At 42.6% G+C, this 72,089-nt stretch overlaps 1 pseudogene across 1 annotated transcript; it reads left to right on the top strand.

Annotated features, from left to right (window-relative positions):
* The first annotated feature begins 21,222 nt into the window (after positions 1-21,222).
* LOC309547960 (small ribosomal subunit protein eS8-like) lies at positions 21,223-67,891 on the top strand (annotated as a pseudogene). The gene is made up of 2 exons: positions 21,223-21,434; positions 67,222-67,891. The product of its transcript is annotated as a small ribosomal subunit protein eS8-like (transcript).
* Positions 67,892-72,089: the final 4,198 nt, after the last annotated feature.

Here is a 72,089-nt window from a genome sequence, read left to right as displayed (position 1 = left end):
GGCTGCAGTGAACACAATCTTTTTGGGCTGCAGTGAACACAATCTTTTTGGGCTGCAGTGAACACAATCTTTTTGGGGTGCAGTGAACAAAATCTTTTTGGGGTGCAGTGAACACAATCCTTTTTGGTGTGCAGTGAACACAATCTTTGTGGGGTGCAGTGAACAAAATCCTTTGTGGGGTGCAGTGAACACAATCTTTTTGGGGTGCAGTGAACAAAATCCTTTTTGGGGTGCAGTGAACAACATCCTTTTTGGGGTGCAGTGAACACAATCTTTTTGGGGTGCAGTGAACAAAATCCTTTGTGGGGTGCAGTGAACACAATCTTTTTGGGGTGCAGTGAACACAATCTTTTTGGGGTGGAGTGAACAACATCCTTTTTGGGGTGCAGTGAACAAAATCCTTTTTGGGGTGCAGTGAACAAAATCATTTTTGGGGTGCAGTGAACACAATCTTTTTGGGGTGCAGTGAACACAATCTTTGTGGGGTGCAGTGAACACAATCTTTTTGGGGTGGAGTGAACAACATCCTTTTTGGGGTGCAGTGAACAACATCCTTTTTGGGGTGCAGTGAACACAATCTTTTTGGGGTGCAGTGAACACAATCTTTGTGGGGTACAGTGAACAGAATCTTTGTGGGGTGCAGTGAACACAATCTTTGGGGGGTACAGTGAACACAATCTTTGTGAGGTGCAGTGAACACAATCTTTGTGGGGTGCAGTGAACACAATCATTGTGGGGTGCAGTGAACTCAATCTTTGTGGGGTACAGTGAACACAATCTCATACTTCTGAAGGTTTGAGGGTGCTGCCTGTTCCATACTCCCCCTACTCCTCATCTAGCCTTTTAGGGGTACAAACAATAGTAATTGGGGCCTAGTGTGGTTGTGTACGTGTGATATACATACACTTTTTTGGGATCATATTTTCTATTCCGCTATTTAATCAAAAACCTTTGGGGATCAGTTAAATTGGGGGATAGTCTGTGTTGGTACGTGTGAGAGAGATCCACCTTTCCAAGTTGTTGGGGTTCATCTCATACTTCTGAAGGTTTGAGGGTGCTGCCTGTTCCATACTCCCCCTACTCCTAGCCTTTTAGGGGTACAAACAATAGTAATTGGGGCCTAGTGTGGTTGTGTACGTGTGATATACATACACTTTTTTGGGATCATATTTTCTATTCCGCTATTTAATCAAAAACCTTTGGGGATCAGTTAAATTGGGGGATAGTCTGTGTTGGTACGTGTGAGAGAGATCCACCTTTCCAAGTTGTTGGGGTTCATCTCATACTTCTGAAGGTTTGAGGGTGCTGCCTGTTCCATACTCCCCCTACTCCTAGCCTTTTAGGGGTACAAACAATAGTAATTGGGGCCTAGTGTGGTTGTGTACGTGTGATATACATACACTTTTTTGGGATCATATTTTCTATTCCGCTATTTAATCAAAAACCTTTGGGGATCAGTTAAATTGGGGGATAGTCTGTGTTGGTACGTGTGAGAGAGATCCACCTTTCCAAGTTGTTGGGGTTCATCTCATACTTCTGAAGGTTTGAGGGTGCTGCCTGTTCCATACTCCCCCTACTCCTAGCCTTTTAGGGGTACGAACAATAGTAATTGGGGCCTAGTGTGGTTGTGTACGTGTGATATACATACACTTTTTTGGGATCATATTTTCTATTCCGCTATTTAATCAAAAACCTTTGGGGATCAGTTAAATTGGGGGATAGTCTGTGTTGGTACGTGTGAGAGAGATCCACCTTTCCAAGTTGTTGGGGTTCATCTCATACTTCTGAAGGTTTGAGGGTGCTGCCTGTTCCATACTCCCCCTACTCCTAGCCTTTTAGGGGTACAAACAATAGTAATTGGGGCCTAGTGTGGTTGTGTACGTGTGATATACATACACTTTTTTGGGATCATATTTTCTATTCCGCTATTTAATCAAAAACCTTTGGGGATCAGTTAAATTGGGGGATAGTCTGTGTTGGTACGTGTGAGAGAGATCCACCTTTCCAAGTTGTTGGGGTTCATCTCATACTTCTGAAGGTTTGAGGGTGCTGCCTGTTCCATACTCCCCCTACTCCTAGCCTTTTAGGGGTACAAACAATAGTAATTGGGGCCTAGTGTGGTTGTGTACGTGTGATATACATACACTTTTTTGGGATCATATTTTCTATTCCGCTATTTAATCAAAAACCTTTGGGGATCAGTTAAATTGGGGGATAGTCTGTGTTGGTACGTGTGAGAGAGATCCACCTTTCCAAGTTGTTGGGGTTCATCTCATACTTCTGAAGGTTTGAGGGTGCTGCCTGTTCCATACTCCCCCTACTCCTAGCCTTTTAGGGGTACAAACAATAGTAATTGGGGCCTAGTGTGGTTGTGTACGTGTGATATACATACACTTTTTTGGGATCATATTTTCTATTCCGCTATTTAATCAAAAACCTTTGGGGATCAGTTAAATTGGGGGATAGTCTGTGTTGGTACGTGTGAGAGAGATCCACCTTTCCAAGTTGTTGGGGTTCATCTCATACTTCTGAAGGTTTGAGGGTGCTGCCTGTTCCATACTCCCCCTACTCCTAGCCTTTTAGGGGTACAAACAATAGTAATTGGGGCCTAGTGTGGTTGTGTACGTGTGATATACATACACTTTTTTGGGATCATATTTTCTATTCCGCTATTTAATCAAAAACCTTTGGGGATCAGTTAAATTGGGGGATAGTCTGTGTTGGTACGTGTGAGAGAGATCCACCTTTCCAAGTTGTTGGGGTTCATCTCATACTTCTGAAGGTTTGAGGGTGCTGCCTGTTCCATACTCCCCCTACTCCTAGCCTTTTAGGGGTACAAACAATAGTAATTGGGGCCTAGTGTGGTTGTGTACGTGTGATATACATACACTTTTTTGGGATCATATTTTCTATTCCGCTATTTAATCAAAAACCTTTGGGGATCAGTTAAATTGGGGGATAGTCTGTGTTGGTACGTGTGAGAGAGATCCACCTTTCCAAGTTGTTGGGGTTCATCTCATACTTCTGAAGGTTTGAGGGTGCTGCCTGTTCCATACTCCCCCTACTCCTAGCCTTTTAGGGGTACAAACAATAGTAATTGGGGCCTAGTGTGGTTGTGTACGTGTGATATACATACACTTTTTTGGGATCATATTTTCTATTCCGCTATTTAATCAAAAACCTTTGGGGATCAGTTAAATTGGGGGATAGTCTGTGTTGGTACGTGTGAGAGAGATCCACCTTTCCAAGTTGTTGGGGTTCATCTCATACTTCTGAAGGTTTGAGGGTGCTGCCTGTTCCATACTCCCCCTACTCCTAGCCTTTTAGGGGTACAAACAATAGTAATTGGGGCCTAGTGTGGTTGTGTACGTGTGATATACATACACTTTTTTGGGATCATATTTTCTATTCCGCTATTTAATCAAAAACCTTTGGGGATCAGTTAAATTGGGGGATAGTCTGTGTTGGTACGTGTGAGAGAGATCCACCTTTCCAAGTTGTTGGGGTTCATCTCATACTTCTGAAGGTTTGAGGGTGCTGCCTGTTCCATACTCCCCCTACTCCTCATCTAGCCTTTTAGGGGTACAAACAATAGTAATTGGGGCCTAGTGTGGTTGTGTACGTGCGAGATACATACACTTTTTTTGATCATATTTCCTATTCCGCTATTCAATAAAAACCTTTGAGGATCAATTGAATTGCGGGATAGTCTGTGTCGGTACGTGTGAGAGAGATCCACCTTTCCAAGTTGTTGGGGTTCATCTCATACTTCTGAAGGTTTGAGGGTGCTGCCTGTTCCATACTCCCCCTACTCCTCATCTAGCCTTTTAGGGGTACAAACAATAGTAATTGGGGCCTAGTGTGGTTGTGTACGTGTGATATACATACACTTTTTTTGGATCATATTTTCTATTCCGCTATTTAATCAAAAACCTTTGGGGATCAGTTAAATTGGGGGATAGTCTGTGTTGGTACGTGTGAGAGAGATCCACCTTTCCAAGTTGTTGGGGTTCATCTCATACTTCTGAAGGTTTGAGGGTGCTGCCTGTTCCATACCCCCCCTACTCCTCATCTAGCCTTTTAGGGGTACAAACAATAGTAATTGGGGCCTAGTGTGGTTGTGTACGTGCGAGATACATACACTTTTTTTGATCATATTTCCTATTCCGCTATTCAATAAAAACCTTTGAGGATCAATTGAATTGCGGGATAGTCTGTGTCGGTACGTGTGAGAGAGATCCACCTTTCCAAGTTGTTGGGGTTCATCTCATACTTCTGAAGGTTTGAGGGTGCTGCCTGTTCCATACTCCCCCTACTCCTCATCTAGCCTTTTAGGGGTACAAACAATAGTAATTGGGGCCTAGTGTGGTTGTGTACGTGCGAGATACATACACTTTTTTTGATCATATTTCCTATTCCGCTATTCAATAAAAACCTTTGAGGATCAATTGAATTGCGGGATAGTCTGTGTCGGTACGTGTGAGAGAGATCCACCTTTCCAAGTTGTTGGGGTTCATCTCATACTTCTGAAGGTTTGAGGGTGCTGCCTGTTCCATACTCCCCCTACTCCTCATCTAGCCTTTTAGGGGTACAAACAATAGTAATTGGGGCCTAGTGTGGTTGTGTACGTGCGAGATACATACACTTTTTTTGATCATATTTCCTATTCCGCTATTCAATAAAAACCTTTGAGGATCAATTGAATTGCGGGATAGTCTGTGTCGGTACGTGTGAGAGAGATCCACCTTTCCAAGTTGTTGGGGTTCATCTCATACTTCTGAAGGTTTGAGGGTGCTGCCTGTTCCATACTCCCCCTACTCCTCATCTAGCCTTTTAGGGGTACAAACAATAGTAATTGGGGCCTAGTGTGGTTGTGTACGTGTGATATACATACACTTTTTTTGGATCATATTTTCTATTCCGCTATTCAATAAAAACCTTTCTAGGGCAAGATCTTAAATTACAGAAATATGAGGAGACCGTCAAATAAGGGCCGTGGCCTGGGTCGTGGTGCTGCTGGTAGAGCTCCTGTTGCAAGGAGAGGACATGGTCGATCTGTGCCAGCTACACGCACAAGTGAAACACCTTCCTCAAGTGTGAGTAGGCGACAGAACCTGCATCAGTATTTGGTAGGGCATCAAACGCCCCTAGAAGTGATGAGGCCAGAACAAGTTGAGGCGATAGTAGATTGGTTTGCTGCTGACAGTGCCTCCAGTTCCTTCACATTGTCTCCCACCCAGTCTACTGCAGAAAGGTCAGAGTTGGCACCTGCAGCCAATGTCCAACCGTCTTTCACCTCACCCCCTTGCAAATCAGGCCAGCAGTCTGAGCCCCAAGCCATACAGCAGTCTCTTATTCTTTTTGAGGACTCTGTCAGCAGGGTTTCCCAGGGCCATCCACCTAGCCCTGCCCCAGAAGTGGAAGAGATTGAGTGCAGCGATGCCCAACCACTTATTTCTCAAGATGAGTACATACAAGGATCATCGCAGCACGTCTCCGATGATGACGAAACGCAGGTGCCAACTGCTGCGGCGTTCAGCATTGTGGAGACCGACAAGGAGGGCAGGGGTGAAGACTGGGTGGAAGATGATGTGGAGGACGATGAGGTCCTCGACCCCACATGGAATGAACGTCATGCAGGTGACCTGAGTAGTTTGGAGGAAGAGGCGGTGGTCGCACAGAGCCACCAGCACAGCAGAAGAGGGAGCAGGGTGCAGAAGCGGAGCGGCCGTGCCCTAGACACTACGCCCGCTACTGCCCAACGCAGCAAGGGAACGAGCGCACCAAAGTCAGCTCAAAGGAGTTCTCTAGCGTGGAAGTTCTTTAGAAAATGTGCTGATGACAGGACACGAGTGGTTTGCACCCTGTGCAATCAGAGCTTGAAGCGAGGCATGAACCTTCTCAACCTGAGCACAACCTGCATGATCAGGCATCTAAGTGCAAAGCACGAGCTGCAGTGGAGTACACACCTTCAAAACCAAGAAACGTCTCTGGCTCATCCTGCTTCCTCTTCTGCTGCAGTCTCGGCCGCTCCAGCCACATCTGTAGTGATACCGGCACCTGCCACCCCGCAAACAGACGATCTGTCAGCAACACCACCACCTGGGTCACCAACAACCATCTCCACAATGTCCCGTGGAAGCGTTCAGCTTTCCATCTCCCAAACACTTGAGAGGAAGAGGAAGTACCCCCCTACCCACCCGCGATCCCTGGCCCTGAATGCCAGCATTTCAAAATTATTGGCCTTTGAAATGCTGTCATTCCGTCTGGTGGAGACGCACAGTTTTAAAAACCTTATGTCGGTGGCTGTCCCACAGTACGTCGTGCCCAGCCGCCACTACTTTTCCAGGCAAGCCATCCCTTCCCTGCACAACCAAGTGGGGGAAAATATCAGGTGTGCACTGCGCAACGCCATCTGTGCCAAGGTCCACCTAACTACGGATACGTGGACCAGTAAGCACGGTCAGGGGCGTTATATCTCCCTAACGGCACACTGGGTAAATGCAGTGGCGGATGGGCCTGAGGCGGATAGCAATTTGGCGCATGTCCTTCCACCACCGAGGATTGCAGGGCGCTTCAGTTTGCCTCCTGTTCGTAACTCCTCCTACTCCGCTTCCTCATCCTCTACCGCCTCCTCATCCGGACAGCGTAACACCTTCACCACCAACTTCAGCACGGCCAGGGGTAAACGACAGCAGGCAGTTTTACAACTTGCCTGTTTGGGGGACAAACCACACACCGCGCAGGAGTTGTGGAGGAGCATGGAACAGCAGACAAATGAGTGGTTGCTGCCAGCGAGCCTCAAGCCCGGCCTGGTGGTGTGTGATAACGGGCGAAATCTCATAGCAGCTCTGGGCCTAGCCGGTTTGACGCACATCCCTTGCCTGGCGCATGTGCTGAATTTGGTGGTGCAGAGGTTCCTTAAAAACTACCCCGATATGTCAGAGCTGCTGCAGAAAGTGCGGGCCGTTTGTGCGCACTTTCGGCGTTCTCACCCTGCTGCTGCTCGCCTGGCAGCGCTGCAGCGTAACTTCGGCCTTCCCGCTCACCGCCTCATATGTGACGTGCCCACAAGGTGGAACTCCACCTTGCACATGCTGGAAAGACTGTGCGAGCAGCAGCAGGCCATAGTGGAGTTTCAGCTGCAGCACGCACGCGTGAGTCGCTCTGCGGAACAGCACCACTTCACCACCAATAACTGGGCCTCCATGCGAGACCTGTGTGCCTTGTTGCGCTGTTTTGAGTACTCCACCAACATGGCCAGTGGCAATGACGCCGTTCTCAGCTTAACTATCCCACTTCTATGCCTCCTTGAAAAAACAATTCGGGCGATGATGGAAGAGGATGTGGCACAGGATGAGGAGGAGGAGGAGGATGAAGAGGTAACATTTCCAAGGCTTTCAGGGCAGTCATTCGCAAGGGGCTCCGAGGGTGGGTTCCTGCACACGCAAACGCCAGGGACGCAATTGTCCAGCAGGGGCACAGTTCTGGAGGATGAGGAGGATGAGGAGGAGGAGGAGCTGGAGGAGGAGATGGAACCATGTTCACAGCAGGGTGGCACCCAGGCCAGCTCATGGCCATCACTGGTGCGTGGCTGGGGGGATACAGAGGACACGGACGATACACCTCCCACAGAGGACAGCCTTTCGTCGCCTCTGGGCAGCCTGGCACACATGAGCGATTACATGCTGCAGTGTCTCCACAACGACCGCCGAGTTGCCCACATTCTAACTTGTGCTGATTACTGGGTGGCCACGCTGCTGGATCCCCGTTACAAGGACAACGTACCGTCCTTAATTCACTCACTGGAGCGCGATCGCAAGATGCGCGAGTACAAGCGCACGCTGGTAGACGCCATGCTGCTGGCATTCCCATCTGACAGCGGGGCCACAGTGGAAGCACAAGGCAGAGGAGGAGGAGGAGGAGGTCGCCAACGCAACCAGGGCACCGCCAGCACCTCAGAAGGCAGGGTTAGCATGGCCGAAATGTGGAAAAGCTTTGTCAGCACGCCACAACAAACAGCAGCACCAGCAGCTCAGATGGAACGTCTTAGCAGGAGGCAGCATTTTACCAACATGGTGGAGCAGTATGTGTGCACACGCCTACATGTAGTGAATGACGGGTCTGCCCCCTTCAACTTCTGGGTCTCCAAATTGGGCACATGGCCTGAGCTTGCCCTTTACGCCTTGGAGGTGCTGGCGTGCCCTGCAGCCAGTGTATTATCTGAACGGGTATTTAGCACGGCTGGGGGCGTTATAACAGACAAGCGCAGCCGCCTGTCCAGAGACAATGTGGACAAGCTCACGTTCATTAAAATGAACCAGGCATGGATCCCACGGGACTTTTCCGTACCTTATGCAGAATAGCAATGGATACCGACCTTACCCACCCATTGTTCCATTTTTGCTCTTTCTCACTCTTTTGGGGTGTACCCTCATTTAAAATTTTTGAAAAGAAGCAGTGTTGGCTACCTCGTCCTCCTCCTCAGGGCCAGATTAATGTAGGGGCTATTGGAGCTGCAGCTCCAGGCCCCTACCTTTTATATAGGCCCCGGGTTGGCCATATTCACTGTTACCGCTCTTCTGTCACTTGTAAACACAGAAGTCTGGCTTCTATGCTCGCTTCCCCAGGCAGCACCCTCAGAACCTCCCCACACAGCGTGAAGGCCGGACAAGGAGGGACAGTTGGCGATGCATGGATGTGTTTATGGGCTTCAGAGACAGCATCCCATGTTGAATTAGGCATGCATGGCTGCACCCTTCCTCCTCTGGGTGCATGGCAAGGCACGGCCCTTAAGGCCCTTCAAAATCCTCAGCACCAAGCCCATGATGCTGTTAATCCGGCCCTGGTCCTCCTCCACCGCCGCTTCCACCTACACCGCCCATAGGTGTGCGCAGCCTATTGCATTAAGGTGTGCACCCCAAAGTTGAAATACACATGCATGTGTTTGCCAGCAGGGAGAGTAATGTATCGGGGCCATGTACCTGTAGGCAAGGAGAAATAGAGCAGAGCAGGTCCCAGGGAGATCTTTCCCATCTCCTCACTGGCAATGCTATGTGCCCTAGGTGATTAGGGTGTGCCCAGGCACACCCAGCACACCCTGTGCGCACGCCTATGTCACCGCCACATCCACCACCACCTCAACCTCCCTCCTACTCCATATGGGCCTCGTCCTTCAGAGATGAAGAAGAACATTGTTTTATTTTTCTGTTTTTTTTTTTTGTTGTTTTAAGTTATTTCCCTATCCACATTTGTTTGCAGAGCACTTGCCATGCTCTTAATTACGTTTTGCTGCCATTTGCAGCACTCTAGCCCTTTCCTTTGGTGTTTTAGAGCCATTTTAGTGCCTTAAAGTTCGGGTCCCCATTGACTTCAATGGGGTTCGGTGTCCGGGAAAAGTTCGGTAAAAGTCCGAGACACGGACCCGGACTTTTTTTTAAAGTTCGGCCGAACCCGTCGAACACGGACATCTAGGTGTTCGCTCAACCCTAATTGTGTTCACTGCAGCTCACACACAGAAAAATGGATGTGGATCACTGACACCTGCCTATCTCCTATCCCACACCACACAGCAATATTGATTGTAGTTTGTAGAACACAGTTTCCCTAAAATTCAGCAGCAGCCTCTCCCTAACAGGATTGAGAAGAGATTGTAGATCAGGATTGAGTGCAGAGTCACCCCACCCCCCACACAGCAATATCGATTGTACTTTGTAGAAGACACTGACCCTATAATTCAGCAGACTCTATCCCTAAAATGCCTACAACTCGCCCTGCCTAAACACTCCGACCTGTCCCTCAATTCTATCCGGACACAAATGGTTTTTTCCTTACTGTCTTTCCCTAATCAGCAGCCAGCACGTTGATGTGTGCTCTGTCCCTGATCTAAGCAGCAGAATGAAGACGCTGCGGCTGCCTGGAACTTATAAAGACTTGGTCACATGCTTCAGACGGCCAATCACAGCTACTGAGACATTTGCAGGCATGGCTGGGATGGCTTAAGGCACACCAGTTAAACGATTGTTGATTGGCTGTTGAAAGCCCGCCATGAAAAGAGCGCCAAAGTATGCAAAACCCGGAAATAAAACGACCGAACACGGATTTTTACCCGAGCATACAGTAAAGTGTCTGTGTCCGTGTTCGGGTACAAAAAATCCAATTATTCGGTACGAACACGAATAATACAGTCCGTGTTCGCTCAACACTAGAACCACTTAGTATGCTTAAAAGAGTATTATTTTACAGCATGAAGCTGGGTATACACTAGTAGACTTTTGTTCAAAATGTTTTGTTTTAAGAACATTCATTCAATTTTATAATCATTAGTGGGGTCAAATCAATATTCTTATTCGCCCACAGTGGTAATGAAGTTCAAAGGAACAAGATACAACAGTTCTCTGGAATAAACAAGTGTCCAACAGTGTATGTGGTTTTCCTTCGGGGAAAGTCTATCCAATCCAAAAACGTTAAAAGGAAATAAAATGTTGAACTACTTTCAAATTATATCAAGCTGTTAAATGTACTGAGAATTTTCAAACAAATTGTCATACAAATCTTTGTTTAAAAATCTCCAGTAAAAGTATATAGACAGCTTCATACATAAAGCCCCGTACACACGTACCGATTGTCGGCCGCAAATATTCGGCCGCCAAACGATCGGCCGATTGTCGGCTTGTTAGTATGATGCTTCCGACAGACGACAGCGCATTTTCGGCCGAACAGAATCTGTCCTGCAGGCATTAAAATTTTTGTACGCCGACAACAGAACGGCCGATTGTGCGTCAGTCAGTACAGATTTCGGCCAACAATCAGCAGATTTGCAAGACTGGGCATGCTCATAGAAGAAAAAAGACACGGAAAGTTAACCATCACATGACATCACTTCTGCAGTCGGCTGTTGTTGGCCGACAAAATTTGTTTGCAGTCTTTTGCACTTTTCAGCGGACAGGACAGCCCTGGACAAAAGACGGCCGATCGTTCGGGCCGACGCTCGGTACGTCTGTACGGGGCTTTAGAATATATCTTCACAGTTCAAGCAGCTTTTTTCCCAGACATTTGTATCACTCTCAAACCCCCACTACTCCACATGTGCTCTGGGGAGTTACCTGCATATAAACCCCTCTTGCTGATAAGGTAACGCTTTACTTATCCCCATTACCCAAAAGAGGAAGAGATATAAAGTATTTCCCAACTAGGATGCATGTCTTTCCTTATATCAGTGACACTGCATGCCAAAGTTTGACAAGAGGTCACCTTAAGAGGTGGCTTTCTTTTAAAGTCCTATTACCTATATGTTTTTTTTCTCTATAGGAGGTCACCTTGACAAGAAGATAAGGAAATATCCCATTTGAGAAACGAAGAAGAAAAAACTAACAGAGGTTCTCCCTTTTTTCCAAATTTCTGAAAAATGAAATAAAGATAGGTTTTTTGCTTAAGTAGGGCTTAAAGAGGAGTTCCAGCCATTTCTGTGTTTATTAACCACTTGACGACCGCCCACCGCAGATTTACTGCGGCAGGCGGGCGCTCCTGGGCAAACCGACGTAGTACTACGTCGCTCGCTCAGGAGACTCAAGGGGGTGAGCGCAAGCCACCGGCGGTGCGCTCCCGTCCCTGCTCATAAGCTGAGGAGCCTCTGCATGTGACAGGCGGCTCTGATGGCCGCCGGCCACTCGCGATCTCCCCCGCTGACAGAGAAGGACAGATGGCTGATGTGAACACAGCCGCCTGTCCATCTCCCTGAAGTGATCACAGAGGCTATGTGATCCTGCTATAGCCTCACAAGCCACGCCCCTCCACAGCTAGAATCACTCCCCCAGGCTTACATTTAACCCCTTGATCACTAATAGTATTAACCCCTTCCCTGCCAATGGCATTATTTCAGTAACAGTGCATATTTTTAGCACTGATTACTGTAGTAATGTCACTGGTCCCCCCAAAAGTGTCAAAAATGTCAGCTAGGGGTCCGATATGTCCGCCGCAATGTCGCAGTCCCGCAAAAAAAATTGCAGATTGCCGCCATTGCTAGTAAAAAAAAACAATAAAAATTACATTAATCTTTCCCATAGTTAGTAGACGCAATAACTTTTGCGCAAACCAATCAAAATATGCTTATTGCGATTTTTTTTTACCAAAAATATGTAGCAGAAAAAAAAAACAAATTGGCCTAAAATGTTAAAAATTTTTGATTATTAATTTTCTTTTTTTGGGGAATGTTATATAGCAGAAAGTGAAAAATATTGTGATTTTTTCAAAATTGTCGCTCTTTTTTTGTTTATAGCGCAAAAAAATAAAAATCGCACTGTTGATCAAATACCACCAAAAGAAAGCTCTATTTGTGATAAAAAAAGGACATACATTTTATTTTGGTACAGCGTCACACGACCGAGCAATTGTCACGTTAAAGTAATGCAGTGCCGAATCGCAAAATAGAGCCTGGTCATTAAGCAGCAAAATCCTCTGGGGCTAAAGTGGTTAAAAGTCAGCAGCTACAAAAAGTGTAGCTGCTGACTTTTAACAAACAAATACTCTCCCGTCCCACGATCCAGCGATGTGGCCACCTGAACCCTGCTCCTCTCTCTCACCTCTCCCCGACGTTGGCATAACTACTGTGGGCAACCGGCTGTGACAGCTTGCGGCTTCACAGCCGGGTGCGCACTACACATGCACGAGTCATGCTGCTGAATGGTTGGGCAATCTTCTGGGACCTGTGACATATCCAAGAAGATTGCAGGGAGGTAGGAGGATAGGAGAACTTCCGCTTGTGCCGCCTAGTCAAAACTAGGTACCCGCCCCCCCCCCAAAAAAAAAAAAAATACAATGTGGCATGTCAGGGGGTCAGAAGTCCTTAAAGTGGAAGTTCCACTTTTGGGTGGAACTCCGCTTTAACAGTGTTTCTAAATACCATAATCAGCTTCCTTGTAAACAACCATAGGGTCAAATGCAGATCAGCTAGCTTGCTGCATGCTGTAAACATCACCTTGTCCATTGTTTGAGTAACGTGAAAGGGCTTTTGAGGTTTATAGATTTAGCTTCTGTTTATCCTAACAATGTTCTGGAATACAATATTAATATGATAAACCACAGTGCACAATATTTTGTGTGTCATACTTCCTTATTGTTCTACTATCTGAATGGGTAAAAGGAAAAAATTATGTTCTGCATTGTATAAACTGGCTGCTGAGATAGCAGTTGATTTCTGATGTATTCATTGTTATTTATTTCACCTGCAAAATCTATCAGTTCAGACCATAATGCAATAAAAGTCTTTTACACATATGAAAAATGGAATGTTAGATAAGGACAATCAAAGTATTCTTTCTTTTCAGCAGAATGTGGTGCTCTACAGAGTATTGCAGGAGAAATAGATGCTAGACAATGATGCATGTAACAAATATTATATTACATATTGTATTATAATAGGAATTATAACAAATTATTATTAATGTGAGAGGTTTACTCACTTTTGTGAGATACTGTATATATACAGTACTCTATATTGTCAAAAGTATTGGGACACCTACCTTTACACACAAATGAACATTCATGGCATCCCATTCTTAGTCCGCAGGGTTCAATATTGAGTTAGCCCACCCTTTGCAGCTATAACAGCTTCAAATCTTCTGGGAAGGCTGTGTCAACAAGGTTTAGGAGTGTGTCTATGGGAATGTTTGACCGTTTTTCCAAAAGCACATTTGTGAGGTCAGGCACTCATGTTGGATGAGAAGGCTTGGCTCGCAGTCTCCGCTCAAATTCATCCCAAAAAAGTAATATCGGGTTGAGGTCAGGACCAGGCCAGTCAAGTTCCTTTACCCAAAACTCGCTCATCCATGTCTTTATGGACCTTGCTTTGTGCACTGGTTCGTAGACATGTTGGAATAGGAAGGGGCCATCCCCAAACTGTTGTCACAAAGTTGGGAGCATGAAATTGTCAAAATGTATTGGGATGCTGACGCCTTAAGCGTTCCTTCACTGGAACTAAGGGGACAGGATTAACCCCTGAAAAACAATCCCACACCATAATCCACACCATAATCCCCAGTCCACCAAATAATTTGGACCAGTGCACAAAGCAAGATCCATAAAGACATGAATGAGCAAGTTTAGGGTGGAGGAACATGACTTGCCTGCACAGAGTCCTGACTTCAACCCAACAGAACACTTTTGGGATGAATTAGAGTGGAGACTGCAAGCCAGGCATTCTCATCCAACATCAGCGCCTGATCTCACAAATGCACTTCTGGAAGAATAGGTTAACATTCCCATAGACACACTCCTAAACCTTGTGGATAGCCTTACCATAAGAGTTAAAGCTGTTACAGCTGCAAAGGGTGGGCCAACTTAATACCAAACCCTACATGCTAAGACTGGGATGCCAATAAAGTTTATGTGCGCGTAAAGGCAAGTGGCCCAAAACCTTTGACTACAAAGTGTATATAGTGATAAAAGTGTGTGTGTGTGTGTGTGTGTGTGTGTGTATATATATATTTTGGACACACCTTCTCATTCAAAGAGTTTTCTTTATTTTCATGACTATGAAAATTGTAGAGTCACACTTCAAGAGGTAGTCACCTGAAATGGTCTTCCAACAGTCTTGAACGAGTTCCCAGAGATGCTTAGCACTTGTTGGCCCTTTTGCCTTCACTCTGCGGTCCAGCTCACCCCAAACCATCTCAATTGGGTTCAGGTCCGGTGACTGTGGAGGCCAGGTCATGTGGCGCAGCACCCCATAACTCTCCTTCTTGGTCAAATAGCCCTTACACAGCCTGGAGGTGTGTTTGGGGTCATTGTCCTGTTGAAAAATAAAGGATGGTCCAACTAAACACAAACCGGATGGAATAGCATGCCGCTGCAAGATTCTGTGGTAGCCATGCTGGTTCAGTACGCCTTCAATTTTGAATAAATCCCCAACAGTGTCACCAAAAAAGCACCCCCACACCATCACACCTCCTCCTCCATGCTTCACGGTGGGAACCAGGCATGTAGAGTCCATCCGTTCACCTTTTCTGCGTCGCACAAAGACACGGTGGTTGGAACCAAAGATCTCAAGTTTGGACTCATCAGACCAAAGCACAGATTTCCACTGGTCTGATGTCCATACCTTGTGTTCTTTAGCCCAAACAAGTCTCTTCTGCTTGTTGCCTTTCTTTAGCAGTGGTTTCCTAGCAGATATTCTACCATGAAGGCCTGATTCACACAGTCTCCTCTTAACAGTTGTTCTAGAGTTGTGTCTGCTGCTAGAACTCCGTGTGCCATCGACCTGGTCTCTAATCTGAGCTGCTGTTAACCTGCGATTTCTGAGGCTGGTGACTCGGATGAACTTATCCTCCGCAGCAGAGGTGACTCTTGGTCTTCCTTTCCTGGGGCGGTCCGCATGTGAGCCAGTTTCTTTGTAGCATATATAACTAAGTTGCGCTAAATTGTGTTATAAATGGCAATGAATGTCAAATTAAGGCACAATATGATGTTGACTCCAAATGAATGTCCTCTAAAAGTCCCAAATAATCTCCAGAAATAAACACAGTCCAAAATGTAAATTCCCAAGTCAGAAACGTGTATCACCGGTGATGTAGTCTCCTTACCGGATAAAGGAAAGGGAAAAGCCAAACTCAAATTAGGTCTGCCAATCTCAGATCTGCAAGCCCATATTCATCTCAGGTGATGGATGGAAATCATGTAAAGAAAACAGAAGCTTCCATAGCATAATACTGTTGTTAAATGACACCCTGAGAAGTGCACACCACCACCAGAGCAGATAAGGATGAAAGTTATGCACCAGCACCGCTATGTTCCAAATGCTTACCAGAAGATAGGTAAAGGGACACACAAAAGCCACCAAATTCAAAGATTCAAAGATCACCCCAACACCACTGCCTCTTACCAAATCGCATATGGGTTAACGCCAAATGTCCCATGGATGACCCTCGGAACCAGCAGTAGGTGGAACGATCACTCCAAATCACAACCAAGTATGTAATAAAAGAAAGCTTGATAGTGTAAAACCAACAAACCCTTTATTCACAAATGGTAAATTTTACTCACAAACATAAGAAGCATCAAGCGTAGATACAGGGATTGAGATGAGCCGCCGGCCGGCTCCTCCGCCCGTCCTCAACAAGCTGGTGACGTCAGCACGCCGCGACCGACGCACGTTTCGTCAAATATGACGTTTTCAAGGTACGGGCGGCGTGCTGACGACACCGCTTAAATACATTAGGAATCATGCCCCGTGTGACCATCGAGGGCGGGACCATCCGCCATCTTGCCGAAGACCAAAGGCAGTGATGTCCGTACTGATGACAGACCGCCACTAATTGCACTAGGGTACTTCGCAAGAGGGTATATGCCAGAATTTCAAACTAAAAGTTTATATGGCAACATTAATGTCACCTTAGCATCAAATTGAATGCCAGTGCCCATTAAAGGCTAAAAGTTAGCCACCTACTGACAGGCACAAATATTAAAATCACGAATCAATATTGTGTATCGGTCACAGGAAGCATGATACCTCACATTCCCTCAATACTGATAATAAAATTAAACATTAAACGAATATACTCAATATAATTGAGAATAAAAATAAAAAATATGTAAAATATAAAAAATAGAAATTAAATTTACATATAATATAGAAATAAATAAGCTTTCAGTCAATGGGGTAAATGATAGCGCCACCCAGTGACAAAAACACATGTCCACTTCATACTAACATATAAATGCCAGTTTCGTGAACTCTGGTGCTCCACAGTACATGATGTAGTCAAATAAGCATCAATTACGCTAATTAAATACTAGACACATAGAGAGCTATTAAGCAATGTCCAAATCAGTAATGAATTGTGAAGAATGAAAGCAACAAATGTAATAAATCCTATAGAACCAAAGCAATCATCTCAAAGAAATATATAATAAACTTTAAAATGCCATATCCTCAGGCTGTGTCAATGAATGCATTGACATCTGTGTCAACATTAAGTCCGTACGGCGTGTATGTTCGGACTCTATGGATCCATGACATCTCCATTTTGGAGATGCTTCGTACTAAAGGTTCGCCCCTCCAATGAGGGGAGAACTTATCAATCCCTAAAAACAACATATTCCTCGGATCTTTGTTATGTGCCACCAAAAAATGTTTAGAGACCGAGTGTCTATCAAAGCCCTTGCGTATGTTGGCAATATGTTCGTTCAAACGAACATTCAGAGGACGTTTGGTCCGCCCAATATATTGCAACCCGCACGGGCACTGGAGCAGATAAACGACCCCAGTGCTCGTGCAGGAAATGAAGGGACTGATCTTAAAGGTCCTCCCATTGCTGGTAGAAACAAACTCCTTGGTGTTTTTCCGCCTAATATCAGGCGGCACACTTGGCACCTGTTACACTTATAGTATCCCTTTAGTTGCTCCAAAAAGGTTGGTTGTTTTGTGGGTGCCTCAATGACATTTGGGGCAACCAAATCGCGAAGGCTCGGTGTCCCTTTAAAGATGACTCGGGGTTTTTCAACCATAATTTTCTTCAATACAGGGTCATTCTGTAAGATATGCCAATGACGCTGTATAATTTTCTTAATGCCCATGTGTTGGTTGGAAAAGGTGGTAATGAAAGAAGGACAAACATTGACATCAGTGCCCACCCCACGAGCACCAGGTGTCAACAAACTTAGTCTGTCCATCCTACTAACCTCCTCCAGGGTTTCATCGAGAGACCCCCTGTCATAACCCTTTTCCAGAAATCTCTCGGTGAGAGTCTGGGCCTGGGCAAGAAAATCGCTATGATCTGAGCAATTATGCCGTAGGCGCATATATTGCCCCTTAGGAACAGCCTTCAACCAGGACTCATGATGACAACTGTCAACTGGTATGTAGGAGTTCCTGTCAGTGGCCTTGAAATGCGTCTTGGTGACAAACATATCATTTCGTATAGAGATGGACAAATCCAAAAAGGTGATGTTACTTTGGCTGATTTCATAGTTTAAATGAATTCCCCTAGTGTTGACATTAAGCGACTCCAGAAAACCGACAAGATCAGACTCTTGACCGTCCCACAGGAGGAGGATGTCATCTATATATCTGGCCCACAACACCAATTGCGGTCTGTTGCGGCCATAGATGACATCCTCCTCCCATTGGGCCATGAATAAGTTAGCCAGGGACGGGGCGTATTTGGCGCCCATGGCAACTCCAGTATCCTGCTGGTAGAACCGGCCCCCAAACCAAAAATAATTGTGCTTGGTTGCAAATTCCAATAATTCCATGATGAATGAAATTTGTATATTGGACAAGCCTGAGTCTCTATTTAGATACATATTGACTGCACCCAAACCCAACTCATGAGGAATAATTGTGTACAGTGACGACACGTCTGCCGTCACCATCCACATACCATGAGTAGGAGTGAAGTTGGAAAGTGTGTTGATAACCTGCCTAGTGTCCCGCACATAAGATGGCATCCTCTGTACTAAGGGCTGTAGATAAAAGTCAATATATTTCCCCACCCGGGACGTCACAGAGTCGATGCCACTGACTATGGGACGACCCGGGGGGGAAGTCAGACTTTTATGAATCTTAGGCAAGTAGTATATGACAGGGGTACGAGGACATTTAGGTACTAAGAAAGACGTCTCCTTCTTATTAAGAATGTTTAATTGATATCCCCTATCAATAATACTCCCCAATTCCCGTTTGTATGGGCCTTTGGGGTCCCTCGACAGGACAGAGTAGGTGGAGCCATCATCCAGAATACGATGCATTTCTCGTAGGTAATCGCATCTATCCAGGACAACGATGGCCCCTCCCTTGTCCGCAGGCCTAATAATTAACTCTTTATTTTTACATAAAGAATCAAGTCCTTCTTGTAAGTCCCTATTTAGTTTGCACTTATGGACCTTCATGGACTCAAGGTCCCTCAGGACAATATCTCTGAAGACTTTGACAGATGGAGCTAGGGAGCCTGGGGGGTTGAACAAAGAGGCATTCGCAAGCCCAGAGTGCTGATACTGGGATACCATGCGATTCTCTTTAACAGGGTTGCTAGCGATGTAGCGTTTGATGTTCACTTTCCTAATAAATTTGTGGACGTCCATGTACGTCTCAAATTTATTAAGGGTTCTCGGGGGGGCAAACTTAAGACCCTTGTCTAGAATCCGTTTTTCAGGTTCAGATAGGACAACTTTACTTAAATTGAAGATCCCAACTCCTGCTACATCTTTACTTTTTTTGAGTTGGATCCTTCTCCCCCCTCTGGTGCCTCGTCTTGTTCTGCCGACCTCTTGATGCCTTGATTTACCCTGGAAAAACCCCAACCCGGATATCCCTGGCCCAATTGCTGAGTGCCCGAGAAGGGGGGGGCCCCAGTATCTACAACCCTACGTTGTTGCAATGGCTGAGAACTGACAGGCTCCTCATCTTCGGGACATTCATTGTCCCTTAGGGGAAAGAATTGGTTTCTGGTCGGTACATTATAATACTGCCCACCCTGGCATTGCTCATTACCATAAGGACCTTCCTCATAGTCACCATATTCGTTCTGACCATAGTTAGGGTTCATCCATGACTGGTTCTGCCTGAAATTGGGTGGTCCCTGTCTCCATTGAGGAGTCTGGTCATACCTATAGGGAGTATGTTGATCAGAAGGGTGGGGCCTCCATTGAGGGCCAAAATTGCGATAAGGACCCTGCTTTCCACCATCAGAACCTCGCCACTGAGGTCCATTCCATGGAGCACCCCGTGGTCCCACGGCATTACCATTCCAGTGGCTAGGCTGGTGGGAAACATAGGGTCCGGTAGGCCTATTGTGGGGTCTCCCCTTATTAAAGTTTAGCCCCCTAACGGGTGATCTCTGAGAAGCCCTCCGTTTATTTTTGGGAGTTTTAGATGTATTGGCTCCCCTCTGCGGGGCACCAGATACTGGGACCATAGAGGAGGCCGATACCCCAGGCAGTGGTGTTGGGGTGATCTTTGAATCTTTGAATTTGGTGGCTTTTGTGTGTCCCTTTACCTATCTTCTGGTAAGCATTTGGAACATAGGGGTGCTGGTGCATAACTTTCATCCTTATCTGCTCTGGTGGTGGTGTGCACTTCTCAGGGTGTCATTTAACAACAGTATTATGCTATGGAAGCTTCTGTTTTCTTTACATGATTTCCATCCATCACCTGAGATGAATATGGGCTTGCAGATCTGAGATTGGCAGACCTAATTTGAGTTTGGCTTTTCCCTTTCCTTTATCCGGTAAGGAGACTACATCACCGGTGATACACGTTTCTGACTTGGGAATTTACATTTTGGACTGTGTTTATTTCTGGAGATTATTTGGGACTTTTAGAGGACATTCATTTGGAGTCAACATCATATTGTGCCTTAATTTGACATTCATTGCCATTTATAACACAATTTAGCGCAACTTAGTTATATATACTTTTTTGATTGTTTGTCGCAATTTAAGTTGCTGCTGGATCTCATTAGTTAGCGCAGTTATCTTCTTGTAGTTTCTTTGTAGCGCTTGATGGTTTTTGTGACTGCACTTGGGGACACTTTTAAAGTTTTCCCAATTTTTCAGACTGACTGACCTTCATTTCTTAAAGTAATGATGGCCACTCGTTTTCCTGTACTTAGCTGCTTTTTTCTTGCCATAATACAAATTCTAACAGTCTATTCAGTAGGACTATCAGCTGTGTATCCACCTGACTTCTGCACAACACAACTGATGGTCCCAACCCCATTTATAAGGCAAGAAATCACACTTATTAAACCTGACAGCGCACACCTGTGAAGTGAAAACCATTTCAGGTGACTACCTCTTGAAGTGTGACTCTACAATTTTCATAATCATCAAAATAAAGAAAACTCTTTGAATGAGAAAGTGTGTCCAAACTTTTTGGTCTGTACTGTATATATATATATATATATATATATATATACACACACTCACAGGCCACATTATTAGATATTTGTTCAATTGCTTGGTAACACAAATTGTTAATCAGCCAATCACATGGCAACAACTCAATGCATTTAGGCATCCAGACGTAAAGACGTAACATAAAGAAATTTCAGCACTACAAATATGCATAAAAGGGATCCCTTAATTTTCTGGACCTCACCATATACAAAAAAACATATTAGTCTGTACACCAAGACTTATTTTAAGTCTACGGACCGCAATGGATATATTCTGGTCCATAATTGCCACCATCCTAGCTGGATCAAGGGTATACTAAAAGGACAAAACATGCGTCTACAGAGAAATTGTAAGGAGGAGATAGATTTTGAAAAACAAACCGAGGTGCTAATCAATAGATTAAAAGAGAAAGGATACAGACAGGGGGCCTTGCAACAAGTAAGGAAGGAGACAACGAATATGGATAGAAAACTGATATTAAGTGATAGAGTTAGAGAGGTGGAGGACTTTTCTCTAACCTTCATTACAGATTTTAATATCCGGTACAAGGAAGTTGAACATATTATACAACAGCATTGGCCCATTCTCCTTAGGGATGAACAACTAAAAGGGATACTACCTAAGTTGCCCAAAGGTCCCCCAAAAAAGACTTACCACATTTTTGGATTTCAAGGGATTTTTTATGTGTAGGAGGTGCAAACCTTTTAAAACCATTAGAAATAGGAAACACAAAACCTTAAATTTCCATTCCCAATTAACGAAAAAATAATATAAAATCAAACAGTTGATCACCTGCCAGAGCACCCATGTCACCTATCTACTGTCCTGTCCGTGTGGCCTGCAATATGTAGGCCTCACTACAAGGCAGTTGAGGGTCAGACTGGGAGAGCATATTGATAATATCAAGAAGGGGTTTAGGAATCATAGTGTTTCGAACCATTTTTCGGTTAGTACACAATAGGCACCCCAGCCTTATGTCATTTTGTGGGATAGACAAAATAGAGCCCAATTGGGGAGGGAAAAACATGAGGATAGCGGTATCCCAAAATTAGTCTAGGTGGATTTATGAGCTGCGTACTTTACAACCCAAAGGAATGAATTTAGGTATGGATATAATTTGTTTCATATCCAACCCTTAGCGGAGTATTATTGGTTTGTAGTATAATTTGCTGCATCCATGCATTTTATCTTTTATTTTTTATTTTATTTTTTATTTTTATGCATTTTATCTCACACCATTTCGGACTATATACTTTAACAGTATTTTCCCTATGGTTGTAGAGATCTCCAAATAAGCACCACTAATTCATATATATTTCCCTTTACAGGAATATGGACCTATATATATAATAAAAAAAACTTTTTAGGTGTATTATGTAATTATGGATTTGTGAACTGGTGGTAATCTGCCATTGTTCACGTAAATTAGTTGGGTATATGAAATGTATATGTATTTTTTAAACACTGACACAATATGTAATAATTAGACCCTGGAAATGTATGGACTATGGACTATTGCACTATAACACAGGGTATATATATATTGTTGCACCAATAGTAGAAATACTTCTCTATTTGGCAAAAATAATTTTATCTATTACTATTGGGTAAATTATGTTTAATCACTATTTAATGTATCAGTATAAATAAGTATTTTTATGAATTTTTTTATTGAATTTTTATTAGCATTTGTGTATGTGGGGTTCAGTATCCTATAGTTACTGGGAGGGAGAGGTGGATGGTGATAAGGGGCAACCAGCTTCAGTGATGGATGGTGGGATGTGTAGCCGTGTGCCAGATCCGCTCACATATAGATAGGGGTGGAGTGGAGGGCGAGGCAAATCAGATATAAGAGCGATGAACGATGTGCCTTCCCATCTCTGAAGAAGTCAGTGTGCTGACGAAACGCGTAAGTTGGAACGCGCGTAGAGGCGTCACATGGAGAGAGTGGAATGCAAGCTGGGAGCACACCGCTGTCCACTCTATCTCTGGTCCGTAACCAGTCATGCACACAGGGTTTTTAAACTTTTTAACCTTCTTTTTATGTCACTAATGTGGAATATTTTATCCATGGATGGGAATAAAAGTCTGTAATCTACTACACTATATGGAGTTTTTTTTTCTCTCGCCCTTCACTCGAGCCGTGATCAAGGAGAGCTGGAGAGATAACATACAGATGGCTGTCCCTGGCTTGGAGTGATCACTCAGGATAACAGCTACTACTCCTGGTCGGGGGACCATTTAAGCGATGCATGGTCTTGTTGCTATACAGCAGTCAAGACCAACAACATTTGGTGAGTGTCCCATCTATAATCACTTTTGGATTCCTTTTGTCTGTGAAGTCTAGTCATCTCATGGCTGACAGGGAAGATCACATCTAGCACCTGCACTTTATTTTGCACAGAACTGTCTATTATATGCACAAGATATTTCATCAAGTTTATATTGGACTAATTACTGGCTGTCATCACAATTTTTATATATCACCAACCTTAATATTAATTTATTCTTATTTCCATTCATTATATTTTCGAGGCACGGAGCACTTTATTTACATCACGGTATATTTTATGCAATTATATGTATTAATGTAATTTAAATATGTTATATTTATGATTATTTACGCAAGCGCTGAAGGTAGCTTCTCCATGAGAGGCTGAATACTTTTCCTAAACACTTTTTTTGTCCTCAGCTGCTACAATTTTCTCATTTTTAGGATATATATATACTTTTATTCACTATTTTTCTAGGCACGGAGCACCTTTATTTAAAAATCATGGTATATTCTATGCAATTTATATGCATTTATGTAATTTAAACATTTTGTATTTATTATTTTACAATTATTTAGGCAAGCGCTGTAGCTTCTCCATTAGAGGCTATCATTTATTCTAAATATGCATAAACACCTGAAATGTTCTTTAAAAAAGTTCAAAATACAAATAATGAAGAAGTCCAGAATGAATCTTGTGCCACCAGATGTAATTGCTAAGATCTAAAGTCTAAGATATAGCATATTTTGCATATTACAGGATCTATATCATAGGAGGTAAGCTGCTATCCTCTCCCCAAGTCTTCCAATGATTTCCAATCCAAAGGGCTGTCTCTTTAAATATGTCTGAATATGTGAATTACGATCCAAAAGCCTCTCCTTCTCATAATCTTGAATGCCCAGCACATCCCATCCAAAAAAGTGAGTAACCAATGAAAAAAAGAGAAGACGATTGCATAGTGCAGTATTTATTGGTGAACCTGGCATATAAAAACATAAAAATATATATAAAAACCAATGATGCGGTATGTACTTACATAAATAGCTAAAAAAAACAACAAAGGAGAATGGCGGCAGGACCTCAGACATCAAACTCTGTGCATAAATGGTTTGTAAACACTTACATAATAGGCTGCCAATCTGGAACAGAATGGCGACCGGACCTCAGGTGGTGAATAAAAGAAAAACTCTACAGCTGTTTTGCACACACAGGCATCATCTGAGGTATAAGACGTGATGAAGACGACTTTATGAAGTTCAAACCGAGCATCAGAATGGGGAAGAAAGAACTGCTGATCAACTGGGATTTTCAGCACAACCATCTCTGAGGTTTACCGAGAATGGTCCAAAAAAGAGAAATTATCCAGTGAGCAGCAGTTGTGTGGCTAAAATGCCTGGTTGATATCAGAGGAGAATGAGCCGACTGGTTCAAGATGATAGAAAGGCAACAGTAACTCAATTAACCACTCGTTACAACCAAGGTATGCAGAAAACTATCTCTGAATGCACAACACATCCAACCTTGAAGCAGATGGGCTACAGCAGCAGAAGACCTCAACCAGTGCCACTCCCGTCAGCTAAGAACAAGAAACCTAGGCTACTATTTGCACAGGATCACCAAAATTGGACAATAGAAGATTGGAAAAATGTTGCCTAGTCTGATGAGTCTCGATTTCACCTGCGACATTCAAATGGTAGGGTCAGAGTTTGGCATAAACAACATGAAAGCATGGCAATGGTTCAGGCTGGTGGTGTAATGTAATGGTGTGGGGGATATTTTCTTGGCACACTTTGACCCTCTTAGTACCAATTGAGCATCGTTTAACCACTTCTGGACTGGAAGGTTTTCTCCTTTAATGACCAGGTCATTTTTTGCGATTCGGCACTGCGTTACTTTAACTGACAATTGTGCGGTCGTGCAACGCTATACCCAAATAAAATCGATGTTCTTTTTTTCCCACAAATAGAGCTTTCCTTTGGTGGTCTTTGATTACATCTGCGATTTTTATTTTTAACACTATAAACATATACTATATTTTTCACTTTCTGCTTTATAACATTCCCAATTTAAAAAAAATGAAAAATCAATTTTTTTCATCATTTTGGCCAATTTGTATTCTGCTACATATTTTTTGTAAAAAAAATCCCAATAAGAGAATATTGATTGGTTTGTGCAAATGTTATTGCCTCTACACACTAGGGGAAAGATTTATGTCTTATTTATTTATTTTCTATTTATTAATGGCGGCGATCAGTGATTTTTAGCAGGACTGCGACATTGCGGCGGACAGATCAGACACCAAACTGACATTTTTGAAACTTTTGGGGGGGACCAGTGACATTACTACAATAATTAGTGCTCTAAATATGCACTGTTACTATACTAATGACAATGGCAGGGAAGGGGTTAACACCAGGGGAGATCAAAGCGTTAAATGTGTCCCTAGGGGATGCTTTCTAACTGTGTGGAGGACGTACTTATGGAATGAACATGTGGGTCCGGCGGCAATCGAGGCCACCAGACCCAGAGATCAGCTTCCCCTGTGGCTCAAATCATCTCAAACTGGTTTCTTCAACATGACAATGAGTTCACTCCAATCGCCTCCACAGCCGCCAGATCTTAATCCAATAGAGCACCTTTGGGATGTGGTGGAATGGGAGATTCGCATCATGGATGTGCAACCAACAAATCTGCAGCAACTGTGTGATTCTATCATGTCATTATGGACCAAAATCTCTGAGGAATGTTTCCAACACCTTGTTAAAGCTATGCCACAGAGAATTTTAGCCAGTTCTGAAGGCAAAATGGGGTCCAACCAGGGCCGGACTGGCCTAGCGGGATACCGGGAAGGTTCCCGGTGGGCCGCTGGCCCTGGGGCTGCTTTAAGATGCGGCCGCTTTAAAGATGCGGCCGCTTTAAGCATTTACCGCGCCGCGGCCGCTTTAAGCATCTGACCGCGCCGCGGCTGCGCTGTGATGGCCGCTGCAGCCCAGGCCCGGCCCCTGCTGCGCTCCAGTGACGGATGTTTCCTACGTCAGCCGCTATGAGCGCCATGACGTCACATCCGGTGGGAGCGGCTGTGCGAGTGTACGGCTGTGGTCGTTCATCTGACTGACTGAAAGTAACTCTGCAAGATGGATGGTCACGGCGCCGATCTCTCCCAGAGCACACAGACGCCAGCAGCAGCAGCAGCATGATCGCAGGAGACTGAGAGTGACTGGAGGAGCGGAGGCGGAGCAGAGCCTGAGACAGCCAGCTGAGACAGGTAAGAGTAAATGGGCTGGGGCCTGGGGGACCTGGACCTCTTGCATTTGGGGGGTGTCAGCATATTTTAGGGCCCCTACTAGTACTACAATGCTACCCCCTCCCCCTAATACAATGCTGACCTGCCATGCCATCCCCCCCTGGGCCCCCCTCCCCCCTAATACAATGCTGTTCCCCTCCTCCTAATACAATTCTAACCCCCCTCCCCCTAAAAAAATGATGACCTCCCTCTAATACAATGCTGATCCCCCCCCAAATTTAGGGGGAGGGAGGGGAGGTCATCATTGTATTAGGGGGAGGGGGGTTAGCATTGTATTAGGAGGAGGGGAACAGAATTGTATTAGGGCAATTGACATCTCCTGTACCATGTCCACACATCCTCTGACATCTCCTGTACCATGTCCGCACAGCCCCTGACATCTCCTGTACCATGTCCGCACAGCCTCTGACATCTCCTGTACCCTGTCCACACAACCTCTGACATCTCCTGTACTATGTCCACACAACCTCTGACATCTCCTGTACCCTGTCCACACAACCTCTGACATCTCCTGTACTATGTCCACACAACCTCTGACATCTCCTGTACCATGTCCACACATCCTCTGACATCTCCTGTACCATGTCCGCACAGCCCCTGACATCTCCTGTACCTTGTCCGCACAGCCTCTGACATCTCCTGTACCCTGTCCACACAACCTCTGACATCTCCTGTACTATGTCCACACAACCTCTGACATCTCCTGTACCATGTCCACACATCCTCTGACATCTCCTGTACCATGTCCGCACAGCCCCTGACATCTCCTGTACCATGTCCGCACAGCCTCTGACATCTCCTTTACTATGTCCGCACAGCCTCTGACATCTCCTGTACCATGTCTGCACAGCCTCTGACATCTCCTGTACTATGTCCGCACAGCTCCTGACATCTCCTGTACCATGTCCGCACAGCCCCTGACATGTCCTGTACCATGTCTGCACAGCCTCTGACATCTCCTTTACTATGTCCGCACAGCCTATGACATCTCCTGTACCATGTCTGCACAGCCCCCGACATGTCCTGTACCATGTCCACACAGCCTCTGACATCTCCTTTACTATGTCCGCACAGCCTCTGACATCTCCTGTACCATGTCCGCACAGCCTCTGACATCTCCTGCACCATGTCCGCACAACCTCTGACATCTCTTGTACCATGTCTGCACAGCCCCTGACATCTCTTGTACCATGTCCGCACAGCCCCTGATGTCCTGTATCATATCCTCACAGCCCCTGATGTCCTGTACCATGTCCTCACAGCCCCTGATGTCCTGTACCATGTCCTCACAGCCCCTGACATTTCCTTTACCATGTCCGCACTTTTACCACTTTTAACTAGAATTTGCTCTTTTTATATATAAAGCCCTATATGCTTTCATATCTATCTTATCTGTATATAATACACTCTTCAAATTTGCTTTAAAATGCATGGTTTTCCTTTATGAACAAGAAAATAATGGCGTTATTCTGTTGGGCCGGTATAATAATGCTATGGGGCTGGTATGAAATTTTTTCCAGGGCTGAATTTTATTCCCAGTCCGGCCCTGGGTCCAACCCAGTACTAGCAAGGTGTACCTAATAAAGTGGCCAGTGAGTGTACAGTATATATATTATTAAATTGAGATAAATACAAATGCAAAAGTGCTGATATTCACAACTTTCTAACATCTTTTCTGTAGAAACGCAATTATAATTTAATGTTTTTTTTTTTTTTTTTTTACTATTATATGATGTCACGTGGCATGTGTCTATCCACATGTGAAAAACACACACAAAAATAACGGATTTATAGAAGGTTTTAATACTTTCAGTGGTATGATCTTTGCAATAACGTTTTAAATGTATAGTGTGCATTTACATTTTAACAGGTTATTATAGCTAGACAAATGATGATTTGGTTACTTCTCATTACTGAAAGAACAATTATGTGCAGTTAACCTGCATTGCTCATTATATAATATTTTATAGGAAAAGAAAAAAAAGTTCTGATTGACTTTTGTAGGGTAAAGGATTAAATACTGACCAATACTGACCAATTATATTCATGTTTTTAAAACTGACACCAGGGACTTGGGCTGCTTTCTGTGCTGTTCAGTGAGTCCATATAGTATTTCCTGTTTCTCTCCATTATCAGCCCATTGTGTTCACTGGTCCTGCTTTTCTTGAACTTGCAGTTCCCACCACATTTTGGTTCCTAATTGGGAGATTGGAAATCAGACTGGTCTGCCCTGTGTGATATCTGTTGTTCTTCATTCACACTAGTACGACTTGTCAAGCGACTTGGTCAGCCTGACAAGTCACGCACCATCGCGGTCCATTGACTGCTACAGGAACCGTTCTAATAGGAGCGACACAAGTCGCTCCGACTTAGAAAAAGGGTCCTGTACTACTTCGGGGCGACCTGGAGCGGCTTGCATAGACATTTATTTTATGAAGTCCGTGCAAGTCGTGCCGAAGTCACGGTGCACGCGACTTCACAGGTTGCACCCGAAGTCGTGCCGCTTCAGTGTGAACCGGCACTTAAAATCGTTTTGCACTGGTATTGATTAAACTTGCACTAAGGTCAATTAGTAGTCTTTGAAAACATTTAGTTTGTTGCCTTGGCTTTCTCTTCCAGTCCTTATAAACACTGTCAATAAAATGACTCTGTTTTGGGATCACACTGACCTTGAAAACTTTTTTCAGGTCAGAATTTCAAGCACCACAATTCTGGGCCACCTGATTCTTACATTTCTTTACAAATTATCTTTGCCTCTACTCAAGAAATTCACTGCAGCAACTGTAATATTATCTGTAATATTATCTAATGATTGGAATAGCACATCAGCACCAGTGGCGACTGGTGCTCAAATTTTTTTTGGGGGGGGGGGCGCAAACAGAAAAATGTAATAGGCATTGCTTTGCGGCAAAAAACGTTGTAGAAAAAAAATTGCGTGACTTTGAGGTCACAAAAGTGTGAAAGGGGCCTTCAGTAATTAAGGTTTAGCGTGCCCCCTTTCAATGTACAGAGACCAGCGTGCCCCCTTTCAATGCACAGAGATCAGCGCGCCCCCTTTCAATGCACAGAGATCAGTGTGCCCCCTTTCACTGCACAAAGATCAGCGTGCCCCCTTTCACTGCACAAAGATCAGCGTGCCCCCTTTCAATGCAGTGACCAGCGTGCCCCCTTATTGCAGAGATACCAGTGTGCCCCCTTTCAATGCAGAGGTACCAGCGTGCCCCCTTTCAATTCACAGAGACCAGCGTGCCTCTTTCAATGCACAGAGATCAGCGCGCCCCCTTTCAATGCACAGAGATCAGTGTGCCCCCTTTAATGCAGAGATCATTGTGCCCCCTTTCAATGCAGAGATGCCAGCGTGCCCCCTTTCAATGCAGACATCATCACCCCCATCATCAGTGTCCCCCCCCACACAGACATCATCATCCCTCATCATCAGTTCCCCCCCTCACACAAACTCAGACATCATCATCTCTCATCATCATTGCCCCCCCCCTCCTCTTCCCCAATGTCACACTGTGCCCCCCGGAATATGCACTCACCCCCATACACAGGAGAAGTCGGTGGACAGATCATGGCTCGGTGGGTCGCTATCCGGGCTGTACACTTTAGCCGCTGGGGGACTCCTTGCCAGGCAGATGTCCGGTCGGCAGCGGCAGCTCACGGCTTCAGTTCCCCGGCGTGGCGGCGTCTCCTGAGTCCTCACTCAGTCCTCCCACCTCCTCCCCAGCCAATGGCATGGGGTTTGCCTTTCGGCCAATCAGGAAGTGCATATCAGATCCGCTTCCTGATTGGCCAGGAGGAGGATCCGTGTGACAATAGCGAATTTTCATTGTCACACAACTGGGCGAGCTCGGGGCGCACTGCTCTGTGCCCCAGGTCCACCCTTTTTTTAGCCTGTGTGAGCCTCTGGCTCTAATCACATGGCTAAAAAAAAAAGCCCCATTGAACTCCATGCGTCCGACACCCCGCATGTAGATTAGGGGGCCGGACGCATGGATAGAGGGGCGGCGCCCCTGTGCCCCAAACACACCGGCCGCCACTGATCAGCACTATGAGTGTCTTAACCAGTTCTGAACCAAAAGGATTTGCCCCCTTAATGACCAGGCCATTGTTTGCAATTCAGCACTACGTTGCTGTAATGGACAATTGAGCAGTTGTGCGACGCTGTAACTAAATAAAATTGATGTCCTTTTTTTTCCCACAAATAGAGATTTAATTTGGTGGTATTTGATCACCTCTGCAATTTTTTTTTTTTTTTTTTTGCGCTATAAGCAAAAAAGAGCGACAATTCTGAAGAAAAAAACTATATTTTTCGCTTCCTGCTATATAACATTCCCCCCCCAAAAAAAATTTAAAATATTTTTTTTTCATCCGTTTAGGCTAATTTGTATTCTGCTACATATTTTTGGTAAAAAAAAATCCCAATAAGTGTATTTTGATTGGTTTGCACAAAAGTTAATTGCGTCTACAAACTATGTTAAAGATTTATGTCATTTTTATTTATTTTTTATTTTTTTACTAGTAATGGCAGCGATCTGAGAATTTAATGCAACATTGCGGCTGGCAGATCGGACCCCTAACTGACATTTTTGACACTTTTGGGGGTACAAGTGAAATTACTACAGTAATCAGTGCTAAAAATATGCACTGTTACTGTAATAATGACACTGGCAGGGAAGGAGGTAACCTAGGGGTGATCAAAGGGTTAATTGTGAGCCTAGGGGAGTGTTTTCTAACTATATGGGGGAGGGACTTGTGAAATGATCATGGAGACCTGTGTTCCTATATACAAGGATCACAGGCGCTCTGTGATGATTTCCGCGAGAACAACAGTCTGCTGTGTTTACAACATCTGGCGGCTGTTCTCTCTCAGCGGGGAGCGATCGCGGGTGCCCGGTGGTACCAATTGGATCGACATCACCGCTGCCTAGCGCGCTGCTGCGGATCGCTGTACAGGTACGGCGATTCAGGCAGCTGAGCCAGCCTGCCACAGTATATATGCGCCGGGCGGTCGGCAAGTGGTAAATATTTACAAATAATTTCAGTGGAAGAGTTTTGGATGAGTGTGGGTCACCTTGCTAAAAGTATAAATGTAAAAGTGGTATCATAAAAAAGGAGGTAGAGATGAGAGTTTTTATGTCCGTAAAATGTTTGCAACATTTGGGAGATTTCTGTGAAATTTTGCCATTTTGGCGAGATGTATTGAAGTCCATAAAAAAGGCAAAATGTAGGTGGTTTTTATTGGCATTTATGGGTGTTTTAAAGGCTTTAAATAGCTTATGAGGGGTTCATCTTGAACTTGTTCTTTTATCTAAAAAACAGCCCTATGTTGGTCTTTTTGTTTGGTGTTTTTTTTTTTTTTTTTTAAATAACTAGACAATAAAAAAAAATAAAAAAAGGAAAACAAAACATTTAAAGGGACAGTACACAAGCAACAATCAAGTACATACAAAAAGAAAAACTGTAAACTCAAACAAACTTCAATTAAAAAACTAAACTTCCCTAATTATACCATCCCTCTAAAAAAAATTCCAGATATGAAGATAAGTTTTAAAGAGAATTTTGCCTAAGCAGCTTAATACGTTAAAATGAGATTGTACATGATACTGAAACCAGTAAATTTGCGGTGAAATTATTTTCACAGAAATCATTGCACTCATGTCTAGGGGCAACATTATGGGTCTAAAAGTTGTCAACTATAGCAGAATCTCCATAACATTTTCATGGGTTCTTTTCTTTCTGTTCATTGTTTGAACATTGTGCAAAACATGCTCAAGAATTGCTCACGGAAAGGTCTTTATATAAAATCTAAGGTTTGTCCAAGCCCTTAAAAATGTATGGTAGGAATGTAATTTGGTTTTCATGTCACTAAGTCTTTCTTCTGCTCAGAACAATGATTTTACAAAATGCCACCAGGAAAGGAAACGTGGTATGGCATGCCTAGCAACAATTTTTAGCTGACCTCAAATCAACCAGCTAAATACACAGCTAAAATAAATACAAGGGAGCATTTTTTTATATGCTAGAACATTTTTATTTCTGTACATCAATCATGAGCTAGGTCAGTGACGTGATTTTGTTGCACTGCAAATATGCAAGAGAGTTTGGTGGCCTCTTGTCTCTAGCTAGTGAGTGGCCAGTGAACATTCAGGATCAGACTGATGGGCTCTATTTTCTCTTCTGTCAGTGTGTTCCTCATCACTCAGCACATGCGCATGTAGCTCACCTGATTGGCTCCTAGTGTTACCCCTCCCTCTTCCAATCTAAATGATGCTTTACAGGGTATAAAAAAAGATTATAGCAGGAGTTATAACAGATATTTGAACATAGCTGCATTTAAAAATATGTGTAATTTTGTAATGATGACAAAATTGACTCATGTTTTTATATTTCCATGAAGGTCAACTTTAAATACAAGTTTATGTTTAAACTGAAAACCTTGTCCCTAGTAGTAGTATGCCCCCACACAGACTTCAAATGCAAAATTGACTAATCAGGTACTTGTGCTTCAGTGCTCAGTGGGAGTGGGCGGGGGAATCTCCTTGGTTTTTAGTAAAATGTGAATCTGTACTTTATGTGCAATTTTAAAGCTGTATTAGCCCATCATTAATCCAGTCATGATGAGATCAACATTTGCTATTTGAGGCTTAGCAATCCTGAGATTATGGTCCTGCAATGCTATTGGAGTAAACAGTATGGTGTTAGAAATGCAGCATGGATAGTGGTGTACTTGGGTACTCGGGTCTTTCAAAAGGGAGTGAGAATGAGGGTCCATCTACAAGCAGGGAGCAATGCATAGAAAAATAAAAACAGTTTGGAAAAAGCAGTTTTTTTTGGTAGTTTGCCACTTTTACTGCGTTACTCTATTTTCTAAAAAAATCTTTTCAAAACAGTTACTGTGTTCCCGGAGAATGGCAAAGTGTTATAAGGAACACAGCCTATCAACATTTAACAAGAGATGGTCAGAGACGGGAGGTCAGAAACTAAAGTTACTTCTAACTATTTTGCACAGATAGGTTTACCTTTGGTTAAGAACAGATGATCACCCCAGATGAAACAAGCTTGTGGCCAGGGATGATCATCTATCCCTATGCACAGCTAATTGCTCCCTGTGTTAATACTGGAAAACTGCTGTCAGCCTGTCACTGCTTCAAAAATGCTTAGCTGCTGAAACTATCTTGCCTATCGATGCCTTCATTTAAGAAGTTTTAGGAATCTGATAGGTTCTGTTTAGTTTCACTAACTAAGTTAACACAAGTATTGTATTTGGAGAATCCCTATTGATTTTATGAGGCATGTACTTAAACGCAAACAATGTAGACCAGTAAAAGCACAGTTACTGTTTTTGATCTATTAGAAACTGGAGGAAGTGATGCAGGGTGCCATCTTGGATCCCACCTCCTGGCCAAAGCAGAATGAAGACCTCAATAGCCATCTTAATAGGAAAAGATGAGGGACTCTTCCTCTAGGAGAAGTAAAGTAAAAAAAAACAGGGGCGTGGCTTGGACTTTGAGGCTGATGGCCGCTTTATTCCCAGTCCGGCCCTGGGTCCAACCCAGTACTAGCAAGGTGTACCTAATAAAGTGGCCAGTGAGTGTACAGTATATATATTATTAAATTGAGATAAATACAAATGCAAAAGTGCTGATATTCACAACTTTCTAACATCTTTTCTGTAGAAACGCAATTATAATTTAATGTTTTTTTTTTTTTTTTTTTACTATTATATGATGTCACGTGGCATGTGTCTATCCACATGTGAAAAACACACACAAAAATAACGGATTTATAGAAGGTTTTAATACTTTCAGTGGTATGATCTTTGCAATAACGTTTTAAATGTATAGTGTGCATTTACATTTTAACAGGTTATTATAGCTAGACAAATGATGATTTGGTTACTTCTCATTACTGAAAGAACAATTATGTGCAGTTAACCTGCATTGCTCATTATATAATATTTTATAGGAAAAGAAAAAAAAGTTCTGATTGACTTTTGTAGGGTAAAGGATTAAATACTGACCAATACTGACCAATTATATTCATGTTTTTAAAACTGACACCAGGGACTTGGGCTGCTTTCTGTGCTGTTCAGTGAGTCCATATAGTATTTCCTGTTTCTCTCCATTATCAGCCCATTGTGTTCACTGGTCCTGCTTTTCTTGAACTTGCAGTTCCCACCACATTTTGGTTCCTAATTGGGAGATTGGAAATCAGACTGGTCTGCCCTGTGTGATATCTGTTGTTCTTCATTCACACTAGTACGACTTGTCAAGCGACTTGGTCAGCCTGACAAGTCACGCACCATCGCGGTCCATTGACTGCTACAGGAACCGTTCTAATAGGAGCGACACAAGTCGCTCCGACTTAGAAAAAGGGTCCTGTACTACTTCGGGGCGACCTGGAGCGGCTTGCATAGACATTTATTTTATGAAGTCCGTGCAAGTCGTGCCGAAGTCACGGTGCACGCGACTTCACAGGTTGCACCCGAAGTCGTGCCGCTTCAGTGTGAACCGGCACTTAAAATCGTTTTGCACTGGTATTGATTAAACTTGCACTAAGGTCAATTAGTAGTCTTTGAAAACATTTAGTTTGTTGCCTTGGCTTTCTCTTCCAGTCCTTATAAACACTGTCAATAAAATGACTCTGTTTTGGGATCACACTGACCTTGAAAACTTTTTTCAGGTCAGAATTTCAAGCACCACAATTCTGGGCCACCTGATTCTTACATTTCTTTACAAATTATCTTTGCCTCTACTCAAGAAATTCACTGCAGCAACTGTAATATTATCTGTAATATTATCTAATGATTGGAATAGCACATCAGCACCAGTGGCGACTGGTGCTCAAATTTTTTTTGGGGGGGGGGGCGCAAACAGAAAAATGTAATAGGCATTGCTTTGCGGCAAAAAACGTTGTAGAAAAAAAATTGCGTGACTTTGAGGTCACAAAAGTGTGAAAGGGGCCTTCAGTAATTAAGGTTTAGCGTGCCCCCTTTCAATGTACAGAGACCAGCGTGCCCCCTTTCAATGCACAGAGATCAGCGCGCCCCCTTTCAATGCACAGAGATCAGTGTGCCCCCTTTCACTGCACAAAGATCAGCGTGCCCCCTTTCACTGCACAAAGATCAGCGTGCCCCCTTTCAATGCAGTGACCAGCGTGCCCCCTTATTGCAGAGATACCAGTGTGCCCCCTTTCAATGCAGAGGTACCAGCGTGCCCCCTTTCAATTCACAGAGACCAGCGTGCCTCTTTCAATGCACAGAGATCAGCGCGCCCCCTTTCAATGCACAGAGATCAGTGTGCCCCCTTTAATGCAGAGATCATTGTGCCCCCTTTCAATGCAGAGATGCCAGCGTGCCCCCTTTCAATGCAGACATCATCACCCCCATCATCAGTGTCCCCCCCCACACAGACATCATCATCCCTCATCATCAGTTCCCCCCCTCACACAAACTCAGACATCATCATCTCTCATCATCATTGCCCCCCCCCTCCTCTTCCCCAATGTCACACTGTGCCCCCCGGAATATGCACTCACCCCCATACACAGGAGAAGTCGGTGGACAGATCATGGCTCGGTGGGTCGCTATCCGGGCTGTACACTTTAGCCGCTGGGGGACTCCTTGCCAGGCAGATGTCCGGTCGGCAGCGGCAGCTCACGGCTTCAGTTCCCCGGCGTGGCGGCGTCTCCTGAGTCCTCACTCAGTCCTCCCACCTCCTCCCCAGCCAATGGCATGGGGTTTGCCTTTCGGCCAATCAGGAAGTGCATATCAGATCCGCTTCCTGATTGGCCAGGAGGAGGATCCGTGTGACAATAGCGAATTTTCATTGTCACACAACTGGGCGAGCTCGGGGCGCACTGCTCTGTGCCCCAGGTCCACCCTTTTTTTAGCCTGTGTGAGCCTCTGGCTCTAATCACATGGCTAAAAAAAAAAGCCCCATTGAACTCCATGCGTCCGACACCCCGCATGTAGATTAGGGGGCCGGACGCATGGATAGAGGGGCGGCGCCCCTGTGCCCCAAACACACCGGCCGCCACTGATCAGCACTATGAGTGTCTTAACCAGTTCTGAACCAAAAGGATTTGCCCCCTTAATGACCAGGCCATTGTTTGCAATTCAGCACTACGTTGCTGTAATGGACAATTGAGCAGTTGTGCGACGCTGTAACTAAATAAAATTGATGTCCTTTTTTTTCCCACAAATAGAGATTTAATTTGGTGGTATTTGATCACCTCTGCAATTTTTTTTTTTTTTTTTTTGCGCTATAAGCAAAAAAGAGCGACAATTCTGAAGAAAAAAACTATATTTTTCGCTTCCTGCTATATAACATTCCCCCCCAAAAAAAAATTTAAAATATTTTTTTTTCATCCGTTTAGGCTAATTTGTATTCTGCTACATATTTTTGGTAAAAAAAAATCCCAATAAGTGTATTTTGATTGGTTTGCACAAAAGTTAATTGCGTCTACAAACTATGTTAAAGATTTATGTCATTTTTATTTATTTTTTATTTTTTTACTAGTAATGGCAGCGATCTGAGAATTTAATGCAACATTGCGGCTGGCAGATCGGACCCCTAACTGACATTTTTGACACTTTTGGGGGTACAAGTGAAATTACTACAGTAATCAGTGCTAAAAATATGCACTGTTACTGTAATAATGACACTGGCAGGGAAGGAGGTAACCTAGGGGTGATCAAAGGGTTAATTGTGAGCCTAGGGGAGTGTTTTCTAACTATATGGGGGAGGGACTTGTGAAATGATCATGGAGACCTGTGTTCCTATATACAAGGATCACAGGCGCTCTGTGATGATTTCCGCGAGAACAACAGTCTGCTGTGTTTACAACATCTGGCGGCTGTTCTCTCTCAGCGGGGAGCGATCGCGGGTGCCCGGTGGTACCAATTGGATCGACATCACCGCTGCCTAGCGCGCTGCTGCGGATCGCTGTACAGGTACGGCGATTCAGGCAGCTGAGCCAGCCTGCCACAGTATATATGCGCCGGGCGGTCGGCAAGTGGTAAATATTTACAAATAATTTCAGTGGAAGAGTTTTGGATGAGTGTGGGTCACCTTGCTAAAAGTATAAATGTAAAAGTGGTATCATAAAAAAGGAGGTAGAGATGAGAGTTTTTATGTCCGTAAAATGTTTGCAACATTTGGGAGATTTCTGTGAAATTTTGCCATTTTGGCGAGATGTATTGAAGTCCATAAAAAAGGCAAAATGTAGGTGGTTTTTATTGGCATTTATGGGTGTTTTAAAGGCTTTAAATAGCTTATGAGGGGTTCATCTTGAACTTGTTCTTTTATCTAAAAAACAGCCCTATGTTGGTCTTTTTGTTTGGTGTTTTTTTTTTTTTTTTTTAAATAACTAGACAATAAAAAAAAATAAAAAAAGGAAAACAAAACATTTAAAGGGACAGTACACAAGCAACAATCAAGTACATACAAAAAGAAAAACTGTAAACTCAAACAAACTTCAATTAAAAAACTAAACTTCCCTAATTATACCATCCCTCTAAAAAAAATTCCAGATATGAAGATAAGTTTTAAAGAGAATTTTGCCTAAGCAGCTTAATACGTTAAAATGAGATTGTACATGATACTGAAACCAGTAAATTTGCGGTGAAATTATTTTCACAGAAATCATTGCACTCATGTCTAGGGGCAACATTATGGGTCTAAAAGTTGTCAACTATAGCAGAATCTCCATAACATTTTCATGGGTTCTTTTCTTTCTGTTCATTGTTTGAACATTGTGCAAAACATGCTCAAGAATTGCTCACGGAAAGGTCTTTATATAAAATCTAAGGTTTGTCCAAGCCCTTAAAAATGTATGGTAGGAATGTAATTTGGTTTTCATGTCACTAAGTCTTTCTTCTGCTCAGAACAATGATTTTACAAAATGCCACCAGGAAAGGAAACGTGGTATGGCATGCCTAGCAACAATTTTTAGCTGACCTCAAATCAACCAGCTAAATACACAGCTAAAATAAATACAAGGGAGCATTTTTTTATATGCTAGAACATTTTTATTTCTGTACATCAATCATGAGCTAGGTCAGTGACGTGATTTTGTTGCACTGCAAATATGCAAGAGAGTTTGGTGGCCTCTTGTCTCTAGCTAGTGAGTGGCCAGTGAACATTCAGGATCAGACTGATGGGCTCTATTTTCTCTTCTGTCAGTGTGTTCCTCATCACTCAGCACATGCGCATGTAGCTCACCTGATTGGCTCCTAGTGTTACCCCTCCCTCTTCCAATCTAAATGATGCTTTACAGGGTATAAAAAAAGATTATAGCAGGAGTTATAACAGATATTTGAACATAGCTGCATTTAAAAATATGTGTAATTTTGTAATGATGACAAAATTGACTCATGTTTTTATATTTCCATGAAGGTCAACTTTAAATACAAGTTTATGTTTAAACTGAAAACCTTGTCCCTAGTAGTAGTATGCCCCCACACAGACTTCAAATGCAAAATTGACTAATCAGGTACTTGTGCTTCAGTGCTCAGTGGGAGTGGGCGGGGGAATCTCCTTGGTTTTTAGTAAAATGTGAATCTGTACTTTATGTGCAATTTTAAAGCTGTATTAGCCCATCATTAATCCAGTCATGATGAGATCAACATTTGCTATTTGAGGCTTAGCAATCCTGAGATTATGGTCCTGCAATGCTATTGGAGTAAACAGTATGGTGTTAGAAATGCAGCATGGATAGTGGTGTACTTGGGTACTCGGGTCTTTCAAAAGGGAGTGAGAATGAGGGTCCATCTACAAGCAGGGAGCAATGCATAGAAAAATAAAAACAGTTTGGAAAAAGCAGTTTTTTTTGGTAGTTTGCCACTTTTACTGCGTTACTCTATTTTCTAAAAAAATCTTTTCAAAACAGTTACTGTGTTCCCGGAGAATGGCAAAGTGTTATAAGGAACACAGCCTATCAACATTTAACAAGAGATGGTCAGAGACGGGAGGTCAGAAACTAAAGTTACTTCTAACTATTTTGCACAGATAGGTTTACCTTTGGTTAAGAACAGATGATCACCCCAGATGAAACAAGCTTGTGGCCAGGGATGATCATCTATCCCTATGCACAGCTAATTGCTCCCTGTGTTAATACTGGAAAACTGCTGTCAGCCTGTCACTGCTTCAAAAATGCTTAGCTGCTGAAACTATCTTGCCTATCGATGCCTTCATTTAAGAAGTTTTAGGAATCTGATAGGTTCTGTTTAGTTTCACTAACTAAGTTAACACAAGTATTGTATTTGGAGAATCCCTATTGATTTTATGAGGCATGTACTTAAACGCAAACAATGTAGACCAGTAAAAGCACAGTTACTGTTTTTGATCTATTAGAAACTGGAGGAAGTGATGCAGGGTGCCATCTTGGATCCCACCTCCTGGCCAAAGCAGAATGAAGACCTCAATAGCCATCTTAATAGGAAAAGAAGAGGGACTCTTCCTCTAGGAGAAGTAAAGTAAAAAAAAACAGGGGCGTGGCTTGGACTTTGAGGCTGATGGCCGCTTGATTCCCGTGCTACGGCACACAAAGGTTCTTATCAACCACCTGAGGAACTCAGACCCGCTAAATATGGGGAAACCCAAGCACAACACCCCAGCCACACGATCCTGATCCCCTAGGGATCTGAAGGCGCATGCAGCAATTAACATTCCGTAGACCTTTCGGCCACACGCGCGGAAGGGGGTCCCCGGCCTCGCAGGCCTCCGGTAACTCCAGAGCAGCGAGCAGAAGCCCGCGGAGAAACTCGAGTGAAAGAGCCCAAAAATCTGCTGCAATCCACTGTGCCACGATGACCTTAAAGCGGTAGCTGCTGACAATAAATCCACTCTCTCTGCAGCCATTTCTGAACTACGCAGAGACATACAAAACATGACAGCCAGGCTGAGGAAGTGAAGGACCTCACTGACTGCCATAATAACGACATTCTAGAGGCCCAGAGAGCCCCTAAAAACTCACTCCTCACAGATGTGTGATATGCACAGACAAATAAAGGATTTAGAAAACAGGCGGCACAGTCACAATATCAGAATAAGAGGGCTGCCCAAATCAGTGGAGCCCCCTAATCTCACTCGTGCGATGCTGGCCATCTTTAATGATTTACTTGGCAGACCCCTACACACCCACATTGAAATGGAAAGACTTCAACTTGCACTGCGACCTAAAGGGAGGGATGCAGACCCACCAAGAGATGTAATTGGCTGCATAGTCAATTTCCAACCTAAAGAGGACATCTTAAACAGAGCTAGGGCCAGGATCCTATACCAGGGCTCAGAATTAAAACTCTTCCAAGACTTATCGCAAATTACTTTGCAGAAGAGAAAATCATTGCGCCCCCTGCTGGACACATTCAGAGATAGGGAAGTTACTTATAAATGGAATTTTCCCTTCTGCCTCTCTGCTGGATCCCGCTGGCGCTCCGCACAATTGCATTACCCGGAAGATGCGGTTACATTCTGTGAAACCCTGGGTATCCTATTCCAATACCAGACTGGAACCTGACACCTGCACCCCAGTAACAACAACATGGTGATGCCATGGATGTCCACTATGACAGATCCCTGGGTGCATACAGATGACATCGAAAATCCCCAAGAGCTTCTCCACCTCCAGTGAATCGATGTTCCCCAGGAGAGGGCAGTGTCCTGGCCTCTCCAGCCCATAGGAAAGCAAGAAGATACTGAAACCAGACCCCTTAGAGATCTGTGATGACTTCAGAACTCTCCCATTAGGTTTGATGCTAATCTGATTTTGCTTCCCCTCCTCTCCAAACTTGCCACATAGCCCCAGTGATGGGGCAACACACGCTGTCTTGACCACTTCTTCCATGCACACTCCCTCCCCAAGTTCTCCATCTGATGGCTGGTTCCTGTTTTGATTGCGAAGATCTCCGGTGATACTCTCACCAGTGTAGGATGACTTAGAATACACGGTTAATACTGTTGTTATTTGATGATCTCTCGCTTTCCTCTATTTTTTCCTTTAAACTATTAGGAATTTAATGTTTACTTATACTACTGTTTTACTATCTACCCAGAATTCATGCACTTTCCTGGAACATCCAGGGAGGATCATACTAATTAGCGATGCAATTCATTACTTCTGTGTGGAACTCTGGCTCATCGTCACTGTAGTCTTACTAAGAATCTTTGATTGTCATCACTAGCCCTGCATGTTAAACTCCCCCTTGACCAACAGGTCTGGGGCTCTAGTTTACGCAAATGGTTCCCACACAGGGCAGAAGCTTAAACTGGCCCCTAATCCTAGTATCCGGGGGTCTCTCCTGAGGTACCCCATGAAAGTGCCCAGGGACCTCGCAAGTCTTGTGTTATGAAAGCAGCCATTTGATGACTTGATAGTTTGGTTGGGAGCACATGCAACTGAGGCATGCATGTGTTGAATGTAACTATTTTGATGTCTCCGTAATCAGTTCAACTTGTAGAATATGTTATGTATGGATGGCTAAACTAGTTATTTGGTACATACAACAATAAATTTTTTTTTTTTTTTTTGTATAGTTTTTTTACATTTTTTTTAATACATTTTTCATGAATAATAAACACAACTCAAAATCTTATTTTTGAGTTTTGCCATCAAAATAAAACTAAATCTGTCCTGAAAATGGACAAATGGACAGCATAATCTTTGCGTGAATGTACAAATCATTTAAAGATGAACTCCAGACAAATATCAAAGGCACACAATAATGCAGCTCTGCAAATATTAATACATCATTCATGACACTTTTTCAGTACACAGAATGGCATGAGAAGGCTAACTTCACCAGTTCCCTGGGTAGGCTGAAACTCTAGATAATTCTGCAGAATTCTTATTCCTAGAATTCACACATTTTTTTTTCTGAGAGCACAGTTGATCAGAGTCTTATTTGGTTTATTCTTTCCTTATTTATTTTAGTTTTTTGTTTTGTTTCCTTTCAGCATGTGACCACTGAGCCAAGATGTGTATTTTGAATTATGAATATAATCTCTGCCTCTAGGTTGATTTTCATCTATGCTTCCACTAAGTCTAGATTGAACATACCACCACTAATATGTGATATGATTTCCTATTATGTACTAACATTGTCATACTGTATCAGGTCTTGGCAACGGTATGCCTTTGTTATCTCTAGAATTGATCTCATAAGTCTCACGCTTTTGGTGTCAATGTTAATACTGTGATAGTACTTTACTACCTGTTCTTTCTTCTGTTTTTCATTCGTATATAACTTTCAAAAAAGTAAATTAAATCATTATAAAAAAATATAAAAAAAAAACATTCCATTTATTTTTTGTAAATGCAAGCAGCAAAAGTATGGGATTTTGACCTCTTGTAGTCCCTGTACTGTAAAGCACAGTGAGTGGTAGGGAAAGGCAACACAAGGAGTCAATAAGGTATGCTGAAGTAAAAGGAATATGTTAAAAAGAGGAGAGAGCAGAGTGACAGAAAGAAGAGCTAATAGGTGTTCTGCTTCTTCTTCTACTGTCCAGTCACAGTGATGGATAGTGATGGGGGGGAGACTTGAAGACAAATGAGAGATTGCAGTAGACAAAGATCAGGCCTTAGCTCTCTTAGCCTCAAAGTCCTTTATAAATACCTCTATTATAGAGATGAAATATAAAGTATTATTATGTTGGTGTATGGTACCCTCTAGAGTTGACTTGTACTCTCCCCCCAAGTGTTTTAGGGGGTGCGAGACATTTTTGGTGGTTGTATCCAAAAGTTAGAAGACTTTGGATTGGAGTTTACAACTTTATTCATTCTGTGACACAGACTAATTTAAAAAAAAATTCCCTTAGCAAGCCCTTCTTAGTCAACCTTTTAAGGAAGCACCGGCATATACTAAAAAAACGATCTCATTCATTTTTTTAGCAGCCAAGATAGCTTAAACTAGGTTTTGGAAATTACCCTCCATCTTCTTTTATTTGGTCATAGCAAAATTGTCGTGGATTATGGTAAATGAGAAACTAACAGCAGTTCTCAAGGATAAAATATATTTATTTGGAAAAAAAAGAAAATGGGATCCATGGATACAATATCTTTCTGGAATTAAGAATGAGGTCCAGTGTTTATGAGGTCCAGTTGTGGTGCATCTTTGGCCTCCGACTTTTCTTTCTTTCTCAACTGCTCCCTTACCTGACTCTTCTCCTTCCTTTCTTGCTTTTTGGACTTAATTGTCGCATTAATTGTCACATTGCTATTTTGAATGTCGAGGCACACCAGTTTTCATATGCAGAAGATGAGATTGCATCCATTACCATTACAATCATCAACTGGTTGCATTACACATGAATATGTGTGAATATCTAACAGTACAAATATCGTCTCTTGTACCTTGTTTAAAATTATTAATAAAATCATTGGAAAAAAATAAAAAAAAAGGCCAACTCCCCTGTCAGACAGTGCTGTGTTGTGTGCAAGAGCTAAGTAACTCTCAAGACTGGAGAGACATAAATACAAATCGTTTGTCACACAAAACAACTCTTATACATGGATTTCATATTTCTATTTACCCATTTACCTAAAGTTCAGCTTTAAAACATTAGTACCTGAGAGCAAAGATGTGAAACCACCCTGGCAAAAAAGTGCATAAAAATATAATAATATTTAAATAGATTTAACCTATAAGATTTTGCATAGAATCTTGAAACTAGACTAAACAAATGCATTATACATTTTCTAAAAGCATATTTCTTTAGTACTTTTATAGAAACCACTTTGTGCTTTACCAGTATTCTGACCTGGCCCTGTAAAGTTTAAGAAATAAAGAAGGTATGCTAATAACACTAGTTAAATGCATTGCACATTTCTACACATTATATGTTTTTGATCTTTTTCCAAAGGGTTGAAGGATCAAACATTTTATACTTAACAATTTTATACAATGTAAAGTATACAGTACATCCCAAATAGTGCTTCCTCCTCTATTTTCAGCACTCTATCTTTTCACCTACAAGTGTTGATATCACTCAGTAGGATTTATGATATCTACCTTCCCTAACATTTGAAAGCTCAGTCTTCTTACCATTCAGCTACAGGTGTTCATACCAGTCAGTTGGAGCCTTGATCTCTTTCTTCTCTAACTTTTTTTAAGTTGAAAGGACAGCTACAGTCAGAAAAAAAGAGGATGAACTTATTGTATATCAGGTAATGATTGCCAGAAGCACCTGTTCTGAGGATTAAAGGGAGACTAGTAACGTTTTTTGGATCAAGTTATGTATTAAAATAATAATAATAATAATAATAATAATAATATATATATATATATATATATATATATATATATATATATATATATATATATATATATATATATATATATATATATATATATATATATATATATATATATATATATATATATATATATATATATATATATATTATATATTTGATAATGCTCCAATAACACTGTGGAGTCTATCTATTAAAAATTAGCAGTGGAAATGTCAAAAATACTACCTGCAATGTTTTTAATATGTGTGAAATGTAAGTTTCTTCTTTTTGCCTTTGAATGGTGCATGTGACAATCCCTAAGGCTCTGTTCACACCATGCAGGTGTGGTAGAGAGTGTATGTGTTTCGGTGCATTTCTGTTCATTCACCTGGATTCTTGCCTGCCCCAACGAGGGAAGCCTATTCATTTTAATAGGCTGCCCTATGCATCAAAAACATGCAAAAAAGTCTCTGAGCCATTTGCAAAAGTGCGCCATGCTGGAACACACGTATCATCAGATATGTGGGAATGCTATTAAGAATTAATAGCACTGCTGTACATCTGCAAAAGTACAACAAGTTTCTGTGCATGTTTGAACAGCACGTGATTTTGCTGCATTCCTGACACAGACAGAGTGTGAACATTCAATCCAAAGGAAAAATAAAAGATTTGACCAGAATAGTTAATGAATATTGGACTAATAGGAAAGTATATACACTATAGGCTAAGCACATTCAAACAGAAGGGGATATCATTTGTCAGAGATCTCTGCATTGTAAACTAGGGATTGTTTTTAGGAAAAATGGCTATAGACTGGATCAGGAAAATACTGCATTATGACCACTAGATGGGGCTGACTATCGAAGTAAATAAGTATTTAGGTTTAAAGCTAAAATCTAGGCATTTTTTTCCCCATGCAGTGGGGCTGTGCCCGCACTACATGGGTTAACTACTCGTTTTGTCAAGGGGTGCCCACAAATCTATATACTTACCTGATTCTCCATTCCAGCAGCAAATCGCGCTCCCCAATGATCTAGCAATGGACTATTCCTGGTGTCAGGAATGGTCCCCCTCACAAGACTGCTAGACTGGGGTGGGGGGGGGGGGGGGTTGGGGTTCAGAAGCTTCAGGGACTGGTATTGTGCTGGGGGGATTGCAAGATTAGGTAAGTATATCTCTGCTCTCCAATCCCCTAGACAAAAACTAGCAGTTAACCTATGCAGTGCTGGCACAGTCCCACTGCATTGGAAGAAAAAGAATCAGCTATTGCAGAGAGTAAACTGCAATACAGAATTGATATTAGAGATCGACCGATTATCGGCAACACCGAAACATCGGGGGCCGTTATGCACTTTACCCGATATATCTGTATCGGCCTTTGGATTTACCGATATTGCCGATATTTTCATGATGTCATTGTGTATGTTGCGTGCACACGTTCTGCCTTCTAACACCGCCTCCCACGCCTGCGCGGCCCATACGTGACTCAATTTCACAGTGCGCTGCACACGTTCTCTGCCTTAAGACCTCCTCCCACACCTCACACAGTCTCGTGTTACAGCCAGCTGCAGTCCCGTCTGGTCACGGTGTCAGCCATCCATCCACAGGTCCTGGCATCAACCACCTACCACAGGATGCCAGCCGCCAGCCATCCGACCTACAACAACAGAACAGAAGCCAGCAGGCCAGCATTAAGCCACCCACTCCACAACAGGGTTTCAGCGAGCAAAGCAGCCACCCAGATGACACCAAACCAGCCACCCGCCACCGTGATCAGTGACCACACAGTGTTCTAGAAAGCCAGCTACTTTACAACAGACCAGGGTGAGTGAGTGACACCAAGCCAGCCACCCACCACAGTGTTCCTGCAAGCAAGCCACCCACAACAGGGTGACACCAATCGACCCCCACTGCCAGGCTTCAGCCACCAACCCACACTGCCAGGCATCAGCCACCAACCCACAACAGGGTGCCAGCAAGCCACCTACACTGCCAGATGTCAGCCACCAACCCACACTGTCAGGCGTCAGCCACCAACCCACAACAGGGTGCCAGCAAGCAACCCACACTGCCAGGCGTCAGCCACCAACTCACAACAGGGTGCCAGCAAGCAACCCACACTGCCAGGCGTCAGCCACCAACCCACAACAGGGTGCCAGCAAGCAACCCACACTGCCAGGCGTCAGCCAACAACTCACAACAGGGTGCCAGCAAGCAACCCACACTGCCAAGCATCAGCCACCAACACACAACAGGGGACCAGTGCCAGCAGCAGCAGCAACTTCAGCAAGCCATTTTTTAAATTGTTTTTGTGTCTTTCAAAGTAAAATGGAGATGGATGAGGAGAGAAAAAGTAAAAGTGTGGTCTGGGACTATTTCTCGTCTCAACCTTCTCCAGGAAAAGCAGCAGTGTGCAACACATGTATAAATAACATAAGCATCGGATCTGTAACTGCAAAAAACAAAAATACGTCAAATCTTTGGGCCCATCTAAGAGTTCATCATATTGAATTGTATCATGCAGCACAGAAAAAACAAAATGAATATCAACGTGATTTTGATTCAATACCTCATCCACTATCCCAGGCAACAATAACAGATATGTTTGTGAAAAAAAAAAACAGATGACGCTGTCTAGATTCAGATGGAAGATCCTAACTGCTGGACAGAGTAATCACAGAGATGATTACCACTGATAACCAGCCATTTACAATGGTGCCTGACTCAAGATTTCAGCGGTTGATGTCCATACTTGAGCCAAGCTACACACTGAAGAGTGAGAAGTATTATAAAACTGAAATGCTGGCAAAGCTTCACCAAAACGTCGTTGAGAAAGTAAAGGCTTTGCTGCAACCAGAGAATGCTGGCAATTCACGCTCATTCACGATGAACTGCTGGTCACAAACAGAGTCGGAGTCACTAATCATTCTTACATGCCACTTCATTGACAGCGGATGGACAAAAAGGCAATTGGTGTTGAATACAAACGTGATGCAAGCATCCCACTCTGAGTACAATAGAGAAATGTTTCTAGGCATGTTTGAAGAATGGGGAATCAACAAAGACAGAGTGATGCTTGCACAACTTCAAGACAGTGGAGCAAACATACGGAAAGGAATGAGGCTTGCTGATATGTCAGACCTCTGTGTCATGGCACACAACACCCTCCAACTTTCAAATGATGGTCTGTCAAGCCAAAGAGCTTTGATTGATATATGTTTTGAGAAGCATGAAGAAATTAAAAATGTTGTGCTTGCAAGTCTTTTGAATCCTCGATACAAGAACCATGCTTTCTCTTCTGATGATGTATTGTCTAAGGTGAAACGATGGCTGACAGAAGATATTCAACAGGAGGTGCAGGAGGTCAATGCCGAAAAGACAAGTCCAGAACACTATTTTATGAAGAGCAGCATGCTGCAAAAACAAATGTCCAAAAATACGTCAATGAACAAAAGAGAACCTTCTTCATCATGGTTGAATTTATCAGGACATTTTCAGTGTTTTATTGGGGCCTCAATTTATTCTCAATCTGTAAACTATGAGCCTGGATGATGCACTTCATCTCTATTTGAAAGAAGCAGTAATTGACAGAAGAAGTCATCCTCTTCAGTGGTGGAGAGAAAATGAGGCACGCTACAAAAGACTTGCTTCCCATGCTAGAAGATACCTCTCTCCCTCTGTCCTCCACAACTCCTGAGCATGTTTATGAAGTGGCAGCATTGTATGAACAAAACAGCAGACCTTTAACAGGTGACCATGGACATGCTGAAATGTTTTGCTTTTTGCTTTATAATATTGTTCTACTTAACTGGGAGTATTGAAAAGAGTAGTCTCCACTCCACTCCAATCCACTGTGTAGCTGTTGCCTAGCTTTTTTCTTGCAGTTTTGCACTGACTGCAGTAGTTAGTGCCCTACTGCAGAGGTAGTCCACTGAGTAACTCCAATTCAATCCACTGTCTACCTGTTGTCTAGCTTTTTCTAGCAGTTTTGCACTGACTGCTGTAGTTGCATTGAGTGCCCTACTTCTAAGAGTCCAATCCAATGTCTAGCTGTTGCCTAGCTTTTTTTTCTAGCAGTTTTTCACTGACTGCAGTAGTTGCAAAGAGTCCAATCCAATCCAATGTCAAGCTGTTGCCTAGCTTTTTTTCTAGCACTTTGCACTGACTGCAGTAGTTGCAGTGAGTGCCCTACTGCAGAGGTAGTCCACTGACTCCAGTCTAATCCACTGTGTAGCTGTTGTCTAGTTTTTTTTTTTCTAGCAGTTTTGCACTGACTGCACTGCAGTAGGGATTTATTGCAGTGAGTGAGTGCAGTACTGCAGCAGTTTATTTATTATGCATTCTATTAATGCACAATCAGATGACGTGAAACTGATGTCCCTGCAAGTCCCCTTTTCTATCAGTTTTCATGCAGTTAAGGTGTGAAAAAATGTTAAAAATGTTAATAAATAAATATTAACATGTTTATTAAGAGATTTGTGTCGAAATTCGTGGGTTTTTTTTTTTGCAAATATCGTGTGATATATATATATATATATATGTGAAAATATCGGCCAATATCAGCCGATACCGATATGTGATCGGCAAAATATCCATATCGGTGTCGGCGTCGAAAAACAGATATTGGTCGATCACTAATTGATATATAATTGCAGAGGTGGAACTTCATAGTTTGACAGGTTTACATAACTGAAACCCTTTAGGCCTCTTGCACACTGCATGTTTTGTCATCTCTACTAGACACCTTTCCTCCTGGCAGCAGCGTTTTGGCAGAAAAAAACTATCGACACCTGTAAAATCATTTAACACATTTAGCGTGCATAATGCACTTGGGCATTTTCTCTTTGATCAAAAATTAAATATATTTTAATGCAGCTAGAGTTTTTAACCATTTGCTGCCCATGCAAATTCTCACATTTTTTTGCATATATTTTAAAATTAGCATTTTTTTCCCCATGATCCTGGTATAAATTTTTACAGCTGGTGATGGGCTTTACTGTAAAAGTGATCTGAGTGGCTCTACAGCCACCCCAATCACTTTTAGAGGGCATGGACCCCCTTCACTCCGCCAACATTCCCAGGCTTTCCTATGTAATTGGGGAGCCTGGGACTGCTAAAAACTGCTAACTTATAGAACCTGGATCTCTCCATAAAGAGTAGCTGTAATTGCCCATACTATCACAAGGGATGTTGTGATACCAATAAAGTTGAATCAAAAGAAAAAAATAAATAAAAGACAGTAAAAAATCATACATTTATTTAAATAAATAAAACAATGTTTACAAAATGAAAGCTTCCCTGTCCTCCTGTGCTCAAGTGCAAATGCAAACATGCATGTAGGTTCCACATGCATACAGTATGTAAGTGGTGATTCCATTGCACATGTGAAGTATAGTGCTGGGTGAACGGTTCAGCCTGAGCATGAGTTTGGGCCGAACATTGGTTGTTCGCCCGTTCGGGGAACTCCCAAATTTTGCAGGCTGCACAGTGCATTCTGCATCCTGATTGGACAAAGCTTTATACAATCAGTATAAGCCTCTGAAGCAGTCGGGACACCAGGCAAAACCGGTCAGGCTCCATTATCATCCAGCTATCTGCTCCTGCTCCCATGACCCCTGGAATCCAAGGCACCACCCAGAGAAGGAGGATTTACAAACAAATGACGCTTGCTTGATATGTACCTTGTGCATTTGAGCTTTCTTTTGGTGGTATTTGATCACCTCTGCAATTTTTTTTATTTTTTTTGTGCTATAAACAAAAAAAGAGGGACAATTCTGAAAAAAAAAAAAAAAAAACCCTATATTTTTCACTTTCTGCTATATAACATTCCCAATGAAAAAATGTAGAAATCTAATTTTTTCATAATTTTCGGCCAATTTGTATCCTGCTACATATTTTTGGTAAATAAATATCAATAAGCGTATTTTGATTGGTTTGCACAAAAGTTATCATGTCTACAAACTAAGGGAAAGATCTAAGTCATTTTTTTAAAGTAATGACAGTGATCTGCGATTTTTAGTGGGACTGTGACATTGGGTCAGACAGATCGGACCCCTAACTGACATTTTTGACACTTTTTTTTGGGGGGGGGCAGTGACATTACTACAGAAATCAGTGCTATAAATATGCACTGTTATTGTAAAAATGACACTGGCAGGGAAGGGGTTAACCCAGGAGCGATCAAAGGGTCAAAAGGGAGCAGAGAGGGTGTTTAATAACTGTGTGGGGGGGGGGGCTAATGAAATCAACACAGGGACCTGTTTTCCTAAAAAGGGGGAACATAGGAGCTCTGTGTTGATAGCTGAGAGAACAACGGTCTTGTGTTTACAACAGCAGACCTCTGTTCTCTCTTCATGGGGAGCGATCGCGGGGGCCTGGCGGCAATTGCGGCCGCTGGCCCTGTGGATCGGCTTCCCCGCTGGTGAGTGGGCACCCCTCCAGGATCGCTCCCACGAACTGCCGTACAGGTACGACGATTTGCGGGAATCTGCAGACCTGCTTTATAACTGCGACGGCTGGTTGGCAAGTGGTTAATATACTAATTAATACAAAAATATGTGCAGCGCTAGAAGAAAAAAATTCCCAACAAAATAAATTGTCCAATCGCAGGAAACATTTCACAAGTAACGTAAACAATTGATGGTGAGAAAAAGTCCAATATATAATGGTGCAAATCATATATAAGTGCAGCAAATCCCGTCACCAGTGAAGGTAAAAATATATATTGCGCTCACCAGATGGATGGGACCCCAAAACACCTTATAGTGTAGGAGTCAAACAGGCTTAAAAATGATGGAGTGTCCCCACAGATTTTTCACCGATTCCAACGGCAACCATGCAAATCTCCGGTAGATGGAATAGTTCAGAGATTCCCCTTCCACATGGTGGGTGGTAAAACCGAAAAAAATGGAGGGACATATAGCGTAATATTGCTAAAATCAATTTAATATCAATAAAGCTGATACACTTACAGACATCCGTGAAAGACAGGCATATAAGATGTAAAACAGCTGGGCTGACCAAGTCCTCTTTACATGTTTCGGCATAAATGCCTTTTTCAAAAGATAAAGTCAGCAGGTAGCCAGTGTTCATATATATATAGAGGTAGAATTAATTGGGTACACCTGTAGGAAGTAGGCGGTGGACTGCATGGAAACCGGAAGTAAAACCGGCGTGCGTTCCAAGCCTCACTATGGTATAGCGCCAAAAATGAAGTCTATTAAATCATAAGGGGAAACAGGAAGTGATGAAATGCCTGGAGGGGATGGCATTAGCCATCATACATCCCAAGCCTCTTTCTGAATTGTAAGACAGGAAGTGCTGACATCACATCCGGGAATAGGCGGAAGTGATGTCAGCGTCAAAACATCGAGGGGGGACGGCATTTAACCATCATCAACCCCAAGCCTCCATCTGAAGTGTAAGACCGGATATGCCGACATCACATCCGGGATTGGGCGGAAGTGATGTCAGCACGGCAAGGCGGACCGCTTTACCGGAAGTTGGAGCATATCAATGCACCAGGTCAACAAAACAGAAATGGAGACAGCTCAGATTGGCCGATTCAGCGAGTAGTGAATATCGCCAATAAGAGAACAAAAAAAGGGGGAGAATAAAAAGATGACGTTATAGTTAAACAGCGCCAACAAAAAGGGGAGAGGAAAAAATCGGTTTAGTTATCTAAACCATAATATATCAACATAGTGGGCTCATTTATTGAGAAACCAGTATATTGAAAAAAACAAAAATGTCAATTGTCCACAGTTGAAGGGACATAATAACAAATTTTGTCTATATACAGTCCATAGTCTATCTCCATATTAGGTGACCCTTAATACAGGATATCTATAACAAAAAATATTTTTATTACATAACTACATGATGTATACAGCCAAAAGACAAATATAATAAAAATATTTTAAAAAATATCGTGAATAAAAATAATAAAATCACATAAAAGAACGAATGAGGATAAAGGGAACATATAAGGCTAAAGATAGCCAGAAAGGCAGATGGGAGTGGGATATTTAGTACGCTAAGCTGTGTTTATAAAGGCGTTTATATCCCACTCTATATTCAACCCAAAAGGATGGTAGGACTTCAAAGTATAGATCCAGTATGTCTCTCTCCTAGAGACACCACGAATTTTTGAGCCACCCCTCCAGGGAGGTACATACTGGTCTATGACCTGAAATAAAGTGCCAGTGGGATCTTTATGGTGATAAAGAAGGTAATCTTTACCTACAGTATGCTTATCCTTGCCTGTGAGAATGCTCGTAATATGTTCATTAACACGCACATTAAAGGACCTTATAGTGCGTCCCACGTACTGCTTTTTACAGGGGCACGTTAACAAATAAACAATATAAGTAGTTATGCAAGTGGCGAAAAATTTGATATGGTGAAGACTCCCTGTGACAAAAGATTGAAAGGATGTAAATTTCCTTCTTTTATCACAATTATATTCGCACACTCTGCACTTCCGGCAGGGATAAAAACCAATAAGATCAGCAAAAAATTTTTTTGGTTTAATTGGTTCATCCGGTACATTGGGAGCTAATTGTCCTCTTAATGCAGGTGCACCTCTAAAAGTGACCGAGGGTCGTACAGGTAAAACGGTACCCAAAATGGGGTCATTTCTAAGTACATCCCAATGTTTGGATATAATTCTCTTGATGGAATTATGCTGAATAGAAAAATTGGTAAAAAAGGACCATTTAGCAAAATCAGACTGGTTTTTTGTTTTATTTCTATTTTTAGACCCAGAAAGTAATTGTGCTCTATCAATCTGGGTTACTTCCCTTATAGTGGACTCAAGAGCATCAGAATTATAACCCTTAACTAAGAACCTATCCTTTAGCAGCTGGGCTTGTTGGAGGAATTCATGTTCATGAGTACAATTCCTCCTAAGTCTGATGAATTGACTCTTAGGTATTCCACCCAACCAAGCCTTGTGATGACAGCTGTCAACAGGCAGGTACGAGTTACGGTCTGTGTCCTTGAAAAAAGTACTGGTGACAAACTGATTGTCCACTATGGAAATATTGAGGTCTAGGAAATGGATATTGGTGGAACTATATTCAAAAGACAAATGAATACCTCTCGTATTATCATTCAAGAATGACATGAATGTCTCGAGAGATGAGGTGTCCCCTTTCCACAGGAGGAGGATGTCGTCTATATAACGCACCCAGAGAACCAGCTCGGGTGCGTCATAAGGAAAGACGACATCCTCCTCCCATTTGGCCATAAAGAGGTTGGCCAAACTAGGGGCGAACTTCGCCCCCATGGCCACACCCCTTTGTTGTAAAAAGTATTGGTGATTGAACCAAAAGTAATTCCTCCCGGTGGCAAATATCAACAGATCTAGAATGAAATCTCGATGTGAAGGAGAGATAGATTTATCTGTCTTTAAGAAATGGTCAACAGCATTTAAACCCTGATCATGAGGGATACAAGTATAGAGAGAGGTGACATCTGCTGTCACCATCAGATGTTCACCTTCTAACTTGATATTTTTCAGCCTGTTGATAACATCACAGGTATCCTTAATGAAGGAAGGAGTTTCAATAACCAGCGGTTGTAGATAGAAATCGATGTATTTGCCAATACGTGATGTAATAGAATTGATGCCGCTAATAATAGGGCGACCAGGAGGATTTACCGGGTTTTTATGTACTTTCGGTAAATAGTACATGACTGGGATGCGAGGGGCTGTGGGAACCAAAAAAGACCTTTCTTTCTTGTTTATTAAGTTCCTTTCATAGCCTTTCTCCACCAGTCTCACCAATTCCTTCTTAAAAGAAGTAGTAGGGTTATTTTGTATTTTAATATAGGTGTCCTGATCGCCTAGGATTCTACCCATTTCATCATAGTAGTCCTGTTTATCAAGGACGACGATGCCGCCGCCCTTGTCTGCAGGGCGCACTATGAGGTCTTTCTGTTCACACAGAGATTTTAGACCCTTTTTCAGTTGAGGCTGTATATAGGGTTTCTTAACAGCTAACTCAGCCAGATCTTTAAACACCAAATCTTTAAACACCGCCACTGATGGAGCAACCGGACCAGGGGGGTTAAATAAAGATGGATTTGATAATCCGGAATGTTTAATAGAAGAGGTATATTCATGTGGTACTTCTGTTCTGGGTTTTGACAGGATGTACCTTTGTACATTTATTTTGCGTACATATTTGTGAACATCGATAAATGTACTAAATTTGTTAATGGGTTTGGGTGGAGCGAACTTCAAACCTCTATCCAAGGTGTATAGCTCATCAGGACTGAGTTCCACCTTGCTAAGGTTGAAGATACCGGATCCAATCAAGTTTTTATTCTTTTTTCTTTGGATCCGCCACCCCCCTCTGGTACCTCGCTTGGATCCGCACCCCTTTTTCCTTTGTTGTGTTGCCGGGGAAAATCCCATTCATGACTGGGTCCTGGGCGTGGCTGGTTATAATTAAAGGGTGAACTATTTTGATGGTCATACTCCTCATCGTATGAACGAGACTGATCATGATGTCTAGGTTGTTGCCTCAAAGGAGAAAACCTATTATGTGTGTTCACATTATATGGTTTAGCATATGTTTGTTGAGGGTAAGGTCTAAATGGAGGGGGAGAGAAATGTCTTTGATAATTCTCATTATGAGACCACTGTCCCCTAGGGGAATTCACTGGATGAGGAGGATACCAGTTATTCTTAACAGGGCCTCTTTCATGTGGTGTTTGTGGTGGATGGTTACCCTTCCAATTCTGATTTTTTGGATTTTTTCCTTTTTTATGGGGGGGACCCTTGTTTTTTGGCTTCTTTTGTGTTTTGGGTGGAAGAGAAGTTTGAACAGAGGTAGCCCCAGGAGCATTAGGAATCACATGGTCCGTCTGATTGCCATCATTAGGATCACTATTCAGTAGATTCCTTTGCCATTGAAAGACAGTACGGTTATCATAATCGGACATGTCTCTCATAAACTTTTTTTGTTTCTTAGTTTTTTGTTCCCTTTCCTCTTTCTCTAAATACTTTTGAAGATTTTCAGAGAGAGTTTTGTACTCAGCTGTGGTGTTAAAAGGGGTAACTTTTTCTTTTAACTCTTTAATCTCCCTGTCTAGGGAGGTTAATTTGGTACGTTTAATCTCAACAAGATGCCGTAATAACTGTAAACCAGCATTATTGAAATAATCGGACCAAGCCTCTAAGGCTATATCGTCTGATTGGGGGGATACCTCCCATCTCAGGCTTCTCGGAACCATTGATTTAGAGATATAATATTCTAAAAACGCAATGTCCCATTCAGAATGTAATTCTGACACCATAAGATTTTTAAGTCTTAAAAACAAACCGCCAACCTCAGTATCGGATTTGGTGGAGATAAAAACTCCATCAGTAATTACAGTTCTATTAGCTCTGTATTCAAAAACATCCATTGCTGGCATGTTCAAATCAAGAGCGATAAAAACTATATGTAAGTGACACAAAGAAAAAACTATGTGTACATAAGTGAATTAACACATATGTGAAAGAAAGCAGCAATAACAAAGGTCAAAAATGTGTACAAACAGAATAAAATAGAGATTATTGCGCTAACTTAAAAAATGTAAGCAGCTGACATCAATCACTGAACTAAGGAGGGTGATAAATCAATAAATACAAAAATATGTGCAGCGCTAGAAGAAAAAAATTCCCAACAAAATAAATTGTCCAATCGCAGGAAACATTTCACAAGTAACGTAAACAATTGATGGTGAGAAAAAGTCCAATATATAATGGTGCAAATCATATATAAGTGCAGCAAATCCCGTCACCAGTGAAGGTAAAAATATATATTGCGCTCACCAGATGGATGGGACCCCAAAACACCTTATAGTGTAGGAGTCAAACAGGCTTAAAAATGATGGAGTGTCCCCACAGATTTTTCACCGATTCCAACGGCAACCATGCAAATCTCCGGTAGATGGAATAGTTCAGAGATTCCCCTTCCACATGGTGGGTGGTAAAACCGAAAAAAATGGAGGGACATATAGCGTAATATTGCTAAAATCAATTTAATATCAATAAAGCTGATACACTTACAGACATCCGTGAAAGACAGGCATATAAGATGTAAAACAGCTGGGCTGACCAAGTCCTCTTTACATGTTTCGGCATAAATGCCTTTTTCAAAAGATAAAGTCAGCAGGTAGCCAGTGTTCATATATATATAGAGGTAGAATTAATTGGGTACACCTGTAGGAAGTAGGCGGTGGACTGCATGGAAACCGGAAGTAAAACCGGCGTGCGTTCCAAGCCTCACTATGGTATAGCGCCAAAAATGAAGTCTATTAAATCATAAGGGGAAACAGGAAGTGATGAAATGCCTGGAGGGGATGGCATTAGCCATCATACATCCCAAGCCTCTTTCTGAATTGTAAGACAGGAAGTGCTGACATCACATCCGGGAATAGGCGGAAGTGATGTCAGCGTCAAAACATCGAGGGGGGACGGCATTTAACCATCATCAACCCCAAGCCTCCATCTGAAGTGTAAGACCGGATATGCCGACATCACATCCGGGATTGGGCGGAAGTGATGTCAGCACGGCAAGGCGGACCGCTTTACCGGAAGTTGGAGCATATCAATGCACCAGGTCAACAAAACAGAAATGGAGACAGCTCAGATTGGCCGATTCAGCGAGTAGTGAATATCGCCAATAAGAGAACAAAAAAAGGGGGAGAATAAAAAGATGACGTTATAGTTAAACAGCGCCAACAAAAAGGGGAGAGGAAAAAATCGGTTTAGTTATCTAAACCATAATATATCAACATAGTGGGCTCATTTATTGAGAAACCAGTATATTGAAAAAAACAAAAATGTCAATTGTCCACAGTTGAAGGGACATAATAACAAATTTTGTCTATATACAGTCCATAGTCTATCTCCATATTAGGTGACCCTTAATACAGGATATCTATAACAAAAAATATTTTTATTACATAACTACATGATGTATACAGCCAAAAGACAAATATAATAAAAATATTTTAAAAAATATCGTGAATAAAAATAATAAAATCACATAAAAGAACGAATGAGGATAAAGGGAACATATAAGGCTAAAGATAGCCAGAAAGGCAGATGGGAGTGGGATATTTAGTACGCTAAGCTGTGTTTATAAAGGCGTTTATATCCCACTCTATATTCAACCCAAAAGGATGGTAGGACTTCAAAGTATAGATCCAGTATGTCTCTCTCCTAGAGACACCACGAATTTTTGAGCCACCCCTCCAGGGAGGTACATACTGGTCTATGACCTGAAATAAAGTGCCAGTGGGATCTTTATGGTGATAAAGAAGGTAATGTTTACCTACAGTATGCTTATCCTTGCCTGTGAGAATGCTCGTAATATGTTCATTAACACGCACATTAAAGGACCTTATAGTGCGTCCCACGTACTGCTTTTTACAGGGGCACGTTAACAAATAAACAATATAAGTAGTTATGCAAGTGGCGAAAAATTTGATATGGTGAAGACTCCCTGTGACAGAAGATTGAAAGGATGTAAATTTCCTTCTTTTATCACAATTATATTCGCACACTCTGCACTTCCGGCAGGGATAAAAACCAATAAGATCAGCAAAAAATTTTTTTGGTTTAATTGGTTCATCCGGTACATTGGGAGCTAATTGTCCTCTTAATGCAGGTGCACCTCTAAAAGTGACCGAGGGTCGTACAGGTAAAACGGTACCCAAAATGGGGTCATTTCTAAGTACATCCCAATGTTTGGATATAATTCTCTTGATGGAATTATGCTGAATAGAAAAATTGGTAAAAAAGGACCATTTAGCAAAATCAGACTGGTTTTTTGTTTTATTTCTATTTTTAGACCCAGAAAGTAATTGTGCTCTATCAATCTGGGTTACTTCCCTTATTATATTCCCTTAAATGACCCCATTTTGGGTACCGTTTTACCTGTACGACCCTCGGTCACTTTTAGAGGTGCACCTGCATTAAGAGGACAATTAGCTCCCAATGTACCGGATGAACCAATTAAACCAAAAAAATTTTTTGCTGATCTTATTGGTTTTTATCCCTGCCGGAAGTGCAGAGTGTGCGAATATAATTGTGATAAAAGAAGGAAATTTACATCCTTTCAATCTTCTGTCACAGGGAGTCTTCACCATATCAAATTTTTCGCCACTTGCATAACTACTTATATTGTTTATTTGTTAACGTGCCCCTGTAAAAAGCAGTACGTGGGACGCACTATAAGGTCCTTTAATGTGCGTGTTAATGAACATATTACGAGCATTCTCACAGGCAAGGATAAGCATACTGTAGGTAAACATTACCTTCTTTATCACCATAAAGATCCCACTGGCACTTTATTTCAGGTCATAGACCAGTATGTACCTCCCTGGAGGGGTGGCTCAAAAATTCGTGGTGTCTCTAGGAGAGAGACATACTGGATCTATACTTTGAAGTCCTACCATCCTTTTGGGTTGAATATAGAGTGGGATATAAACGCCTTTATAAACACAGCTTAGCGTACTAAATATCCCACTCCCATCTGCCTTTCTGGCTATCTTTAGCCTTATATGTTCCCTTTATCCTCATTCGTTCTTTTATGTGATTTTATTATTTTTATTCACGATATTTTTTAAAATATTTTTATTATATTTGTCTTTTGGCTGTATACATCATGTAGTTATGTAATAAAAATATTTTTTGTTATAGATATCCTGTATTAAGGGTCACCTAATATGGAGATAGACTATGGACTGTATATAGACAAAATTTGTTATTATGTCCCTTCAACTGTGGACAATTGACATTTTTGTTTTTTTCAATATACTGGTTTCTCAATAAATGAGCCCACTATGTTGATATATTATGGTTTAGATAACTAAACCGATTTTTTCCTCTCCCCTTTTTGTTGGCGCTGTTTAACTATAACGTCATCTTTTTATTCTCCCCCTTTTTTTGTTCTCTTATTGGCGATATTCACTACTCGCTGAATCGGCCAATCTGAGCTGTCTCCATTTCTGTTTTGTTGACCTGGTGCATTGATATGCTCCAACTTCCGGTAAAGCGGTCCGCCTTGCCGTGCTGACATCACTTCCGCCCAATCCCGGATGTGATGTCGGCATATCCGGTCTTACACTTCAGATGGAGGCTTGGGGTTGATGATGGTTAAATGCCGTCCCCCCTCGATGTTTTGACGCTGACATCACTTCCGCCTATTCCCGGATGTGATGTCAGCACTTCCTGTCTTACAATTCAGAAAGAGGCTTGGGATGTATGATGGCTAATGCCATCCCCTCCAGGCATTTCATCACTTCCTGTTTCCCCTTATGATTTAATAGACTTCATTTTTGGCGCTATACCATAGTGAGGCTTGGAACGCACGCCGGTTTTACTTCCGGTTTCCATGCAGTCCACCGCCTACTTCCTACAGGTGTACCCAATTAATTCTACCTCTATATATATATGAACACTGGCTACCTGCTGACTTTATCTTTTGAAAAAGGCATTTATGCCGAAACATGTAAAGAGGACTTGGTCAGCCCAGCTGTTTTACATCTTATATGCCTGTCTTTCACGGATGTCTGTAAGTGTATCAGCTTTATTGATATTAAATTGATTTTAGCAATATTACGCTATATGTCCCTCCATTTTTTTCGGTTTTACCACCCACCATGTGGAAGGGGAATCTCTGAACTATTCCATCTACCGGAGATTTGCATGGTTGCCGTTGGAATCGGTGAAAAATCTGTGGGGACACTCCATCATTTTTAAGCCTGTTTGACTCCTACACTATAAGGTGTTTTGGGGTCCCATCCATCTGGTGAGCGCAATATATATTTTTACCTTCACTGGTGACGGGATTTGCTGCACTTATATATGATTTGCACCATTATATATTGGACTTTTTCTCACCATCAATTGTTTACGTTACTTGTGAAATGTTTCCTGCGATTGGACAATTTATTTTGTTGGGAATTTTTTTCTTCTAGCGCTGCACATATTTTTGTATTTATTGATTTATCACCCTCCTTAGTTCAGTGATTGATGTCAGCTGCTTACATTTTTTAAGTTAGCGCAATAATCTCTATTTTATTCTGTTTGTACACATTTTTGACCTTTGTTATTGCTGCTTTCTTTCACATATGTGTTAATTCACTTATGTACACATAGTTTTTTCTTTGTGTCACTTACATATAGTTTTTATCGCTCTTGATTTGAACATGCCAGCAATGGATGTTTTTGAATACAGAGCTAATAGAACTGTAATTACTGATGGAGTTTTTATCTCCACCAAATCCGATACTGAGGTTGGCGGTTTGTTTTTAAGACTTAAAAATCTTATGGTGTCAGAATTACATTCTGAATGGGACATTGCGTTTTTAGAATATTATATCTCTAAATCAATGGTTCCGAGAAGCCTGAGATGGGAGGTATCCCCCCAATCAGACGATACAGCCTTAGAGGCTTGGTCCGATTATTTCAATAATGCTGGTTTACAGTTATTACGGCATCTTGTTGAGATTAAACGTACCAAATTAACCTCCCTAGACAGGGAGATTAAAGAGTTAAAAGAAAAAGTTACCCCTTTTAACACCACAGCTGAGTACAAAACTCTCTCTGAAAATCTTCAAAAGTATTTAGAGAAAGAGGAAAGGGAACAAAAAACTAAGAAACAAAAAAAGTTTATGAGAGACATGTCCGATTATGATAACCGTACTGTCTTTCAATGGCAAAGGAATCTACTGAATAGTGATCCTAATGATGGCAATCAGACGGACCATGTGATTCCTAATGCTCCTGGGGCTACCTCTGTTCAAACTTCTCTTCCACCCAAAACACAAAAGAAGCCAAAAAACAAGGGTCCCCCCCATAAAAAAGGAAAAAATCCAAAAAATCAGAATTGGAAGGGTAACCATCCACCACAAACACCACATGAAAGAGGCCCTGTTAAGAATAACTGGTATCCTCCTCATCCAGTGAATTCCCCTAGGGGACAGTGGTCTCATAATGAGAATTATCAAAGACATTTCTCTCCCCCTCCATTTAGACCTTACCCTCAACAAACATATGCTAAACCATATAATGTGAACACACATAATAGGTTTTCTCCTTTGAGGCAACAACCTAGACATCATGATCAGTCTCGTTCATACGATGAGGAGTATGACCATCAAAATAGTTCACCCTTTAATTATAACCAGCCACGCCCAGGACCCAGTCATGAATGGGATTTTCCCCGGCAACACAACAAAGGAAAAAGGGGTGCGGATCCAAGCGAGGTACCAGAGGGGGGTGGCGGATCCAAAGAAAAAAGAATAAAAACTTGATTGGATCCGGTATCTTCAACCTTAGCAAGGTGGAACTCAGTCCTGATGAGCTATACACCTTGGATAGAGGTTTGAAGTTCGCTCCACCCAAACCCATTAACAAATTTAGTACATTTATCGATGTTCACAAATATGTACGCAAAATAAATGTACAAAGGTACATCCTGTCAAAACCCAGAACAGAAGTACCACATGAATATACCTCTTCTATTAAACATTCCGGATTATCAAATCCATCTTTATTTAACCCCCCTGGTCCGGTTGCTCCATCAGTGGCGGTGTTTAAAGATTTGGTGTTTAAAGATCTGGCTGAGTTAGCTGTTAAGAAACCCTATATACAGCCTCAACTGAAAAAGGGTCTAAAATCTCTGTGTGAACAGAAAGACCTCATAGTGCGCCCTGCAGACAAGGGCGGCGGCATCGTCGTCCTTGATAAACAGGACTACTATGATGAAATGGGTAGAATCCTAGGCGATCAGGACACCTATATTAAAATACAAAATAACCCTACTACTTCTTTTAAGAAGGAATTGGTGAGACTGGTGGAGAAAGGCTATGAAAGGAACTTAATAAACAAGAAAGAAAGGTCTTTTTTGGTTCCCACAGCCCCTCGCATCCCAGTCATGTACTATTTACCGAAAGTACATAAAAACCCGGTAAATCCTCCTGGTCGCCCTATTATTAGCGGCATCAATTCTATTACATCACGTATTGGCAAATACATCGATTTCTATCTACAACCGCTGGTTATTGAAACTCCTTCCTTCATTAAGGATACCTGTGATGTTATCAACAGGCTGAAAAATATCAAGTTAGAAGGTGAACATCTGATGGTGACAGCAGATGTCACCTCTCTCTATACTTGTATCCCTCATGATCAGGGTTTAAATGCTGTTGACCATTTCTTAAAGACAGATAAATCTATCTCTCCTTCACATCGAGATTTCATTCTAGATCTGTTGATATTTGCCACCGGGAGGAATTACTTTTGGTTCAATCACCAATACTTTTTACAACAAAGGGGTGTGGCCATGGGGGCGAAGTTCGCCCCTAGTTTGGCCAACCTCTTTATGGCCAAATGGGAGGAGGATGTCGTCTTTCCTTATGACGCACCCGAGCTGGTTCTCTGGGTGCGTTATATAGACGACATCCTCCTCCTGTGGAAAGGGGACACCTCATCTCTCGAGACATTCATGTCATTCTTGAATGATAATACGAGAGGTATTCATTTGTCTTTTGAATATAGTTCCACCAATATCCATTTCCTAGACCTCAATATTTCCATAGTGGACAATCAGTTTGTCACCAGTACTTTTTTCAAGGACACAGACCGTAACTCGTACCTGCCTGTTGACAGCTGTCATCACAAGGCTTGGTTGGGTGGAATACCTAAGAGTCAATTCATCAGACTTAGGAGGAATTGTACTCATGAACATGAATTCCTCCAACAAGCCCAGCTGCTAAAGGATAGGTTCTTAGTTAAGGGTTATAATTCTGATGCTCTTGAGTCCACTATAAGGGAAGTAACCCAGATTGATAGAGCACAATTACTTTCTGGGTCTAAAAATAGAAATAAAACAAAAAACCAGTCTGATTTTGCTAAATGGTCCTTTTTTACCAATTTTTCTATTCAGCATAATTCCATCAAGAGAATTATATCCAAACATTGGGATGTACTTAGAAATGACCCCATTTTGGGTACCGTTTTACCTGTACGACCCTCGGTCACTTTTAGAGGTGCACCTGCATTAAGAGGACAATTAGCTCCCAATGTACCGGATGAACCAATTAAACCAAAAAAATTTTTTGCTGATCTTATTGGTTTTTATCCCTGCCGGAAGTGCAGAGTGTGCGAATATAATTGTGATAAAAGAAGGAAATTTACATCCTTTCAATCTTCTGTCACAGGGAGTCTTCACCATATCAAATTTTTCGCCACTTGCATAACTACTTATATTGTTTATTTGTTAACGTGCCCCTGTAAAAAGCAGTACGTGGGACGCACTATAAGGTCCTTTAATGTGCGTGTTAATGAACATATTACGAGCATTCTCACAGGCAAGGATAAGCATACTGTAGGTAAACATTACCTTCTTTATCACCATAAAGATCCCACTGGCACTTTATTTCAGGTCATAGACCAGTATGTACCTCCCTGGAGGGGTGGCTCAAAAATTCGTGGTGTCTCTAGGAGAGAGACATACTGGATCTATACTTTGAAGTCCTACCATCCTTTTGGGTTGAATATAGAGTGGGATATAAACGCCTTTATAAACACAGCTTAGCGTACTAAATATCCCACTCCCATCTGCCTTTCTGGCTATCTTTAGCCTTATATGTTCCCTTTATCCTCATTCGTTCTTTTATGTGATTTTATTATTTTTATTCACGATATTTTTTAAAATATTTTTATTATATTTGTCTTTTGGCTGTATACATCATGTAGTTATGTAATAAAAATATTTTTTGTTATAGATATCCTGTATTAAGGGTCACCTAATATGGAGATAGACTATGGACTGTATATAGACAAAATTTGTTATTATGTCCCTTCAACTGTGGACAATTGACATTTTTGTTTTTTTCAATATACTGGTTTCTCAATAAATGAGCCCACTATGTTGATATATTATGGTTTAGATAACTAAACCGATTTTTTCCTCTCCCCTTTTTGTTGGCGCTGTTTAACTATAACGTCATCTTTTTATTCTCCCCCTTTTTTTGTTCTCTTATTGGCGATATTCACTACTCGCTGAATCGGCCAATCTGAGCTGTCTCCATTTCTGTTTTGTTGACCTGGTGCATTGATATGCTCCAACTTCCGGTAAAGCGGTCCGCCTTGCCGTGCTGACATCACTTCCGCCCAATCCCGGATGTGATGTCGGCATATCCGGTCTTACACTTCAGATGGAGGCTTGGGGTTGATGATGGTTAAATGCCGTCCCCCCTCGATGTTTTGACGCTGACATCACTTCCGCCTATTCCCGGATGTGATGTCAGCACTTCCTGTCTTACAATTCAGAAAGAGGCTTGGGATGTATGATGGCTAATGCCATCCCCTCCAGGCATTTCATCACTTCCTGTTTCCCCTTATGATTTAATAGACTTCATTTTTGGCGCTATACCATAGTGAGGCTTGGAACGCACGCCGGTTTTACTTCCGGTTTCCATGCAGTCCACCGCCTACTTCCTACAGGTGTACCCAATTAATTCTACCTCTATATATATATGAACACTGGCTACCTGCTGACTTTATCTTTTGAAAAAGGCATTTATGCCGAAACATGTAAAGAGGACTTGGTCAGCCCAGCTGTTTTACATCTTATATGCCTGTCTTTCACGGATGTCTGTAAGTGTATCAGCTTTATTGATATTAAATTGATTTTAGCAATATTACGCTATATGTCCCTCCATTTTTTTCGGTTTTACCACCCACCATGTGGAAGGGGAATCTCTGAACTATTCCATCTACCGGAGATTTGCATGGTTGCCGTTGGAATCGGTGAAAAATCTGTGGGGACACTCCATCATTTTTAAGCCTGTTTGACTCCTACACTATAAGGTGTTTTGGGGTCCCATCCATCTGGTGAGCGCAATATATATTTTTACCTTCACTGGTGACGGGATTTGCTGCACTTATATATGATTTGCACCATTATATATTGGACTTTTTCTCACCATCAATTGTTTACGTTACTTGTGAAATGTTTCCTGCGATTGGACAATTTATTTTGTTGGGAATTTTTTTCTTCTAGCGCTGCACATATTTTTGTATTTATTGATTTATCACCCTCCTTAGTTCAGTGATTGATGTCAGCTGCTTACATTTTTTAAGTTAGCGCAATAATCTCTATTTTATTCTGGTTAATATACTATCTGCATCTATTGAAGGGATGTCCTTGCAAGAATACTCTAATATGAGATCTAATCTGCTATATATATGACCACTCTGGATTAGGAGCAACACAAAATAAAACCAAGATTGTCTAATGTGCATATCTGTGTGTGGGAGTTTAGGTGCTATATATCCCTATGGGGATGACTCTTATATCTTCAGGTCATAGCTCACCTCTTCTGGACCACGGTGCATAATACTACCTTCTGTTTTCAACTTTTCTGTCCAATTTCCTGGTGTTTTGAGTTCGCACCAATTGGCAATTTCTACGATAGGTTTGTTCCTGGATGTCAAGCGTTTACATATATGCTTGGCTGGCACATTTCCTCATGGCGTATAAATTGGGTGGCCACCTGTTACTAGTTACATATCTCATATATTTAGGAGGTTAAAATATTGTTACAATATAGCTCTGTATTGAATCAAAGTCAGATTAGGATATGAAGTTATTTTAAGAGCAGGAGCAGGTTAGCTGGGTCATATTTTTAAATATAACCTGTGTTACATGTTGTTTATGTGATCAATTTAAACTTTTATAAAAAAGACTTTGTTTTGTATATGAATGAAAATAGTCGCACATTTCTGTTCCCAGCTCTCTCTCTCTCTTGCCCTTTTCCCCTTCCCCCTCACTGCCCCCCCCCCCCACTGGGACGCTAGAATGGTTAACCCTAGAGGGTGTATAATAGACTGGTTTACCATTAGAATTCATTAGGTGGGACGGTTAAGGTTGAGCCCATATCCACCCCTTTGTTGGAGAATTTGTGATAAATTAATCAGTGGATGGCTCCCCCACTAGGAAATGGTTAAACCTTGTAGGACCTAACGATGTGATTTTGTTGTAAAAAGCTTTACACAATCATTGGATCAGCCAATTATGGCTCAGGGGCCAAGTACACGCCCCACACTACATAAAGGCTGCTCGCCCAGCCGCAGCGTTTAGTGTAATTGTGCGGGCGATGAGACAGGGACAGGCACATGTGTGAAGCAGGGCGAGAGTAGCTTTGTTTGGAGTTTGTGCAGAGACATGAAACATTGCTAGCCGTGTAGGGAGGGCCAGGAACGTGTGTTAGGCAGGGAGAGATTTCTTTCTATACATCATGTCAGACAGTGCAGCACCAGTGAGTGTATAATTGCTAGCAGTGTAGGGAGGGCCAGGAATGTGTGTCAGGCAGGGAGAGATTTCTTTCTTTACATCATATCAGACAGTGCAGCGCCAGTGAATGATTCATTCCTGGCAGTATAGGGAGGGCAAGGTATGTGTTTCAGGCAGGGTGAGATTTCTTTCTTTACATCAGATATCAGTCAGAGCACAAGCGCCGCAAGAACGGAGGCAAAAGGAAGCCGTACCACAAGAAGAGGAAGTATGAGCTGGGCCGCCCCGCTGCTAACACCAAGATCGGCCCGCGCTGTACCCACACAGTTAGAGTCCGGGGAGGGAATAAGAAGTACCGTGCTCTGAGGTTGGATGCCGGAAACTTCTCCTGGGGATCTGAGTGCTGCACCCGGAAGACCAGAATCATTGATGTCGTATACAACGCATCGAACAATGAGCTGGTCAGAACCAAGACTCTGGTGAAGAACTGCATCCTCTTGATCGACAGCACCCCCTACAGACAGTGGTATGAGGCGCACTACGCCACACCGCTCGGGTGCAAGAAGGGAGCCAAACTGACTTCTGAGGAACAAGAAATCCTTAACAAGAAAATATTAAAAAAAACGAGAAAAAATATGACGATCGCAAAAAGACGGCAAAGATCAGCCCTCTGCTGGAGGAACAGTTCCAACAGAGCAAACTGCTTGCGTGCATCGCCTCTATGTTGGAGCAGTGTGGCCGAGCAGACGGATACATCCTGGAAGGCAAAGAGTTGGAGTTCTACCTGAGGAAGATTAAAGCCGAGAAGGGCAAATAAACTCACCCCACCCCCGGCATCTAATAAAAAGAACTTTATTAAACAAAAAAAAAAAGATATCAATCAGAGTATTGTTCATTGGTTAGTTGTGGAAAATTTCTGTAAGCATCACAGACCTATAGGATTATAGATCACATCAGATACCAGTCAGAGTATTGTTCATTGGTCAGTTGTGAAAAATTCTATAAGCATCACAGACCTTTAGGATTATAGATCACTTCAGCTAGCAGTCAGAGTATTGTTCATTGGTCAGTTGTTGAAAATTGTACAAGCATCACAGACCTATATGTTTATAGATCACTTCAGATATCAGTCAGAGTGTTGTTCATTGGTCAGTTGTGGAAAATTCTATAAGCATCAGAGACCTATAGGATTATAGATCACATCAAATATCAGTCAGAGTATTGTTCATTGGTCAGTTGTGGAAAATCCTTAAGCTTTACAGACCTATTGGATTATAGATTACTTCAGATATCAGTAAGAGTATTGTTCATTGGTCAGTTGTGGGTGCCTGAAAGGATAGAGGAGGAGGAGGGGGAGGAGGGGGAGGAGGGAGAGGATGAGGAGGACGCACAACTCCAACGAGGCAGGATGTGCTCCAGGGGCTGCCATAGCAGTAGCCAACCTATTGCGTCACAGCACAGAGCTCCACAGGTGCAGGGTGCTGCAAAATCCCCGTGGACTCCAAAAAGTTAATTAGAGTGGGCTTTTTTCAGCATCTGTACAGTAGAACACAGCATTGCTGTTTGCAACATCTGTCTAAAGTGGATCAAGCGCGGCCAGAACACCAGCCGCTTGGGCACCACATGCTTGACAAGGCATATGATGACCTGCCATGCAGTCCGTTGGCAACAGCACCTGAAAGAGGCACCAGGTCAAAACAAGCATAAATCACCTTGCGGCGCACCTGAGTGGCACAGAGATTTGCATCCAATCTGCTAGCAGTAAACCACCGCTTGATTTGAGCACCAGACAAATTTCACTACCCCAGTTTTTGAACTGTAGAAAGAAATACTGTCCCAGCCATCCACATGCTCAGTGTCTTAATGCTAGCTTGGCCAAATTGCTAGCATTACAGTTGCTGCCTTTTCATCTGGTAGACTCGGCTCCTTTTCGTGAATTTGTGGAATGTGCTGCACCACAGTGGAAGGTCCCAAAAAAGCATTTCTTTTTGCGTAAGGCCATTCCGGCTCTCTACTGTCATGTGCAAGGTAGTGTTTTGGCCTCGTTGGACAAAGCGGTCAGCAGGGAAGTACACATTACTGCTGACTCTTGGTCCAGCAGGCATGTTACATTTCTTTCACGGCTCACTGGGTAACTCTGCTGGCAGCTATGAAAGATGCAGGACAAGGTTCGGTGATGCAGCTTGTTTTGCCACCACACCTCCAAAACGCTGGTGCTGGTTCTGCCAAATCTGGCTACTCCACCACCTCCTCCTACTCCTCCTCCTCCATGTCCTCTTCTGCTCAATTGTCCTCTGAAGCAGCAGTGCTCCCTAAGTGTTCAAGGGGCTACGCAAGCAGTCAGGCAAAAAGATACCATGCTGTGCTATAGTTGGTCTGCCTAGGGGATAGGAGTCACACCGGGGCAGAGATTCTGTCAGCTCTGCAGGGGCAGGCTCAGAGATGGTTAACGACATGACAGCTTGAGCCAGGAATGGTTGTATGCAACAATGGCACCAACCTTCTCTCCGCCCTCTGACAGGGACACTTGACACATGTTCCATGCTTGGCATATGTTCTGAATCTGGTGGTGCAGCATTTCTTGAGCATATACCCGGGCTTCTAAGATCACCTGAGGCAGGCCAGAAAGGTCTGTAGCCATTTTCGCCATTCATTCAATGCCAGTGATTGCTTATCTGACATTTAATGGGAATTCAACCTGCCCAACAACCGCCTCATTTGTGACTTGCCCACCAGGTGGAACTCAACGTTGGCAATGCTGCAGCAGCTGCACATGCAGAAGAGGGCCATCAATCAGTACCTGTGCGAGTATGACACAAGGACAGGGTCAGGGTAGCTTGGCTTTTTTTCGCCATGCCAGTGGCTTTTGATCACTGATGCATGCATCGTCCCAACTCACTATCCATGTGGCCTCCTCAAATGGTGAGTCGGGATGATGCATGCATCAGTGACACTATCCCGCTAGTCTACCTGCTGGATCACATGCTGCAAAGAATCATGGGCAGGGCACTTGAGGCAGAACAGCGGCAGGAAGAGGAGGACTTCCTTTCCTCACATGGCCCCCTTTATGCATATATCATTCTTGCAGGGCCACAAAACACACAGAAGGAAGAGGAGGAGGATCTCGGCAGCATTGATGTGTTTTGCGTTTATGCACCAGTTGATATACTTACGGATCACTTTTGTGTCACCATATCAGTTATCAACCTTGATGTCTATTTATTCATTTGCTATTGTTATATAACTTTATAGTTATTCATCCCATTATTTTGGGTCTTCACCAATTTGTTGTTTAGCGCACCCCCACATACAATTTAAATGTTCTATGTCATTTTTAACAGCAGGCCCTGTTCCTCTGCCCTGCTAACTGTGAGGGGTTATGGTGTTCAGGCACCACCTACAGCAAAGGCCCAATTTTTGGCACCTGTATAGCTCATGCAATTTCAAATTTGCATGGAATTTTTACCAGCAGGTCCTGTTTTTGCACCCAGTAAGAGTATCTGCGAGGGCTTGGCTACGGTGTTCAGGCACCACCTATAGCAAAGGCCCAATTTTTGGCACTTGTATAGCACATGCAATTTCAGATTTGGATGGAATTCTCACCAGCAGGTCCCGTTCCTGCACCCAGCAAGAGTAACTGTGAGGGCTTGGTTACAGTGTTCAGGCACCACCTACAGCAAAGGCCCAATTTTTGGCACTTGAATAGCACATGCAATTTCAAAGTTGTATGGTATTCTTACCAGCAGGTTACGTTCCTGCACCCAGCAAGAGTAACTGTGATCACCTATGTGATTTTTATTTTTTGCACTATAAACAAAAAAATAGCGACAATTCTGAAAAAGAAAACAATATTTTTCACATTCTGCTATATAAAATTCCCCCAAAAAATTAAAAATCGGGGGGGGCGACCGCCGAGCATGATGGCCGCTTAGGGAGAGAGCTCCAGGCTACGTCCGGCTTACCTGACATCTACGGCCCATCACAGCGCCTTAATATCCACCACTTGCCCAGATTCAGCTAGGGGAACTTCCAGACTACCCCGCCGAGATGACCAGAAGATGGACAGTGGCACCCCCGGTCCGCAAACTGTCTGAATTCTTTGCCCGGCGGCTCCCGGTCTTTGGAAAAATGGTCCCCGGAGACTGTTCTGAACGACATCTACAGCGCCCTCTAAGAGCGGAGTCACCGGCTGATGACGTCGCAGCACCAGGTCCCGCCGAACAGACAGGGGAATCCACGCTGATGAGATTGGAACGCTCCAGCGATTTGTCTCACTCCACCCCATCTACTCAAAGCCCAGCTAAATCTCGTCCCAGGAGGGAAGACAGCCCTCGGCTGCCCGCAATGTCGTCCATGGAGGTGAGCAATTCCAGCAATCCTCTTATTACCACTTGGGCCTACTCACCTCCACCAGACCCATTTGCCAATATAGTTACAACAGGGCAACCTGTATCGGACACAAGTCTAAAAGAAATGCTATCGATGCTGCACTCCTCCATGCAGGCCAACATTCTAGCATCTATATCTTACTGTCATAAAGAATTGCATGGCATGGGGGACAGAGTTAATGCTGTGGAGCACAGAATGGAGGAATTCACAGTGTCCTATAATACACTAGTGGACGCCCACACTTCTCAACAGGAGGACATTCATACTATACAAGCCAAGTTAGCAGATCTTGAGGACAGATTGAGGCGTAACAACCTCAAAATTCGTGGCATACCTGAATCTGTCCAACCATCCCAACTGCCTTTGTATGTAACGTAGAGGGGATAGTTAGCTATTGCTAAAGAAATTGACTTTTCCGGCACAGTAATCGACACTAATGTCATAAAAATTATTATTGTTTATTGATAATTAGTTAAAAAGTTTATAAATGTATATACATGACAAAAGTACATATAATTGTATTACAATCAAACTAAAACAGATCATGAAAAACCATTAAAAGTAAAAAAATAAAAATCCATTTTTTTTAACATTTTAGGCCAATTTGTTTTCTGCTACATATTTTTGGTTAAAAAAAATCACAATAAGCGTATTTTGATTGGTTTGCACAAAAGTTATCGC

Source organism: Pelophylax lessonae (genome assembly GCF_965119305.1).
Source record: "Pelophylax lessonae genome assembly, chromosome: 2".
Taxonomy (NCBI): domain Eukaryota; kingdom Metazoa; phylum Chordata; class Amphibia; order Anura; family Ranidae; genus Pelophylax; species Pelophylax lessonae.
Note: the sequence above shows the minus strand (reverse complement) of the source record. Positions and strands in the feature narration are given on the sequence as shown.